At 37.3% G+C, this 62,981-nt stretch overlaps 1 pseudogene; it reads left to right on the top strand.

Annotated features, from left to right (window-relative positions):
• The first annotated feature begins 3,922 nt into the window (after nt 1-3,922).
• LOC149181289 (uncharacterized) lies at nt 3,923-39,071 on the top strand (annotated as a pseudogene).
• The last annotated feature ends 23,910 nt before the right edge of the window (nt 39,072-62,981 follow it).

The following is a 62,981-nucleotide window of genomic DNA, read 5'->3' as shown; positions in this document are numbered from 1 at the left end:
TCATTCTCATTCTCTTCAGTGATTGTATCATCTGAAGATGGACCTTCCGAAGACAAGACCGGGTCGACTGCCGCCTCAACCTTTTGACTTTCGTCTGGTATGGATTCAGCGGGTTTATCTTCAATGATAGATGCTTCGATTGACCACAAAGTTGTGTTGGTCAGATTTTCAACTAGCGATGGACTCGACAAGAGTTTCTTGTATCCAGGAGGAAGCCGCAGCGGTGAAGCGGGATGGTTATCCAAGACTCTTTTAGCTTCGTCCAGGAAGGGACAACGGTGGACGACATGATTGCCTTCACATAGTTTGCAAGGAAATTTACATCTTCCTTTCTGTCCAGAGACTTCATTTTCACTAGTTGATGGTGTGCTTTCAACATGATCGTCAGAGGTTGATGACACCGATTGTGCAAATGAAGAGACCAGTCCCTTAAGATCTGGGGGATACAAGGACAATCTCGATGATAAAGGTCCCCTTTGCAAATGACACATGGAGATTTAGGTCTGGATGGTGCCGTGTGTGGATTTTCGCTAGATGATGCATGGTTACCCCTTTTTGCCTTTGGCTCCTTCTTCTCCTTTTCCTTCTTCTCCTTCCCCTTCTTAGTTACTTGATTTTTTGCTTTACTAGCTTCATTAAGCGAAGAGGAAGGAGGAGAGGGAGAAACAGACGAAGTAGAAGGTTGGGGGGTAACTCTAGTATCATCTAGTTGCTAACTTGATTGTTCAGGAATCACGGTATTATGAACGACGGAGGTCGAGAAGAGCCATATTGGCAAGCCAATCGTCAATCCTGGAAGTGACAATGTGGCCATATGAGGTGCACCAACATCTCCCCAAGAGGAGAAAGGACCAAGATTTCCTCCAAGGGGAAATCCTTGGTTGGTGGAATCCATTTTCTCAACCTAATACCAACGAGGGAATAGTGACATTATTTCAATTAAAATAAATTTTAGACACTTTGACACAACCTGATTTTTCAATTTTTAAGAGTCGAGAAAAAAAAAAGATGACTCTAGTCGTCTTCAATTTTTAATGAGCTTGAAGTCACAAGTGCTTAGATGGACCTTTTCCTTTAAGGAGTCTGAGAAGGAACGAAAGAGACTACTCTGGAAATCTAGACAGAGGGATTACCAAACCAATTGCAAAACTGCAGAATACTTTTTACGGTACGGTAGTCAATCTTCCCGAATGCTGTGTTTAGTGCATTGCGATCGATAGGGCAGCAGACACGGCTTCCTATGGATAAAGGATATAGCCTATTGTGGTCTCCTAATATATATTCAATGGTACGTGGGAGCACAAGTCCATATTGGCACTTGTCATCTCAAAGAGGAGGAATCACCCAAACTACGATGAAAGTGATAGTTACCAGGCTTTACGACACCGGAATACGTCTCTAGCCTAGACTTCTAAATGTTGTGCATTAGGTTCCAAAGCGTTTTTATGTTCATTGAATTTATTTTACAGTTGATCTTTCTTAAGAAATTTGCCTTTCAGGTTCACCGTGTGATGTAGATATATAATTCCTAAAATGCAATCTAAGATGATAAACAATTGTTTAATCTTCTTTTTGCAATGAAAGTCCTAGCTACTAAAGAAAGAGATATGATATTCTTTCAACATAGAGCAGATAGCACACACTAGATGCACTGTCCTAAATCAAACCAACAAGCAGTCTAAATGCAAATGCACATGCATGTATTTTTTTTCCGCTTTCTTAATGTGTGAATGACATAAAGAATGCTAAGTACAAATCTGAATTATCTTTTCAAAGCGACAGTACTAACAAATTTCTCTTCAAAAATGAAAGGGAGATAATGACGACACTTTTCGACTTTGAACTGAAAACTGCTTTTGACACTTGAAAAAATACTAATTCAAATCAAATACAAGAGTAACTATATAATCGACCATCAATAACGATAGGATTCTTTTCTTTGACTGAAAACGACACTTGCAACACTTCCAAATCAAAAGACGACAGTTTGATTGCGCTACTTTTTTGTAAAAGAGAACTGTAAATGGCACACAATACATAAAAACATTCAAAATTCTTTGTACGATGGAGGCGGAATCATGCAAAGGAAGGGAGTTTCCACAGTGGTATACTGATCACAGACAACAAAACTCCTAAATAAAGTCGAAGAGAGTGAACAAATAAACCAAAATCTGGAAGCTGAAGAGGTCTTATCTGATCAACGCACCTGCAACACAGGGAAAGTGCGATGCAGCGCACCTACTGCACATGGGAGGTGCGATGCATCTAGATTCCCAAGAGGAAAAAGTGTGATGGTCCAGGGACGAGACTTCAACTTGGTTCTTGGTCACAGTTTGCAACTTAGTTCAGGGATTTAGGCCGAGCTAATGATAGTCAGTAAATAGAAATCACAGGGGCTGATCTAATGAGGTTACTAGAGCCACCACTAGGGCAATTAGGGTGTTTGCAAATCAATTGTTCAGTTAATAAACAAAACCCAGAGATAGACTGAAGCAACGTTGATCTACTTTGCACTTGCATAGCAAATGTAGTTCGAAGGCTAGCTGCCTTAAATTCAGGCTCCGTCTGTAAGTTTATAAAGAAAATAAGTATAGACAAGCAAACAATCTATTCACTCCCCAACGGAGTTTCCATTTTGTTATCGGGAAATATAGTGTCTATGCAGAGCTGCTAGTCCCACTAAGATGGGTAGCTATCTTAGAAACAAACAGATTAAAGTTACTTTCGTTTTCCTTTATGAGAAGTAGATAGGAGAGGATCAAAGAATACCAACCTCGATCTTTCGCTCGGTTCTTTGCTTGTTCCTTCTCCTCACCGACAGGTCTTTGCCGCTTCTCCCTTGACCACTCCGCTTCAAAGAGTACCTGTAAATTCAAAGCAGCGTAATACCTTCAAAGTGCAGAGATCTACAATCATAAGCAATATAGGACCAGATATATATTGACCACACAAATGCATATACTATCAGACATACAAGAATGTGGAGGAAAACTTGAATAGATTTATTGATGTGAAGATTAGAAGAGAGGATTACAACCCATTGATCTGACCCAACGTCATCCTCTCAGCATGAAAGCCCTTCTTCACCTCATGAAAAGCTTAGATCACCCAACACTATGATATTCCGCCAGGAAACCAACAACACTTCCTTACAAGATACCAAATTCCAGCCTCTAGATCTCTGGGATGAGGGATCCATATATAGATGATTGCAGGGAGGTGAGTCAGCTTCTAGGATTTTGATTAGTGTCTTCTCTCTGATATTTCTTGATTCTACTTGGAGATTAATGATCTCTCACTCATCCCTGGGTGAATTCAGAGAGGTAAGTGTCACAGGAGAAGTTTCTGGAAGATTCCATGATCATCCACCTCGCAAACTGTCTCTGCCATTTGTCCATTCCCGCCCATCGCACACTACAGAAGGGCTTTCCAGTATGCATCACACCTTTTACACTGGGCAGGTGAGATGCATCACACCCTTAGCACTGAGCAACCTATATGGTCTAGTTTTGACTAGTTCTGAGCAGTTTTCTGTGGAGAACTTTTGGGAGATGATGTAATCAGCTGACCTTGTTCCTTTAGGGCATGAAACAAAACTTTTAGGGACTCAGAAGCCCTTGGTTTATGGACATATATGATTGGGGTTGCAGTGCCCAAAAATTTCTATGACATATAAGACACCTAAAATTTTGAAGTTTAACAACTATAACTTGGATTTAGAAAAATCCTTGCCGGATTTTCTCTAAATATGACCAGAATTTCCATAATTTTTTGGGAAACTCCTCTGCCTCGTTAGATTATTCCAGGGAGGTCCCGCCATGATCAGGACCATCAGATGGGTGGTGCCATGTTAATAGTTGGGATTTTAGTGGGGTCTCCCCCTTGTGACATCAATGGGAGGAGGGGGAGGCCCTACATATATATGGCGGAATTTAGTGAGCCCTTGGATTGCACTCTCAAAAAACCAGGTGGAACTGTGATTTTCATCAACACTGGGATTTCGTTGTGTGTTCCAATATTTTCGATTCATTGTATGTATAAAATAACTTGAAAGCCTATAGTATAATTTTGTGGTTCGACTCTTAGGCTAGATGCATTAATTCTAAATTTCCATAATAGTTGTACAATTAACAATAGGAAAAGGAGCGATTTAGGGTTCTATAGTTGTGACAAAAGGCTTCATACCGAGGAAACTAATCCTTTTACTTTCTTTAAGAATATAACTTTGGTGGCACGAAAATTTCCATATCTATAACGAGGTTTTTACAAAAATGTTTTGTTCAATATAGGGGTTCTATAGTCCCCACTGCTCTTTTGGTCTTGCGAAGATGCCAAAGAGTACATAATATCATTTTGTCACCACAGAAGTGGAGTGTGAGTAAAAAAAATGCAATTATTTTCTCAACCTGGTTCTATATTTTAAACTCCCAAGTCATCTCTTTTCTCCTCTGTTGCATCATTTGAAGTATCATAGAAGGATAAAAATTTGGTTTCACTTGTGGAGGGTACAATGGCTAGTAAAGGCAAGGAAATTGTTGAGCCTATCATTCAAAATTTGGAGGAGCCTAAGAAGACTACACAAACATAGAAGGAATCAAATCCATTTTGATATATGGAGGTTACAATTGATAGTAAAGGTGAGGAAATTGTTAAGCCCATTAGTCAAAATCAAGAGAAGCTTAAGAAGACGACAAAAATAAAAGAGTCAAACTAAGAATTGGAAATATTGTTAGATGAAGAGGAAAAAAAATCAACAAAGGATTTAATTAAACTTGTTTAGGAGAAAGAGGATTTATTAAAGAAAAAACACAATGATATTAAGGTGATGCAAGAGAAGGTTCTTTGAGTTATGCAGATGTATAGAATTCCATGGATAGGGTATGACATAAGGTAGAAAGAACAAAAGAGTCTGCAACACAAAGCTTTACTAAGAGCCTCCTAGATGTTGTTGATAACTTGTTAAGATCATAATTTGTTGCTAAAGAAATATCTTGTAAGATACACCCTCCTAAGGTTCAAGTGGAGATACACAACTATTGAAAATGCTTTTGGAAGGGGTGGTAATGACTGAAAAGCAAATTTCAGATGTGTTTTTGAACCAACAAGCAAGGTTGACATGATAGATCCTCCACTTGGATATTTTTTTTCTCAGTGCCAATATGGACTCATTATGTTGTTATGGTATGGAAATTTATAATTTATTTACTATATATATCTCCTTTTTGAGGGATTCCAGAGGCGGAATCAACCTCTCTTTGACCATCAACTAGTTTGTAACTGTTCTTTTCTGTTCTAGTCTCTTGGTCAATAGATAAATGGCGTGGACGTAGGTTTTTATGTTCCTCATCCATCAATGAATAGGGAATTAGTACGAGACCACATTTTTCCTCGTCACTGATAAATGAAGGATGATTACTGTGTGGTGTTATTACAAGGAAAAAGCCTTCTAGCAGAGGTTTTTGCGAAGGCCCCTATAAAAATAGCCCAAAAATATGTTTGTAGTGGAGGTCACTAGCGGAAGTGGGCAGACGAATGTTTTAGTAGATGGTTTTTGGATGATGCGTCTAAAATATACAAACACACCGGTGCTTTACTATCCATACAAGCACTAGTGTTTCATATAACATGGTGCACTATGGAAATTTATTTTTATAAAAAAAAAAAAAAAAAAACATGGTGTGCTAAATACCACAACGCACTAGTGCTTGAATAGTCAATATCACCAGTGTCCTTCATATAGTCAAATGTCCCGGTGCATAACATTAAGGAGCACCGCTGTAGTTTTAAATTTCAAAAAAATGCAGTGCTATTTTCCAATGATGCTCTGATGCGGTAAAATTATCAAAACTCCGTGGGGCATCTTCTAAAGTGCACCGCTAGGCAGTTTTTAATTTCTAAAAAAAGAGTGGTGCTATAGTAAAAACACAACACCGATGCAATACCTGTATATAAACGTTCCAACATGTCTCGAGAAAAACATCGTGATATTTTTTAATTAAAAAAATGTGGTGCTTTCGGATGTATCTCGTACCAGTGCGGTTAGGGAAACGTACCATTGGAGGGTTAAATAAAAAAACCATCCTGACCATAATTTTCATTTTTTTCCATCTACAGTGTGGGAGAGCTCTGAAGCACCGGTGAAACTCTTGCCACATGCAAGCACTCTGACATTGATGCTTCTCTTGTTCACTATCCTTCCGTACCATGGTCACTATTTGAGTTTCCAATTTTTTTTAATTTTAATTTTATTTATTTATTTATTTATTTTTTAAGTTTGCGATGCACTCGATGTGTTCGGCGCGCACCAATAGTGGTGTGCCCTGTAAATTTACAGGGTGCACTGCATTTCGGTGCGTGAACATAACATACCACTGTTGTTGCAATGCGTTTTGTAAAAGCAAATGCATCGGGAAAGTTTTGACAGATTGTATGTCAATGCATCACACCCAATGCATTTATATTTACCAAATTCACCACAAAAATAATATTTAAAAACATAGTTATAGCTCTATGCGTTTGATAACCTGAACGCTCCATACTGGTGTGAAAATGTTATACATGTGCACCAGTGCACAAGCGTACCATACCGCTATTAAAATCTAAATTTGTGAACCAACAATGTTGCATCATACTTATGTGTGCACTGATATCGGTGCAGTTATAGTTGAAAGCACATCGACATTGGTGCATGATTGTGCTTTGAGTGCACAGATGATTTTTTTTTTTAATTGAAAGTTATGTTTCCATATTTATAAATACATGTTTCATTTAATAAAAAAAATTATATTTTATGTATGAGGTTGATGTATTTATACCCTCACCCTATTATTGTAGTGACCTGAGTGCTTTTGAGGAATGTAGGCCTCCTCAAGTACTACGAGGAGGCTACATCCCTGAAGGCACACTCTATCTTATTGGCGCATCTGATCCACCGATGGAGTGCCCATAAGCAAGATTTCTGTGTCGGTCATAGGGCATGGTATAGACCCACTGAGGAGGATATATACTTTATCACTGATCTATCTAGGAGAGGGTAGGATTTTCTCTAGTTCCCTAATGTCCCCCATGGATTGAAACTGAGAGTCATCTTGCCTACACTTAGAGATATGTCAATCCTCATGCAGGTTGTCATTTTTAGGTCTGTGGTGGACAACTACGAATTTCTTCTTTTTCTATAAAGGAGGTTAGGTGCCTCTCGTTATTAGTCACCGCCATTGCACACTCTAGTAGTGATGGACAATGTATTAGTTTCTGTCTTTTTTATTATGTTGATTCTTTGATTCATGTGCCATGTTGCTCGGATGGTCTTACATTTTTTGAGGCAGTTTGCATGACTTTAGATAGATGACGTGCATTAAGACATGGGAGGGAGACCTTCCCTTTCACTTTCAAGATTTTTTGTTTATTTTTTGAGAGGTTTCCAAAGACAAGACCTACATTTGACCGCCTCCCTCCTATGTCGATCACTAAGCTTCAGATGCACATGTGGGGGTAGATGATGCCCAAGAGGGCCTGACGGAGTATTTGTCTAGGATTTCTCCCGAGGCACTAGTGCTACTGGCTAGTGAGGATGACCATCCTTTTGTCACAATGGTGTTTGCTTATGCGGGGATTGATTGGAGAGGGTGTCCCAGTATCCTCTTCACAATAAATGAGTCTTTAGATGATAAAGGTAATATTAGTGTTTTCCTTAAATTAATTTAGTTTCATTTTCTTCTTTTAATGAATTAGGAAAAAAATTATTCTAGCACATTCTTTAAGTTATTTTATTAATTTTTTTAATGAAATTGTCTAATTATTTTTGTGTATTATATATTTTGTAGACATTGGCTCATTTGATGGGGACATGCCTCCTCCCCCATTTCCAGATGGAGGAGATGAGGAGATAGGTGAACTCCAAGAGGGTGAGGCATATCCTTAGGAGGGCATGGACATCCAGGGTTGTAACATTGGTTTGCGATTTTAGATAGACTAATGCAACAGATTAGTCAAAGTTTTGGTTCAGGAGGGATTTTTCCCTACAAGGCCTCGGGATATGAACATGAATCCAATGCTTGTGGATCTCTACAGGGACCGTCCACACGAGATGATGTCTCTTATGCAACATGTCACTAGAGCTAGTAGGGCACTAGCAGTGATAAGGGATGTAGGCTGACATCATACAACAAAATATACATCAGGTGAGGGTGGTTATGATCATGATCCTGATCATGATGATGAAGGTGATGATAATGATATTTTGGTAGTACCACCCCATTAGATCATGACCGTCAGGGTTTCGGTGATCCTTCTGGTAGTACACCTCCTCGTTAGTTGTCTGGTGATGAGATGCCAAAGCTAGAGGATGTGCCTTATGTTTCTCCTAATAGAGTAGACAAACCACCTCCTCCTCCACCTCAGAGTTTTCTATACCACTTTGAGGGTGCAGTAGTTGACCATCCATTATCTTCTACAACAGAATAGCCCCCCCTCCTCCACCTCAGTTGAGTTCAACAAACATTGATCATGCAGTAGTTGACCATCTATCATCTTCTGCTGCATACCAGGTTGGCACTACGTCTATTTTATTGAATATTTGATTGCACCTATTTTACTTGATGTAGTTATAATGGCAGAAGTGTCCTCAGACACATAATTTTGTTAATCAGAAAAAATAATTACATAATTGATTTTGCAAGAGTTTACACCCGAACCACACAAACACTCTTGCAATGAGCTATATATAAGCTCCATGTCCTAACTACCTCTAACTATGGATCACTTATTAAATAACAAGTGTCCATTTACAATAAATGCTATTCAAACCAACTAGCTAACTAATCTCCTAAAATAGAGCCTAAGATACGACACATTTGGAGAGTCATATCTAGTTACAACAATATGCTAATTCTAAAAGTCTCCATTAAATAATTAAACATTCTAGAATAATAATTATTAATTTAATATCTTAAATTTATAATTATTTTATTCTAATTTTATAACCTATGATAAAATTGTATTTTTGGATCATCTAACATTCCCCCCTATGATCCAAAGATACATTACAGCAGATACCAAGTTCATCCCTGAACTTAGTAAATTTTATTTGGCCAAGCGGTTTCGTGAAAATGTCGGAGATCTGATCTTTGGAAGGACAATAAACTAGCTTGAGAACATCTTTGGCAATGAGAGATCTGATATGATGATACTTGGTGTTCACATGATTTGTCTTTGAATGAAAAACTGGGTTCTTGGCAAGTTTGATGGCTGACTGGCTGTCAATGAATAACGATGTAGCTTCTGCCTGAGAAATGCCCAAGTCCTGCAAAATTCGGCGCAACCAAACAATTTCACCTGCTGCTTCCCATGCTGAAATGTACTCTGCTTCTGCTGAAGAAGTGGCCACTGTAGCTTGTTTCTTATAACTCCAAGATACTGCTGCTGATCCCATGTTCATTAAATAACTTGATGTTGATGCTCGATCATCAATACTCCCAGCAAAGTCGGCATCAAAATATCCACCAAGTACAAAATTTTTAGTCTCTGTGTAAAGAAGACCAAAATCTTTTGTTCCTTGGATATATCGAAGAACTCTTTTGGCTGCATTCCAGTGGCTGTCTCGTGGTTCCTGCATAAAACGTGAAAGAATACTGACTGCATAAGATAGATCAGGACGAGTATTTGTCAAATAAATCAAGCTGCCAATCAACTGTCTGTAAGTTGTACTGTCCACCTTTTCCATCAAATTTAGAAAGTTTCAAGTTTTGCTCCATGGGGGTGAGAACGGGCTTGCAATCTTGCATGCCAAATCGCTGAAGAACCTCTGCTGCATACTTATTCTGAGAAATGAAAATATGATGTGGACGTTGGAAGACTTCAACTCCAAGATAGTAGTGAAGTAATCCCAAATATATCATCTTAAAACCTGCATGTAATTCCTTTTTCACCTATGCAATATGATCATCATGGTTGCCAGTAATGATCAAATCATCTACATACATAACAAGAATTACCAGATATTTTCCCTGTTGTCGCACATACAAAGTATCATCAGATTCACTTCGTTGAAAACCAACTTTCTTAAGGTATTCATCCATCTTTGCATACCAAGCTCGGGGAGCTTGTTTTAATCCATATAAAGCCTTGATCAATTTGCAGACTTTATGTTCTTGTCCTTCAACTTCAAAACCTGGTGGTTGGGTCATATACACTTCCTCCTGTAAATCCCCATTGAGAAAAGCACTTTTCACATCCATTTGATGAACTTTCCATCTTTTTTGAGCGGCTAATGCAAGTGTTAATCGGATGGTGTTCCATTTAGCTGTTGGAGCAAAAGTTTCTTCATAATCAATGCCTTCATGCTGCACAAAACCCTTTGCGACAAGTCGTGCTTTATACTTTTCAAGTTCACCCTTCTGATTATACTTAATTCTGTAAACCCATTTACATCCTATGGGTTTAACATTTGCTGGACAATCAACAAGTTTCCAAGTGTTGTTATCAATTACTACTTGATATTCTTCAACCATAGCCTGTTGCCATTCTTTATGTTTTACTGCTCCTTTGTATGTGGAAGGTTCAGTAAAATCATTTGCTATCAAGGAAAAATTGCCTTCACTTCTATGTGCCCTTCTGGTGCCAGTTTTATTCTGTTCATCAGGCTTTACATCTTTCAAAAGTTGAACTGCCCATTTCGGAAGTTGGTGCTCACTTTTTTGTGCTTCTGTAAAGTCCCCATCATTGTAAAGAGGATTAAAATAAACTGATGTTCGTCGTTCAGGTGAAGAATGTGGAGAATCACTGTCAGAAGAACTGCTGCTGCTTGGAGATGCAGATGAACTGCTAGAAGACCCAGATGATGTTGTTGATGCAGATGGACTTGATGACTCATCTTCAGAGGAAGGAAAATCAAGTTCATACCAATTTGGTGAAGTTGGTTGACTTTGCATTTTTCCATTTCTTTTACTTCCTTTAGTTTCTAACTTGTGAAGAAGATTTTCAATTTCTTCAGCACTCTTACTCTCTGTTTCATCAAAAATGACATCCCTGCTCACAATGAATTTTCCATTGGTCAAAAGACGATACCCTTTCTTCTCATCAGAATAGCCAATCATTATGCATTTTAAACTTCTTGAGTCAAGCTTAGTTCGTTTTTCTTTCGGAACTAAGGCATAACACACTGACCCAAAAACTCTGAGATGTTTAACTCGAGGTTTGAAACCAAACCAAGCTTCATAAGGTGTGATTCCGTTTAAAGAAGTAGTTGGAGATCTGTTTCTTAAGTAGACAGCTGTATGGATTGCTTCTGCCCAATATGTTGGACTTAACCTTTTGAAAGTTAACATGGATCTCGCCATGCCTAACAAAGTGCGATTCATTCTTTCGACTACTCCATTTTGCTGTGGAGTGTAAACATTAGTAAGATGTCGTCTGATGCCAATTTCACTGTAATAAGTTTTGAATTCATTTGAAGTGAATTCTCCCCCATTATCTATCCTGAGAGTACCTATCTTTTCTTTGACTTCATTTTCAACAAGTTGGCGAAAAATTTTAAACTTATCAAATGCTTCTGACTTGTTCTTCAAGAAGTAAACCCAAGTCATTCTGCTGAAATCATCAATGAATAGTAAGAAATATTTGCAACCACCAAATGAAGTTTGTAGTGGACCACAAACATCACTGTGAACTAGTTGTAGCCGCCTGTTTGCACGCCATGAACTTGTTGGAAAACTTTCTCGATTTTGTTTGCCATAAATGCAAGCTTCACATTTGCATTTTCCCTTTTGAATGTGGGAAGTCCTTTAACCATTCCTTGTTTCTGCAATTGAGAAAGACTCTCAAAATTCGAATGTCCATATCTTACATGCCATAATCTTATAGGTGAAATACCTGTAGTCACTGCCCCTGCAAAATCAGAATGCCTTGGAATAACTGTCCCTTTCATCCGTAACAGTTTTCCATCTTCATAACCTGTCATGACTATTTTCAAGTTCTGTTTCACTGAATTAATCTTCACTAAACCATCTTCCATAATCACCTGATGTCCTGCTTGTCGAATCGTGAATAAAGAGAGCAAATTTTTCTTGAAACTGGGTACATACCATACATTGGAAATCATTTTTTCTCCAATGCCAAGGAGAAAAACTTTTACTACTCCTTTTCCATAAGGAGTATGTTTTCTATCATCAGCAAGAAAAATGGAATTAAGTTGGCAATCTTGAAAATTCTAGAAAAAATCACGTCGACAAATCATGTGCTGAGTTGCCCCGGAATCCAAGATCCAGGGATCTTCATAGTCACTTCTAAGATGGGATGAAAGTTGTGATGCTGGTGAGGAAGTAAAAACATATTCTGAGTTATCTTCATCTTGATCATTTGCAAATTGTGCTGAATGTTGCTGAAACTTGGGAATTTTATCAAGTGATGTTCGACAATCTTCAGCATAATGGCCAACTTTGTTACATCTTCGACACACAATTTGACTTAAGCCTCTTCCTCTTCGTGTAGATTGTCCTCTGCCTCTGCTTTGACTTCTATTTTGAGATTGTCCTCTACCTTGATTATTATATCCTTGTCCTTGAAAATTGCCTCTTCCTTGGTTGTTTCCTCTACCTTGAAAATTATTTCTTCCTCCTCTGTTAAAATTGCTTCCTCGGCTTTGGCTTCGACCTCGATTATGTGGTGCTTGATTCTGATTCCATCTGCCTCTGCCTCGAGAACTATCGGCTGATGACTTACTAGTGCTGGCCTCTATGAGAAAAACATCTTCACCAACTTTCTTCTTCTTCCCAAAAGTTTTATCATGTCGAGTTAACATTTCACAGAGTTCATCAAACTTTAGTTTCTCTAATTTCCCAGTTACTTGTAGAGTCTCCAGAAAATGCGTATAGGAAGAAGGAAACCCAACAATTACAATTGTGACCATAAAGCTATCATCAATTGCGGGAAAACCAGCATTAATAATTTCTTGCTTAATATTTTTAAGTCTTGAGATATACTCAAGAACATCACTGCCTTCAGTTAATTTTTGTTGCAACAATTTTAATTGTAGATCAACTTTCTTTGATTCAGGCTGTGTATCAAAGAGGTCTTTAAAAGTTTTCAAGGCAGACCATGCATATATAGCATTTTATATATGGACATACATTTCATCATTCATAGACGATTTAATAAGAGCTAAGGCTTTAGCATTCTTGATTTCCCATTTTGCTAGTGCAGCTGCATCTGCGGGTTTATTCGGCTTAACATCTCCATTACATATTCCCTGCCATAATTCATTGTAAATGAGTGTGCTTTCGATGAGACGATGCCATGTTTTATAAGATTTGGTGCCTTCAATTTTGTCGGAATCAGAAAACAAATTAATCAACTTAGACATTTTAGCGTTGAAGCGTCGCACCAAGAATCAGAACAGAAATGACAAGATAGTCAACACAACACACCACACAAAAAAAACACGATCTATCGGGGCTTGGCCTTGACCCTCGAATAGTCGTCAAAACAGGAGAAAATTGACTGAGCTTTGCACTTGGCTCTAGTCAATTTCTCAAATTTTTACAAGGCAACTTTCAAAATTTGACTTTTTACAATGGTGCTTTTGCACATTATGGTAAAAAAAAGAAATTACCCCCCCTCAAAGTAAAATTACTTTGAGCTACAATATCATACTTATCTCTCCAAAGAAAAATTAAAGATAATATCCCCTTATTACTCCAAAAATAATTTTTACAAACAATAAATTCCCAAAATACAAAAACTCACCATATCTCTCCAAAATAAAATATGCCTTATCTCTCCAAAAATTTACAAAATAAAAAAAATATTCCTTATCTCTCCAACAAAAACTTTTCACTTTTCGGATTCACCTTTAAAATTACTTAAAAACAAACACTGTCAAACGTTGGATTTTTTTTTTACTTGTCCTTTAGGGTAATTCTTGACTCGCTGATGCTGGCTGGCTAGCTCTCACACTGGCTGGTTGGCTCTCGTGCAGGTTGGATGGCTCTCACGATGGCTCGCTATGTTGGCTTTACGTTGGCAATGGCAACTTTCAATATAATAACTCTCAAGTCGTTCAGGCCGTATCTACCATCATTTACAGGATAAAAATGCTTGTCCTCATTCGCCAGAATAATGGCTAACGTGCATACCAAAATTCTATCATCTAGCTTTCAATGCCAAATTACATTGGAGAAATAACAAAGTCTCCAAGGTACGAATCCCAGCTTTTCCAAACTCATTCTCCCTTAAATTATACTGTTGCAGCCCTTATTCAGGAAATTTCCATTCGTGTTTAAACAAGGCCCAAAGCATATGTACCTTTCAAGTACATTTCCTGCACTTAGATACAGTTCTCTCTACCAGGTAAAGTCTCTTTACTTTTCCTCTAATACATGAAGGCTCCGGTGGATTATAGATGAGATTTTTGTTGGAGTAGAAGCTGTTTGCGCAAGGAGTGTACATCTCTAAACATGATTTGGAAAGGCTTAGTATATCTTCCGATCAATTACAAGCCCTTATCATTTATCATGTAATTTCATTTACTGGTGTGCCTCTCTCCCAAATCTTTACAACAGAAATGGCAGAAGTTGTGAAGCAGCAACTGAATGGTGGTCGAAAGATTACATGCCAGTTGCTTGGCGCGACACTTGAGGAGTCTACTCTAGAAGAGCTGCTAGAGCATGTTGTTAGCTAGATTTATTTGCTATCAACTTCATATTTTGCCTGCTGGGTTGGGATACATTGTTTCTAATGTGTTGGGTTCTAATGGTTTAGAACACTACTTCGGAGGCATCAGCAGAGGCAGATTTTTTTAATAACAAAAAAAAAAAATTTCAGATTTAAAAATCTAAAAACAATAATAAAATTTATTTTCTTTCAAAAGAACTGGACAATTTCCATACCAATCATTCGCTGATTAATTCAATGGAGTTTTTCCAAAAACTTGTAGAGCTGGAATCTCCTCCTCACATCCACTGCAGCATTACTGGAGCTCTGATACCACAATAATGGCAGAAGTGTCCTCAGACACATAATTTTATTAATCAGAAAAAATAATTACATAATTGATTTTGCAAGAGTTTACACCCGAACCACACAAACACTCTTGCAATGAGCTATATATAAGCTCCATGTCCTAACTACCTCTAATTATGGATCACTTATTAAATAACAAGTGTCCATTTACAATAAATGCTATTCAAACCAACTAGCTAACTAATCTCCTAAAATAGAGCCTAAGATACGACACATTTGGAGAGTCATATCTAGTTACAACAATATGCTAATTCTAAAAGTCTCCATTAAATAATTAAACATTCTAGATTAATAATTATTAATTTAATATCTTAAATTAATAATTATTTTATTCTAACTTTATAACCTATGATAAAATTGTATTTTTGGATCATCTAACAAGTTATTTGACTTGTTTGTATGTGTGTGTGTGTGTATATATATATATATATATATATATATATATATATATATATATGGTGCATTTTTTTGTCATGTTTATGTACTTAATTTATATGTTGGTGTTGATGTCTATATTGTTAGGTCATGTTAAATATGTTCATTTAATGTGCTTGCAGATAGATGTGTATGTGATAATTTATATTAATTTGAGGATGTGTGTGGTGATGATATTAGATTACAATGTTTGTGTTTTTTTATATGTGATCACAATGATGATGCCCTATTAGATTGTTATATTTGTGTCCTAGCTAATGACATTTATATGTTCTAGAGGTGTATATAATTAGATGATGGTAGTGAATTCAAATGTGTATCTTAGATGATGTTTATGATTGTTAGATGGTTATCATCATGATGTTTACTTTTATGAAATAATATTTATTATAGATTATGTATTGGTGAACTTATATCAAACTTTTATATGTAAAATTGCATGCAAAACGACTTAATTTAAAAAAATGCAAAGATATTTTTATAAATGACCAAGTTTAGTATGCTTGAAACTATGATTGTAAAATTACGATAAATAATTTTCTATCGCTTAGATAATTCATTTATATTCAATCTAACTTAATTAGTAATTTATTTCAATACTCATAGGGAAAAAATAATTAAAGGTAAAATAATTTAGTTAGTTCTTAATAACATGAAACTGTGTAACTCATTCAATTCTTACTATAAAATATTATTAATAATAATTTATTCAAAAATACAATTCAACTAATTCAATATTGGTTTATAAAATTCAATCTATTGTTAAATTAAAAAACTGAAGTCATAATTTGTTATAACCCGCCGCCTAGATCCATCTTAACTCTTTATCTACCAAACACTGAGGGGATCAAATCTCTGGAGATGCAAACATCTTTTAGAGTGAAAATAGATTTGATCCATCTAGACACTTAGTAGATCCAAAGTTAAGATGGATCTAAGCTGGTATAATATATATGTAGTTGAAATTGAAATATTTTATATATAAATCATGTTCTCCACTTTAAAATGTTAAAATATGCCCCCTCATAATTTTTTCCTGTATGTATACATTTAATTAGATTTATTATTAATATTTTCTAAAATATTACATATCAAATCCATATTTAACATTGAAAAATTTACAAATATCCCTCATACATTGAATTAGAAAGCAATTATTAATGGAATAAGAAATCTCTCAATCTTTCTCACTAAAGTGAAAAAAAAGAAGAAAAAAAACAAATTAAATTACTTTACTTTTCTCTACATAAATTAACTATAAAATTATGTTATTTAATATGGACATTGAAATATTTTACTTATGGTTGTGAGTAAAATATTTTTTGTTTTAAATATCACATGTAAATGAAACATATAATGAATTACATATGAAGTAATATTAATAATACATTTCTTGTCAAGTGAAAAAATTACATTTCCTCCTTTCGAGTAAGAAATAAATTATAGTTTTTTTACTCATTACATTTATTCCTCATAATAAAAACTATTTTTTTTACTTTCTTTACTTTATATATTTGTATAAAATTATATAAGATTAAGGTGTAAATTGAAGTATTGTAATTATGGCCGACAATAATTTCTTTTGTTATTATTATTTTTAATTTGTTAATGGAGATTATTATTTTACTACTTTTCAATGTAATGTTACGTGACATCATCTCTCCCATATTGAAGTGTAGAATGCCACAATGCAATTAATTTGGATTTACTATAACTTAAAAAATATATATATATTTTTATAATATTTAATTTATTATTAAATTTATGAGACTTTCAAGCAATTTAAATTTAATATTTGTAGCAGCTCTTACCAATTTAAATTAGAAATTTCTCTCTCTAAAGATGAGGATAAAGAAATGTAACATAAGGCTTCATGTGAAGTTACTTGTAGTTGGGGATTTCCTCTATTGGAAGTTCTCCCTTAAAGATCCAAGTGAATTTTTTTCTAGTAATAAATATATAACATTTGTTGAGAAGTGTTGAAAGAAAGTCTCAATTTGACTTGGCCTTGGTAAAATTGAGAAAATTCGAATTTCCATATCAACAAACAACTTGGAGGAATTTAACTGAGGTGACATGGTTCTTTTCACTCGGTTAGCTCAATAAATTTGAGTCAGAGGGCTTGGAGTTCAGTGAAGCATGTGTGATTGCTAATTTGTAGCAATCAAGGTTAAGTTATTTCCAGTTTTATTTAGTTAACTAGTTCTAATTGTTGATAGAACTAGTTGGAGGTTAGTTGTGTAGTGGGACAACATTCTAACTTAGTGATCATCTAGTTAACTGACCAATTACCTCAAAATAGCTAGTGCATGCAAAGAATTTGTGTTCCCCAGTCATGGTGGAGATTCCAAGGCAGTGTAGCATCAATTGTAGACTAGTCTTGAGTGTACATGTGTTGCATGCAATCAATGATCCAACCTTGGAAATTGTGCAATCAATTTGAGGAAAATTACTATAGAATAGGGGCTAATTCCTCAAGATTTGTGTAAGGAAATAAAGGCTCAAGTAGAAGTAGAAATTGACTAAGTTTGTGTAAGCTTCTCATTGAGGAGAGAGATAAGTTATTCACTTATAGGTTGAGCTCAAAGTGAGCTAGAAATTGTAATGCATTCTCTATTCATATGTTTAATGCAAGCATAATTAAGGGGTTTTTAGTAGTTGCTTTTCCCTAGAAAAACATTGTGCATGTGTGTTATTTCTTATTGCATGTCTGAGATTGTTCTTCTAAATTGTGAATTAATTTCCACAGAGCAGTAGAGTATAATTGTGTCTCTTGATTTAGATTAAAATTTCTTGATCAGTTGCAATTCTACATCATATTTCTACATGGTATTAGAGTTGGATTCACATTAGAACAATAATTTCGAAGTTGTTCCTCAAGAGGTTCAAATTTGTAGCTTCATTGTACCAGGATCTCTTCATAGTTGGGATTATGACCTTCAACGGGTTGAGATTAGAGTATTCATTGGAAAGCAACTCGAATTTCATTTCATGGAAGAAACACATGGAGGCGATGCTTGATGACAACAAATTGTTGGAATATGTCAAGAGAAACATTGCATAACCAAGATCAGTTGATGCGCAAAACATAGCCAAATGGAAGAAAGTTGTAGCGAAAGTGAGGAGAATTATCTTGGAGGGAGTGTGAGACCACATTTTCTCAAATCTCCATGGGAAATAAACTCCTTTCACAATGTGGAATGTAGTAACAGAGCTATTTAAGAATAGTAGTGACCATAGAAAATTGGCCCTCAAAGACAAACTTTAAAATATCAAGATGTATAAGAATGACACTATTCCATAGTATCTCACCATATTTACACAAGTTCGAGATGAGCTTGGAGGGGTTGGTGTGAATTTTTTAGAAGATGACCAGTGAGCCTAGTTCTTCTAGGGCTTCCCAAAAGATGGCATAACTACAAGGACTTAGTGAATGGAAGGGAAATTTTGCAAAGTGGGAAATGTTATGGTTTGATTTGGTTTAAGAAGAGTTCAAGAGAAATACCAGAGATGGAGTAATACCCATAGATACAAAGAGGAATTTTCTCTAGTTGAAAAAGATTGAAGGCGAAGGGAAAGACATCCCAAAGAGAGGTTGAATTCATCCAAAGGGGTTAGAAGGACTTGTCCAAAATAAAATGTTTCAACTTTCATAAATTCAAGCACTATGCTACAAAGTGTCCACACAAAAACTCTAACAAAGGAGCCTGTAATAGGAGTAGCAGGTGAATAATTGGCTTCAAAATTCGAGTTAGACTTCACCTTGATCACATGCATGGTCAACATTGTGATGGGGAGTGTGTGGTACTTGGACTTGAGTGCCTCATTCCACATGATAGGGTGGAGAGAGTTTTTCAGTGACCTGGAGGTAATAGATATCTAGATGCATATTGAACTTAGAGATGAAGGAAGGTACAATGCTACCATGATTGGTATGGTAACCTTTAAGAGGGAGTCTAGATCTGCTCTTTTCCTCAAAGATGTTATGTTTGTACTCGGCTTGAAGAAGAACCTCAGCTCCATAGAAGTTTTGGAAGACCGTGGCTATGATGTGATATTCAATAAGGGGAAAGCCTTTATAAGACACACAACTACTAGGTAAGAGAAGTAATTTTAATTCAGAGTGAGAAACCTCTACGATCTAGAGGTATATTTTTCCATGCATGCAACTATACCTCAAGGAGTGAGGTGGGGCGACGTAGATCCTTAGTTCCAGAGTTGCATAAATTTAGGCAGGATCCATGGAGGTGTTATCCTCATGGTTCATTACCATGCTATAGGGGTCAACAATATTCAGTAGTAGGAGGATAATTGTCAATTAGATACTAAGGAGTGTAGAGGAGTGTTGACAACAGAGCAAGAGGCTCAATAGCAGAGTCAACAACAACACAATTTTATCAGTAGAGAGTTGTAGACACAATTGATTCAATTTTTTTATGCTTCTCAGTTGCAGTAGTCACAATAGCAGTAGTAACAATGAGAGGTATTGCTACATTTCTTTCCACAGGTGCAGGATAGGGGTGGTTGAAAATCCCTTTCTTGCTAAGAGGGAGTGTTGAGAAGTGTAGCAAGAAAGTCTCAATTTGACTTTGCCTTGGTCAAATTGAGAAAATTCGAATTTCCACATCAACAAAATACTTGGAGGCATTTAATTGAGGTGGCATTTCTCTTTTCACTCAACTAGCTTAGTAAATTTGAGTTAGAGGGCTTGTAGTTCACTTATGCATGTGTGATTGCTAATTTGTAGCAATCAAGGTTAGCTATTTTCAGTTGTATTTAGTTAAACTAGTTCTAACTATTGATAGAACTAGTTGGAGGTCACTTGTGCATTGGGATAACAATCTAACTTAGTGACCATTTAGTTAACTGATCAATCAGCTCAAAATAGCCAGTGCATGCAGGGAATTTGAGTTCACTAGATGAGGTGGAGATTCCAAGGAAGTGTAACATCAGTTGTATACTAGTCTTGAGTGTACAGGTGTTGCATGCAATCAATGATCCAACCTTAGGAATTGCACAATGAATTGGAGGAAAATTCCTATAGAATAGGGCTAATTTCTTAGGATTTGTGCAAGGAAATAGGGGCTCAAGAAGAGGCAGATATTGACTAATTCTGGGTTTGATCTTCTCATTGAGAAGAGAGAGAGGTTATTCACTTGCAGGTTGATCTCAGAGTGAGATAGAAATTTTAATACATTCTTTATTTATCTGGTTAATGCAAGAGGGCTTAAGGGTTTTTTTTTTTATAGCTAGAATGAGTATAGATTATATTAAAAAAGCCGTGCCTTCTCACAACAAAATCGGGTCTTTACATCAGTTTATCCATGCTTCAACAAGTTGATAATAATTTATTTGCCCATATAGACTATTGCAGTAGATATGGCTATCCTGATTACAAAAGTTTCCCATTCTGGGATATTTACAACTATAACTTCGACATAATTGAAATAAGAGGTATATGCATTTACAGTTCATCATTTGATAAAACAAAAACAAGACAGGCGTGATCATATATGCATTGGAGCTGGGAAGTTTAGATCCACGCCAAGAGAAGCATCTTCTGAGTCTTTGGAATTCTTTTAGTCTGTCACACCCTCCATGTTTGCCTCCATGCCTTCCTCCATGGTTTCCACCTTGATCTTCAAATTTTCCATCTGATGGCGCAGTGCCTCCACTTTTTCCTCCAATTACTTGATGCGTTCCTGTTTCTATATCTCTCATTCTTGCATAGTCATGTTCTCATGCATTTGTTGGTGCATACTGCATTAGGGTCTCCCTTAGGCCCCAATGGTCTTGAACACAGTGAAACAAGAGGGTCTATTTCTACCACCCTACATCAAGAAACCAGCTCTCATCCCTCCAGACCTAGGCCTGTGGCTTCCCCACGTGCCCGACCAAGAACTATCATTTGAGCCCTTCATGTTGGCTTCCAAAACTTCGCTTTTTATCAGGATCCAGTAATTTTCACTATTTTCCACGTTCTCCCATAGCCAGGAACCCTCTTTAGCCCTCCAAAAACTACCTTGTTCCTTGGCAAGTATGCACCTCCCAACCTCACTCCAACTCCAATTATCCTCCCACATTCAGAGAGAATTATGAACCCACCCGGTGTCCCAAATCCATCTTGACTGCAAAAAATTAGAACTACCCAAGCCTAGACCTTCCAGCACTCACGACCCCTCAGTTATACTCAGAATTTCATTTTTTTCATTTAAAACCTCAGATGGGTAGACCTTCCATCCGTCATTTCGACTTTTCACAACATAATTCCTAGTCTTCGTGACACAGAAAATGATACACATTAGCCTTGGATCTAGCCACCAGTCTTTTGCAGAGGCCTTCGTCCCACTCTCAAACCTTAAAACGTACAAAATCCACATACTATTTTGCACTTTATAACTACTGCCTAACTGAGAGGTGATGCAGAGATGAGCGAGGAGATTGTTGTAATCGAGATCCCATGAGTACTCCATCACAACTCTACCATCCTCCATTAATTTCCCACTAAGTTCTTGATCTCTATGAACCATCCCCACAATTCTCCCATGAGCGAGCTTGAATTCATTGAGGTCCTAAATTAAATTATGCTTCGTAATTCTCAAATCCCTGCAGATGCTCGAGGTGATGCACCACCCAATTCTCCAAGAACTATGGCAAGAATGGTGAGGCCGCATGCTATGACTTAAGCTTGGAACAGGTGTAGTACAAAAATTCCATATGATGCCACATCTCGAGTGAGTGTGGATTTTTGGCTTGCCACAAGTCCTCATGGCTGGTAGGAACTTGTGGAGGATGATGCGATAGGGGGAGGAGGAACCCATGGTGGTGATTATATCGTGAAGGGAAAAATAAGTAAAGGGAGGGGCCACACGGGAGGGGGAAGGGGAGGGTAACGAGGAAGGGGAGGGAGTGGGAGAAAGAGGAAGGGAGGCGGGAGGGAGGGGGGGGGAGGGATAGGATGGGGGAGGGGTGGGGAGGAGGAATATGGTATGGTAGAGATAAGGGGAGGATGGAGAGGCTTCATATCTTTATGGAATGCTAAATGCGACTTTTCCACTTCCTTAGCAATCCTTTGAGACTTTATTATCCACCTACATATACCTCTCTTCATTTTATGAAGGAATTTTTGTCGTGAGCACAACATCATTTATTACACTTTTTTCCTCATCTAGATGGCATGCCTTATTAGCCTGTCTGTCAACATCAAGATTATTTCCCCTTAAGACATGATAGAAGGACATCGAGTCAAAAGCAAGGAGCAAGTTTTGGGCTCTCATAATGACTTGGTTCAAGTTAGTGATCTTAGCCTTTGAAGTGTTAATCATATGCTTTATAACGATCATGGAGTCTCCTAACACCTGAATTTTTTTATCCCATTTCTTTGTGCCAAGATTAGTCCCAGGAGAATTTCAGACGCTTTTGCTTGGTTATTGGTCTTCCTGCCTAGCCCCCAAGCACAACTAAATTAAATGATTCCTTCAGGATTAATTAGAATCCCTTGCCCTCCTGCCACCCCAAGATTACTTTTTGACGCACTTTCGAATTGAAGAGTCCACTTATTTGTGGTTTTTAGTCAGTCCACCTAGTTAATCAGGGAAAGCCTCAAAATCCAATTGGCCCTAACACAGGGAGTTTGCTCCAAATCCCGAGGGGTCAGGAGGACCACCCACGAGGCCATCCAAGAAGATTCCAATCGATCCAAGGAAGGGTCATTGATCGGTTATGCAGTTCCATACAGGTCGAGAGGGATGTAATGACTATATTCCTTGTTGGGAGCCAGGACGGACTAAAAATCGTTTTATTCCTGGATATCCATATTTTCCAATTAATATACTTTGGGAGATCAGACCAAACCTCCTTAAATTTGTTTTTGGCCTGAAGGTAGCCCACATATGATTTGTTCCAAGCGTTGAAGAAGGAATGCATGTCTACACACCAGATGGTTCTACATTATAGGGGACCAAGGGCCACAACCCAAACTTCCTTCGTCGCATGACACTGTAGGAAGAGATGAGAGATCAACTCCTCTGTTTCACAAAGAGGACACCTTAAGGGGCCAATCTGCCCCCGCTTTCTAAGATTTTTAGCAGTAAAATTTTTTTTATGGGTGAGGAGCCAGCAGAAGAAATTGATTTTTTGAATGGAATTTGTTTTCTATATTTTCCCCCAAACCAAATGTTTAGGAGGTAAATGGGTATCAATGAGCATGTGCAAATAGCCATTCTTCATAGAGTAGCTGGCATTCTTCTAATCCCAACTATCTTCCACATTTTGTGAAATGGGGGAATGACCACTTAACAACCACAGGAGCATTTCTCGTTGGGGGAAAAGAGCATCCAGGATGTTATCCATCTTCCATCGCTTCCAACCACCTTGTTGGTTGCACTCCCCAATCTGATCCAATGAAACCACCCCTTTACTTTCCAAGAATAGACAATGATCCTCTAGAGATTGATCAAAATATAGGGATTGAAGGTTGAGAATTGAATCAGAAAAAATATTGATAGTGGCACCATTTCTAGGGATCTTGCTTAAATATTTTGTGATGAGATCCCTGGAGGAATTGATCAAATGCCAAATGGGAGAACCCCATCTAGAGGCCAATTGTCCATCCTAGTCGTTTGATAGATATAGATACTTAGACTTGATAACTTGTGACCACTACTGGCTCAGATTTCTGATTGAGCTTCAGTAAATGTTTTCTCCTATAGCCATATTTTCAATTCCTGGGTCCCTAATCCCCAGTCCACCATGCTGCTTTGGGGCTCTGATGGTTTTCCAATTTACTAAGTCAATATTTCTTGGTTTCTGTTTTCCCCCCTTCCCACAAGAATTTCCTGATGTACATGCCCATTTGGTGAAGCACACTTTTGGGAGCTTGTAGAGATGTGAACTGATATAGGGGGATAGCTGAAAGGATCGACTTCACCAGAATTTCTTTGTCTGCATTATTGAGCCAAATTCCACCCCAGTTTACAATTTTGGATTTCATTTTCTCTTGCACTTTTTTCCAGGAATTCAATGCGGCTCGTCCCAAGAATATTGGGATCCCTAAGTAGTTGAAATATCTTTAGTCCCAGATAGATTTAAATCCCATAATTTCCTCAATATTTTTTATTTTTTATTTTTTATTTTTGCCTTGTAATTTTCCAGCTGCATATGTGGCCCTTATTGTCACTCATAGCTCCCCTCGATGCACTGAGAAAAATATTTTTAAACCTCCTTAAAATAGTGGTAGAAGCACCTCCCATTAATATAGTGTCATCCGCAAATTGTCCATGGTTTATTCTTTTGATGCCCTCCAAGAAACAAATGCCTGGGAGGTTGAGGGAGGCCTGCTCAGATTCCAATATCTACTCAGGGCATCGGCCATAATTATATAAAGAAAGGGTGAGAGGGGACATCTTTGACGAAGACTTCTAGAAGCTTTAAAGAAACCCGTAACTTGACCATTCACCAATGGAGCAATCTAGGGGGAGGCTATACAAAGATTTATCCATCTTATGAAGGTCTCATCCATACCCAGTTTACAGAGAACTTTCTATAGGAAATTGTGTCTAACCCGGTCAAAGGCATTAGCCATATCCAGTTTAATAATCATGCCCTGATCACCCCGCCTCCAGCTAGAGTCCAGGGCTTCTTGGATGAGGATAATGTTGTTAAAAATTTGTCTCCCAGGGAAAAATCTCCCTTGATTTCCAGAGATTAGGAGGGGAAAAAGCGGCTTTAAATGCCAGGCCAACAACTTCGAAAAAATATTATAAGACATTGCAGAGGGAAATAGGGTGGAATCTAGAGAATCAAGAGGGGTTCGGATCTTTAGGGATTAAGGTTAGGAAGGAATAATTTATGTTGCCCCCCATTGCACCATTTTTAAGGGAGTATTCCACTAGCCTACATAGATATTTCTTTATGACATCCCATAAGGAGTGGTAGAAGCTCACCGAGAAACCATCTGGGCCCGACACTTTATCCAGGGGGACGGAAAAGATAACCTTTTGGATTTCATCCTTCGTGGGAAGAGCAATCAACAATCTATTCCAATCTACTGAAACAAGGGGTGGAATTCCCTCAAGGAATAAATCTTCACTATCCAAATCCTATGTATGGTCCTTGGTATACAAGTTTTTATAGTGCTCGACTACTGCTCTTTTGATTTCTTCAAATTTATTGATGGTCTTTCCCCCATGGGTAATTTGAGTGATATTGTTTTTTTATTCCTTAAACTTGGCTTTCTTGTGAAAGAATTTAGTATTTCTATCACTTGCCTTAAGTCGGTTATTTCTTGATTTTAATATCTAGTACTCCTCTTCCTCTCCGAGAGATTTGTGAAGGCTCTTGAAGGTTTCTACTTCTTTATGGATATCCATAACCTGGATCGGCATGGTTTCCATATGTCCTTGGATTGCAACCATTTTTTCTTCCATATTTTTTATATTGAATTTCCTTTCTGTTTTGTTCTCCTTTAGCCAAGTTTTCATGTCTCTTTTAAATATGCGTATCTTAGCCTCCCAGATTGTAATTGGGCTTCCATCAATCCATCCCGACCAGGAAGTGGAGACCATTTCAAAGAAGTTGGGGACCTCCAACCATTAAGGAGAGTAATGGAAGGGAATGGGCCCCAGATCTAGGGGCATGGAGATTTCCAGGTGGATCGGACGGTGGTCCAATCCAACCCAAGGGAGGATGGCTGACTTAAGGCAGTAGTTCAAAGTTAGGATATTGTCAGCTGTAAGGAAACGGTCTAAATGAGCTGCAATATGATTTATGCCCACTCTTCTATTAGACCAGGTGTAAAGGAATTTTTGGTGTATGACATCATATAAGTTCTAGGCTAAGATGAGATCCTCCATGTATTACTGATGGGCGTCCCTAATTATGGAGCCCCCCCTATTTTCATGGAAACCCATTGTAGTATTGAAGCCCCCCCCCAATAATGCAGTTATTCCCATACTTAGTATTTTTCAAGTCCATCATGGAATTCCAACATTCTTTCTTTTCCCGGAAGTGGGTGGGCATGTACAGATTTATCACAGTGAAGAGTTGCTACTTCTCAATTTTATTAAAAATAGTTTCTATCCAATGTGTAGTTTTTAGAGTACTAACCAGGTTTAGATTTGCCAGATTCCACATAGTGCAAAGGCCTCCAGACGCCCCTCTGGAGCTGACTATTTCAATATTTCTAGTGTTCCAAAATTTGTGTTTAATGGAGTTGATAGACTCCTCATCTATCTTGGTTTCCTGTAGTAGCGTAACTTTGGGTCTTTCTTTGTTGATGAGGGATTTTACCTCCATGATTCTCTTTACCGAACCTAGTCCTCTACAGTTCCAAGATATTATATTCATTAATCACTTTTTTGCATTCCCTGTTGCCTTGTTAGGGACCGAGTTGTTTTCTTTCTTCCCTCCACCTCCTTTGTTTCTTACATTTTCCAGCTGACATGGGATAGTGTGTTGTACTCCCAATTCTTTGTCTTTCTTAGTTTTTTCCCATCCGACTTCATTATTTGTTTTTCACCTTGTCTTCTCATTTCAGACAGGCTATTTCTTTCTAGGCCTGCCTGATCTGCCTTCGACCAAGCTTAGCTGCATTGTTGGTCCCTTTCCTTCAAAAGAGTTCATGAATCCCTCTAATTCCTCGTTGTCATCTGATGAGTCCTCCGAGGAGCTATTAGTTTCTAGACTTGATCTGGTCTCCATGTGTCCACTAGAGGGGAGGCTTGGGTGGAGGCCCTAGAAACTAGAGGTGGAGGCAGGGTGGGTTCTAGACCTTCCACACCAGCCTGCGAGCCTAATACTTCAAAGTTGTTCACAATTTCTAATCCCGAGCCATCCCCACATGGCAGACAAATTAGGGAGGTCGAGGCCATCTGCAAACCATGGGAGTTGTCATGGGGTGCGATCTTTGAGGACTTGTAATTCTTGACCTGCACCCATTCCTCTTTTGATCCCCCAGATTGTTTCTCCATAGAGTCTCCTCCTTTACAACAGAATTTAATAAAGTGCCCATATTCATGGCATAGTTTGCACTTGAAGGGCAGTTTATCATAGTCAACCTCTTATACGTGAGATTAACTATCCATATAGAGGTTGATTATTGTCGGAAGCCCTTTTTCAAGGTCCACCTCCATGAATATCCGAGGATAGAAGAATATGCCATCCTTCAGTTTAGAGAAGTAAATGTATTTCCCAAGAGAGTTTCCAATAAGTTGGAATGTTGCATCATTCCAGCAGCATAGGGGGAGGTAAGGGATTTTCACCCAAACAGGAATCAAGGAAGGAACATCATAGTCGGGGTTGAAACTAGGGCTCCACCAACCAGGTAGAGCCCTTGGCCCCCCATAAAATATGGGACACTTCGAAAAGCAAGGTCACGATCCAGACAACTCTCAAAATAAAAAAATATAGAATCCTTTGCCACAAAAGGAGGAAATCACACCCCCCTTGATCAAAGGATTCTAGTTCTTTTCAACCTAGGCCTTGACATTACGAAAGGAAGGCCAAAGGCCCATGAACTTCCTAATAAAGCCTCGATCAGCTAGCTGGAGAGCTCTTAAATGAGCTTGAGGGGCACAAATTTCAATTTTAGGGATATCATAAGCTTTCTTCACAAACTTAGAGTCCCCCTTCTTCCAGAATTTTGGGTCAGAGGCGACAAGAGAGTTGAATGCAATAATTTTTGCCTACAGAGGTGTGGTGGAAACCTGTAGAGGCTCATCCTGAGAAGGCATTGACATGCTCACCACAAAGGGCCTATAGGACCGTGCCCGAGAAACCTATGACCCCCATTGACTGAAATAGAAGAAGTCGACCAAAGAATAAAGAGGGACATGCCTGAGGAGGATGGAGCTCAAGGCTGCGATAGCCAAACGAACACGAGAGGCGAAGTAGAGAGATAGGGACTTCAAGCCAAATGGCACGACAACAACAGGCGCTGACAGATGAGAAAAACACAAGGCTAAGACAAAGGAGCCAGTCCCACCACCAGGAGAGGCAAAGAGGCAGGGATAGTGAGCCAAATGGGCTCGTCCACAACAGGTGCTATCAAACAAGAAACACCAGTGAAGGTCGAGAAGAAAATATCCATGGGGGCATAGACCCGCCATAGGGAGATTGAAGCCAAAGGTTGCAAACCAGCAAAGCTTAGGTCAAGTTTCCATGGGTGTCGGACACTTTTCCTCGCGCGAGGTCTTCTTTATGAAACAAATTCATTGGCGTTATGGGGTTTTTAGTAGTTTCTTTCCCCTAGAAAAATATTGTGCATGTGTGTTATTTCTTATTACTTGTCTGAGATTTTTGTTCTCAATTGTGAATTAATTTCCATAGAGTAGTAGATTAGAATTGTGTGTCTTGATTTAGATTCAAATTCCTTGAGCAGGGCAATTCTACACCATAATTCTACAACATTTTGATGTTATTTTGGTTCTTTACTTGTTATTGTACTGGTTTAAATTTAATTCTTTTTAATAATAAATATGAGTTAAATAATACAAAAATGATAATATATTAGATTTAGACTTTTGACAAATAATATATCTTATTATTTCTTAATGAACAACTCAATTTTTTTTTTCCACATAATTATCACAAGATAATCACTAAAATTCATGTTTTTCACATTTATCATAGCTAATATTACATCATGTTCACAATGATAAAGACATGTCTACTTTAAATAATTTAGTTATAAATATATAAAAAATAAATATTTATTTCACATAATCTAAATAGGAAACAAAAATGCATCACTAAGTCTATTTGAATGTCAAACAAATGCCTTTTAATCACCATATCAAATTCAATGCATTTGATATGTTTCTCTCACTGACGCGATCATATTTATCAAATGCATCACACAAATAATATTTAAACATATAGTTATAGCTCGGTGTGTTCGATAACATGACTGTTCCATAATTGTGATAAAATGCTATACATGTAGACCGATGCATAAGTTTGATGCACTGCTATGAAATTTTAAATTTGTGAACTAACAACGATGCACCATAGGTGTTTGTGCACCAATTTCGGCGTGGTTGTGTTTTAAGGCGCACCAAATCTGGTGCATGACTGTTTTTTGGGCGCATTGATGATTTTTTTTTTTTTTAATTGAAAGTTATATTTTCATATTAATAAATGCATTTTTCATTTAATAAAAAAAATTATGAATCTTACCAATTATATTATAATTTCCAACAAGACGAATAAAAAATAATATAATTAGCGAAATAATGACAACAAAAATATACAATAGTATAAATGATGAAATAACACAAGTACATATCACTCTCCATTGTCATCACCCTAATTATCTTCCTCGCTTGGCATGAAAACACTGTTGTTCTCAAAAATATGTTTTGATCTAGGGTCATGTCTTAATACAAACGACCAACCCCTATCCAACACATTTGGGTAAAGAAACACCTATTCTAGTGTTTTGGGAAATCATAAGTCTCCCTAGCTTCATGCCACATCTTTTAGAGTTGATAGATATTAGCCCACTATTGTGATATTCCTTTACATTGTTCTGATCAAAGGTGCCCCATCACTTGCACCTAAAAGTAACACATTGGAACGAAGATATGTCCACTTGAATGATCTCTTGTATCTTTCCATCATAACCTAATGTCCCCTGCATTAGGTTTTGATCACGGTGGCTAGCATGAGTAAATTTGTAGAACTTTATTTCCACTCCATGATCTTGTGTCATGCATACATCATTGATATCCTTCATGCGAAAAATGATGTCCCTATGCCCACATAGATATAAACAAACAAAACTAAAAGAAAATGAAAAAACTACAGCGTCATGTGTCTAACTTGATCAACAACCCAATTGTTAGGGCATGTCATTGGCATATTTTATTTTAAATGATTAGGATACGACACACTTCTACCATTTAACCATTTGAATTATTTTCTATTATTGCCCCATTTCCTCCTCTTATCTTTGTACAATGCGACCAATGATTGTGTTGCTTCCATATTGTAAAGAATGAATTTATTGATGGCTTCAATTTATGAATTCGTTGATGAAATCAAGACAATATATATACATATATATGAGATCAAAATATGCATTAATATGAAGTTCAGTGTGAATAGTTACTGCGTAGTATTTTGACAAATGATAAGCATAAACTTACTCCTTATCATGCACCTCCTTCTATTCGTTCGAGAAGCTACCCTTCTCTTTCGTCTTCATCCCTTTCGTTGTCCCAAATCATCACACCTGGTGTGTTGTCAATCTGCTTGATGTACTCATTGGCATAATAAAAAGAGTCATATGATATATACCCCTCTGCGACAGACCCCTTAGGTTTTTCTCTTTGTCAAACAAAACCTTCCAATAACCCAACTAATTCAACCTTATCTACTAGGTGAATTAGAAGATGAACCTACAAGTCCATGAAACTCGTCGAAAACTCCTCCTCAAACATACAAACAATATTAGCTATCTCTTGATGCCACCATGGAATGCTAACCATATGAATCTCCTTTGATGTGGCCCAATGTACAAATGCAGATAATTTAGATATGGCATGTTGAAGGTCTTGGGGGAAGTCATGGCTCACACACCCACGCTCAAGCAGAGGATAATGACACCACACAGTAAATAGTACATTATAGAAAAATAATTATAAAATATCCCATTACATAAAAATAAAAGAATAATAAAATCATGTTTTTGACATACGTACTTTTAAAAGGTTTAAATGGTCATATGATTTCAACCTTGACAAACAGTCTTCCACAGTCAAGCAATGTCGTAGTGAAGACCCATATAAATAAGACACCCCCACACTCATTATAACTTCCTTTCCCAAAGAAAGATCATCTTTCTTTAAAATCCATGGGACATTGTCTTCTTTGAAAGACCAAGAGGGAACATTCTCTCCTCTAGTTTCTTGTTTTGGTCAATGTTTCATTTTAATTTTCAAAGAAATAAGATCTTTCCTAACAACCAATGTGTCACTTTCTTTCCACGATATGTTCCTCCATAAAGAAGATGAAACATTTTTAAATATATGCATGTGATCTAGTAAGTGGGAAATCTTCATATGCTCCCAATATGGGAGCTTATAAAATACAATTTTCCTTTTCATCCTAATATTGGGCAATTTATCAACATAAGTGTCGAAGAATTATGGATCATCAAACATAGGCTCCCCATTTGAATTGAACATTTATGGAAACTTCTTCTCCTTCTCTCTCTCATATGCTCTAAGTCATTCAATTGTTGTCATTATTGCAAGCCTTTGGATTCTCTCTAGTTTACCATTGAAAATAGATGTTTCTCTTCTGTAAAGTTGTTCTTTTGGGAGTAATGCCATGGAGTAGTCATACACTGGCTTTCGTAGGTGGTTGGACCACCTAGCCTTCATAGAAGATCCACAAAATTTACATCCATGATACCCTTTTGTTACAAGACATGCGAAATTATTGTATACAAGCCAACACAATAGCGACCATGAAGATTTGAATAATTGCAACAAATTAAATTAATATGCGAAACAATATTGTTACTAAACAAATCAATAAGAATGCAATTTACCAGAGAAAACTCTTAAGCCTGGATAATCATGTATGGTGTAAGCACATATGCCATACAATGTAAAACTCCTCTCTGTTGTGATGGGTCTTGATACATCGTACACATGTATCCATTCCTAATGGTTGTAAGTAGAAATCCATATCATTCACTTGTCTTCTACCAGAGACTATGAGAACCAACATAATATGTTCATTCTTCATAGAAAATGATGGGGGGATATTGTTATTGATCACTACTATAGGCCAAACATAATAGTTGATGCTTTGGAGGGAATATGGGTTGACGCCATCCATGGAAATGATGAGTCGTAGAATTCGTACTTTATCTTTGAATTTTTCAGGCCATATATGCTTCATGGTTATTGAATATGTTGGGATTCACGTAACTCCTGACTCACTTTTGTGTGAGGCATGCCATCTCTGCAACATAGCTAATTATTTGCAACAAAATAGTCTTTTAATCGTTGGGATTATAGGCATGTGCCTCAATATCTTATGAGGATGACCATGTGATTTACCCTTTTTTTTGAATTATGGTATCTACCATGCCCATATTTCAGACATATCTCTTTGTTTTCATATTCTCCTCTTATAGAATATAATCATTCGGACATGCATGATATGATATGTACTCACGACCCAACATTTTCAACAACTGCTTTGCCTCTTCGCATCTTCCCAGCAAGACATTATCACTTGGAAGAACCTTATCTTTGAATTTCCTACAATTGGTGCGGAATATAATTGTATAATGTCCATATTTAACATCCATAAAATAAACCATTTTTAATTTTGATTGTGTGAAAAAATATAAGGAACTTGATCGATCATGCAGTTCAATTAACTCAATGTTGTTGAGAAACATGCATTTGACATGCCAAACTTTTTTTTCATGTTGTACAACAAAATCATTGTCCCCAACTAAGTAGACTTAAACTTGCTGCTAGGTCCAAAGAGAGGGGTGGTGGAAGCAGATTTCAGGCTTTCGAATAAGGTATCAATGATATGAGAATCATCCCCTAGCTCATTGTTCTGAAATGCATCTAACAAGATTGCCTCCATAGAAATTGTATCCCGTAAGTAATTGTCCATACCAACCTCTATTTGATTGCCTCCATTTCCAACATACGATGAAGAACTACTATTGTTGTAGTCATTCCTAATTGGTGAATCTGGACATAGTGAGAATTGAATAGATGGTTGACTCAACCATTCTTTGTATGCTTCCTCTCCGATTCTTGCTCTTAATGCAACCTTCTCTCGAGTTGATATTGTAGTGGGGTGCCCTGAAAGATGGTAGTGGGTCACTCATCGTCGCTAGAATTCTAATTTCAAAAAATATTAAACTTCATTAGTACAATATCCATGATATTAGTAAGCATATCAATGTAATTTGTTTGTTGAAATTAGATCATACCAAACAATTATTACCATTGTTGATCCAGGATTACGGTTGGAAGATGCCATGTTCCAATTGGAAGGGTGAAGAGGCTGTCCATTTTCATCTACCATATGCTTGTGATATGCTGCTCCTGATAAGAGCTTCCGACATTTTTGAAATGGGGGAATATTTTCTGCATCTAAACTTAATTCTGATTAGGTTCTTACAAATTTGGATACATTTTTATTCAAATTGACATGGATTAAAAAAAATTCAATCACATAATCAAAATATGAATAAAATTTGAACTTACTAGAAATGGAAATGGAGAACTCTGTGAAGGAATTTGATCAGTGACATGGAACGAGCTGGAATTTGAAGAATTGACCATTTGATACTATTAATATTTTGTCCCTGCATTTGAGAAAAATCAGAAATAAAATTTATCGTGCATATCTAAAATTAATCTCGACAACCATATAACCACAATCTAAATTTCAATATAGTTTTCAAACCATTTTTCAAGAATAAGGCGACTTTAAGCGGAAAATGTATACTATGAAATATTGTAATTCATGTGGATGCATCCTAAAAGATAATTTGAAATTAATATGCGATTTTGTGTGAAATAAAAAGTCTAGATAACTTTTAAACCCAACCGGAGCACTTATCAGAAAAAAGTGCACTAATGCCTTTAACAAATTAACAACATCAAGGCATTCAAATAAAACCCACACTGGTTTCCGACATTGCGGAAAAAATTATGTTATCATGTCAATGCTCTTCTACAAAAACACACCGATGCGTTAAAAAAAAACACTATTAAGCACCTGTTTCTCGATTTTAAAAAATAAAAAGAAATTCAACCAACTCGGTGCTCTGATAACAATTAAAGAACTGATGCTTTTAAATAGAAACCACACCGTTACTTAAAAAAATATTAATCACACTGTTTCGGGATTTCCAAAAAATGTATCATGTTGGTGCATTGAAAACATTTGGCGCCCCAACAATGTCGGTGTGATTTTTTTATAAACACACCATTGCACTTGATTATCAAACACACTGATGTGTGAAGAAATTGAAAAAAAAATATTCTATTTTTTTTTTTAATTAAAAAATGAGCAGCGATTGGTTTTTCAAAATCTAATTTCATAGTGTCTTTTATATAGAAAAAATTTATTCACCATTTAATTATTTTACCCAAAATTTCAACTCAGTGATTTGCAAGAGAGACATATCAGGAGCATTGTGTAGTAGAGGAATACTTTGGAGCAACAAAACTATTCAGAAGATCAGAAGTTGAAAGGTATGGTGATTCACTCAAAAACTTAGTAAATTTTTTAAATTTTATTGTTTATTTTACTAATAATTATTTTTACAATTTATGTTAGGATTAAATTAAAAGAGAGATCATTTGCAAGAGATACATATTAGGAGCATCATGGAGCTGCAAAATATTTTGGATCCACTGAAAAATAAAAAATTGAAAGGTATGGTGATTCATTCAAAACCCTGAATAGTAAAAATCTTAAATTTTACTATTAAAATTTACAAAAAGAAAAAAAAAAGAAAAAAACTTGTATAATAAAAAATTACTATAGATTCTACTAGTAAATTTTTCTACGATCTGATTTCCTATTTAAATTTAATTAAAATTTAGACCAAAAACAAAAAAATTCAATACTTACGTTCCCTTACTTTTTGGAAAATTTCACCTTAGAGTTTAACTTTTTCTACCACTTCACAATTAGGGTTTTTCAATTTAGGCATTTTAGATTTAATGAGTTTATGTACTTACTATATATATAGTGTTTGACATGTAAAGTAAGGGAATCAATTATTGAATTAAATCCAAACCCTGCCTGCCCTTTCTAATTTTTTTTTAAAACAATATATGTTTCGCGATGTGCCATCTATAATATAACACAACGGTGCTCCCTATGTAATACAACATACCGGTATATTATAGCACTTTTGATTTTGTCTAGTCTGTTAATTGTTGCTCCCGGTGTAATATAATGCATTGACGCACTTGTTCCAAATAACAATTTTAAATCATTTCGGTGTGTTTAAATTTACAAATTGCATCGTAATAATTTAAAATTAATTAAAAAAAATAATATTCCATGGCAACGCTGAAGAATTAAATGGTTGGTGCGTTTAATGTTCTAAACGCACCAATGCATTGATTTAGATAAACATAATAGTTACGAGAGCTTTTTTGGCTGAAAATTATTTGATTTATTTGTAAAATATATTTAATGGCTTTTTCTATTGAGTGATACAGGTTGTATATTGATAAAAAGATGTCTCAGAAAGTCTCCAGTAACAAAAATATTGCTTGACACAATGGTAGTACATAAAAAACAGAGAAGGCAAATTCTTTACAAAATTAATATTTTTGAACTATATGTAAGTTAAACTGCTATGTATTGGTTGGTGTGTGTCATGCAAAACCACAAAATGAACAAGGTTGATAATACTATTTCTAAACTGAGTGCAAAAAAGCATACAAACTTGATAGAAAAATTGCAGAATGATGAATCAAGTGAATGAAAAAATATTATTTAATATGAGTTTATTTATTTATTTTTCATTAATATTATACTTAAGAATATTAGATAACATGTTTCAAACAATATATTAATTCATATATGTTTAATGTTCTACAAGGAGAAACAAAAAGGAAACGATCAATGTCTTTCTAACAAAAGAAAAAGTATAGAACATGTAAATGATGTTGAATTGGTCCTTAGCTCATCTAGAGTGGTGCTAAAGCTTAATGAAAGGGGGGATTTTTTTTCAAAACTACGAGGGATTTAGTGGAATTAACGTGTATACATACTTTCCACTTACAATACAAAAATCAATCCAATGATTCTAAGAAACAAATTATTTCTAAACTATGGGAAGCGTTTTGAGAGTAATAGTCAATGAGACATATCACACTTGCAATAGCAAAAACATACAACAACAAAAATTAATCATTCAAAAGGTAATATTCCTGAGTATATAAAATTATTTTCTAGAAATATATGTATATAATACTACAAACCATTCATTTATTAATATCGATTTTGTTATATTTAATTTTCATGTATCATTATAAAAATAGTTTATTACCCTTTTTAAGGAAGATTATGAATATCCTAAATGATCAGCACACTGATATGTGAAACATGCTAGTAGGAATGTCCAAAAACGTGTATAAGGAGATGGTCAAAGAAATGGACATAATTACATCACAGGAGGAGCCATCTCAATAACAACTTGCTTCAAATGTATGTAATCATGATTGACTTTGTACATATAAACAAATAATTTAGCATTAAATATTGAATTGATCTTGAAGATGAACCTCAGTAGGTGTTTCAAATGCATCGATCATAACATTTTGATGTGATTTATATAGAAAAGTTATGTTTTAAGTATCTTCAAACAGAAAAGAAAACAATATGGAACTCATTCAACACATAAACCAAGACGACAATGAAGAAAATGGTTGATTTCAAAGTTTGTGAGTAATTACTAATATTTCCTTATAACAACTTAAGGTTTCATTTTTATATATTTTAAGTTGTTTTATAACAACCATCTTTGAATTCCTTCAAATAGGTGTCAACATACAAAAAGGAGTCATCAGAAGAATTGATTGACATTGGGTTAAATAAGGATTGTGAGTGTATATTGGCATATCAAAAATTAATTGTGGAATTTGTAAGTATCTATGTTGTTTTACTTCTCTGAGTTTATAATTAATAAAACAAAAAAAATTGTCTATTTTAAATCTTTGGTCTATAATGGGGTTTAAAACATGCAGGAAACAATGTATGGAACTACGCCAACAAAAGACTTGTTGCAACAAGACATGAGACTTGGTCTTGAAACCATGTGCATAGTTTATGAGTCACTTCTTTCTATTTGATTTACATTGATGTAAATTATTTATATCAATTTTCATTATTCTCATCAATGTAGATACACTCATTACACTTTATTTTTAAGTTCGCAGATGGAACATGAGTAGGAATTGAAAACAATCGATGCAATCAACAAAACATTCGTCCAGATAACCCAAGTCATGGAAGTAGCTCGAGCATTGACAACAATCTAGCGAAGAATGATGATCTATTTTGATATCAATGCAATTTGTTGTATTTTTTGAAATAATTGTCTATGAAAATCAAAGTTTTTGTTTAATGTAATGAACATAGTGTCCCAATTGAAAGACAAGGGGTTACCAATAACTATCCCATTTTGTATGACAAAGAGACTCTTACTGATATAAAATAAAATACATTTTAATTTATTCTTTTGTGTTATCCAATGTCATTGTGAAAAGTTACACCATTGATTAAATATATAGATGATTAAATATTATAATGAAGAGATGCAAAACCTGACAATATAACAAATTAATCCAAACATCATATACAAATGCACTAATAAAATTTTAATTTGTATGAATACTATTATAAGATACATGTCGATTTTTCAATGAATAACGTATTTAAAAAATTACAATAATTGCATTGGCACAGGTCGATGTTTCCAGAAAAGAGAAAATCTCATTCAAAAAACCGATGCGTCTATAACATAAAAACATATTGGTGCATTATGTTATATAAAAGCATCATGATGACATCATTTTGCATGGATGGTGCCTTTTTAGAGAACAAAAACGCTAGTGTGTTTATCTCTTCAATCACTGGTCTTGTTTGAGATTAACATCCCGGTGCATTGTAATTCTTAACACACCAGTTCTTTCATATTACTAACTCTAAGTTCCTATAAAATATTGTTTCTAGCCTGGTGCATTATGAAAACTAACAAGAACAGTCCTTCTGTATAACTAGCACATTGGGGTGTTTGTACAAATGATATGCATCAGTGTTGCAAGTTTAAAAAAAACCACCGACACAACGATTATTTTATGCATGCCCCGGTGTCATTCCTTAGAAGAACACCTCAGGGATTTTTTATCTATTAGCACTAGTGTGGTGTATATTGCGCACTGGTGTTCATTGAATTCATCACCTCAGTGCTTTTAGTTATGTATGTCGCATAGTGCATTTATATATGTAGCCCATCCATGCTACTTCTTCCATTAAGCGCATCGCAAGAAAAACATCCGCTGGAACCTCTAGTCGCCCAAATGTTTTTAATTGTGATGAAGTTCTATTTAAACATTTGCCAAAACGTCCACTATCACAAATGAATGTTTTAGTGGATGTTTTTTTAACAATTTTTTAGAATTTTATAACACTAAAAACCTTCTTTATAACCTTCGTTAGAAGGTAGTTTCCTTGTAGTGTGTGAGTGGCACCTCTACTAGAGATGCGTTATTTTATGTTTGGGCAGTGGGGTTTCTAGCTAATATAGGTATACTTTATTTAATACAATTAAATATGGAGTTGAAAGGTTTAATCCACTGAATGAAAAATTCAATCCTCACTAGCACATGGCAACGTTTCAAGTTCAAGATGCTAGAAAGTATCCTGGAAGCATGGATGTGGTTTTGAATCCTGGCTATACGCTTCATGGAAAAGTAATGCATCTTGCTGAGGTTGGTGTTGTGGAGGCCATTGAAATTGAAGCGACTAGAAATTATGAGCCATCTTCCCGATTTGGAGTTGGTCATTCTTATCTTCTTAATTCTTCACCACCTGTTGCATTTAAATAGCGATTAATTTTCTCAATATTTTAAATTATTTGCAAAACATCATGGACATGTACTGAATTTATGATGGTTCATGTGAGAACAAACAAAAATGGTTTTTCTATTTCACTCATGTTAGTGATGTCATTCAAAATTAGATGGTTTTTTTTATTTTATTTTATTTTATTTTAATTGATCTAGGTATAATGGTTGTAAGTTATAATTATTGTTTGGGCACATTCTAATTTGGTTGATTCTAATGAGAGCTTGAGGAAACAAGTGATCAAGAGAAGGCAAAAAATTACATTATGTTGTGAAGTGATGAACAACAAACAAGTAAAATGATAATGAAACAAGTTAAAAAATATAAGGTGGCCATGAGTGAATGAAAAATGGAGTTCTAACATAACTATGTGAAGTCAAGAAAGAAAATGTAGTAGAGATAAAGATAGCCTTAATCAAACTATGTAGAACTAAAATAATTTGGAATGGAGTAAGTATAAAATTAACATTGGAGAAAAATCCCACCATATAGACTATGCCACTTTATTAATCACATAGATAACATCCATGATTCAAAGAGGGTTCATACGACATGCCACTGGTACTACCATTGATTTTAGTCCTAAACTGAGCAAAGATGCTTTCAAATTAAACTTAAGAACTTGTGCCTTAAAGCTAGCTTCTGGATTGGAAAGCTTTTGGTGCACAAGGCTCATAAACTAAATTTTGTCTCATAAATGTTATCCATGTGTGGGTTTATTGTTATCAACCAAAAAATGTTCACCTTGCCATTTATTACTAGGTTGATCGAAATACATCATGTAGGATGAATTTTACCATGGTAAAACCAAATTTCACCATAGGAAATAATTTAGTGAACCATTTTCCTAAATTATTTCTCATGAAAATCCAAAAACTCCATGAGAATAATTAAATAAATCATTATTTATTTAATATTCTATAGAAATAATTATTAAATAATTATTTGATGATTACTTCTTATCAGTTTTGACTTAACCACCTTGGAATAATTAAATAAATTATTATTTATTTATTATTCCATATTTATCCCCTATTTTCCTTATGAGATAATTGTTAAATCATTATTTAATAATTATTTCAAATTCATATTTATCTTAATCCTCACAAAGTGATTAGTAAATCATTTTTATTTGTGAATTACTTTAACCACTTCATAAATAAAGATATTTGATCATCTTGAATATCTTTTCCCTCTAAAAAAATATAATAAAATATTCACAACTGATAGATTTTGATTTAGTCAATATTATTTTATTATTTTCTAATTCTCAATCTATCTCAATATTTTGTTATAAATAGAGGATTTTCTCTCCATTCTTCACCATGACCTTTTTCATCGTCCCCATTATCGTTGCATAACATTTGAGCTCACACTTTAGTTCAAGCATCTTTTGTTTCTTTTTTCCCATTGCATACCACATATTGAGAGAGAGAAGCATGTTACTAAAGCACAAGGTCAAGAAGGACCCATCCCATGGAGGGGGATCTATAGACCTAATTATGTAATTAGTCCTCATCGGGTGTATTTTTTTTATTAATAAAATTCATGATTCATATTCTCCATTGGGTTGTTACACTTATATTTATGTTGTTATATGTTTATATTTGCATGCTATATTTTTTTGCAAGGTTTTTTTTCTAACATTTTGTTGTAGATTTGAAGCATAGACACATCCATCTTTTGTTGTTAGGGTTATAAGCCACCTATAAATTAAGGGATTTTGGTACACTTTTATGAGAAAGTTACACTGAAAAATGGTGATCCCACTGGTGCAGAAATTTAGAACCTTGGTGATTGTTGTTTCAACAATTTTCAGTGTTTTTTCTCTCAATTTTCATTTCTATTTTTAGATTTATCTTATTTTTTGAAATATTTCTATTTATGTTGGGGTTTCGTATCTTTTTGCAGGTCATAGATACCAACCATGCTAGAAAAGACATAATTTGGATCAAACCCGCTGAGCATAAGATTTGGGAACATAACACACTTTTTCACCCAGTAAATGTGCTCCCCAATACACTTTTCAAGATGTTTTCTGCACCAGGTGCACTTTATAGGTCAAAACACGAGCTCTAAATTTTCCATATATTATTATTATTATTTTTTCATATTTTTCTAACGTTGTTGCCTATGTGTTGGGAAAGGATTATAATATTTTGTAAGCCACCTCTAGGCTTGGTTCCAATTAGTCTTTTCCTCATTAAGGAAGGAAAAAGTCCCCTAGGGTTTAGAGTACACCTCTATCATTTAGGAAGAGAATTGATGAGTTGAGGAGTCTAGTGTGCAACATTTTCAACCATATTTTTCAGCTCTTTTTCTGATTTTTTACATTCTCTTTAGACATGTTTTTATAGCACTTTATTCCCTTTAGAATATTGTGTTGTCTTTCCTCTTAGGATCCCCTTTTGTATCCTCCCATTTGCATCTTATCATCTACCATTTTCCAGCATTTTCACTTCTTTTTTTTGCTGGTATTCTGAACCACTTTTAGCATAATTTTTCCTTCAGATCCCAGTCCCTTAGACAATAGATCTTTTGACCATTTTTTGTGTCTTTGTGTTGCTTTTCTACCATCATTTTTCTTATTGCTTGTTTACCTTCTTGGGTGGGGGATTATGTGCTTGAGTTTGTTGCTCATTTTATTGTTCATTTTAAGTACTATTTATAGTTTATGCACTTTATTTTTAGTAGCAATGGAATCATCAAAACATGCTTAATTAACTAATCCACTTGACAAATTTTTCACACATGCACACTTGATGTGAACGTGAGCTTGGTTTTAGTATAATAATAAATTAACTCGTATAAATTAAGTGCACTTGGGCACTAGGGCCAAAACAATCTTTGTAGTTAGGCATAGGATCAGTGGGATAGGCTTCCAACAACACCAATTGATAACTTACATTGAGACATATAAATTTGACACTTTAGGGAGCTTAAAATCCTTCACCATACCATGGTCCAAAGTTGGTGTGGGATAAAGACCTTATTCAAAGAGGGTTAGGCTTTGGTCATAGTGTGAGCAGTTTTCTTAGAGGCTACCCAACTTGTGGTAGGGAATCCTATGCCAGCAATTGTCTACCCAAAAGTCCAAGACTCGACTGCCTCGGTGGCATGAAGGTAACATTAGTGTCTAGTCTTAATAAAGCGCCCCATACGAGTGGTTGTGGGCAAGCAGTCAATCCTCTACCCCACCTTTCTCTAGACATCTCTTCTTGCGGAGATTAGATTCCTTCAAGTAATAAGTCTCTTGGAAGGCCATCTAAAATAGTGGAACTAGGACTTGTTTGAGGATTTAGATCACCTTTAGGCTAAATTCCATTTTTCCTTTGATAGGATGTCTTTCTTAAATTAGAGTAGCATATCATTATAGTTAGTTTACATTTCTCACCATTACACTAGGTGTTTTCTTGTTGTTTGTTACCTTTTTCTCCTATCACCACCCCTTATACTTTTTAGTTTTATTTATCTCGAAACCATTGTGCCCCCAGGTGTCTGTCATAGAGACTTTGAGACATTTTCCCCCATTTTCCTTTAGGACATCCTCTTACCCCTGCTCGATGAGTAAGGATCCATATACCCATTCCTCCACTTAGTCCACATACAAAATCTAGTTCTTTTCATTCTTCCATTTCTTCCTCTGATTCTGCATCTTCCCAATCCCAAATCACCACCATGTCAGGTGCTAATGTAGGTGGTGGAAACCCATTCGGTAACCAAAGTAACCCTATAGGCATAACCTCTTCAAGTATGGACACTAATCGATCCTTACCTCCCTATTGGCTGGTTTGAGCCTCCCCGATTTAAGCTAGATCATCAATGATCCCCTTCTATATGACTCAAATTGGCCCCCCATGCCAACCAAACTTCCCTTAGATATTCCCAAGTTTGAAGGTAATACTAGAGAGGATCCTACCAATCACATTCATGTTAAAAATTAATTAACAAAGTAATGAAATACACAAAATATTGTAGAAACATAAATACAAAAATGCATAAAATAATACAACCACAAATATACGTGGTTCACCCAATTTTGGCTACGTCCATGGAGAAACAACCAGTCCTTCCTTTTATATTATCCAACAAAATGAAGAGATATAACCTACAATAGATCTACTATAATTCCCTCTTCGCTCTCACATAGTCTCCTCTCTCTCTCTCTCTCAAAATAATAATACACAACCATAATACACTTCCCTCATATAGAGTGAGGGTTTCCTTCTAGGGAAAAAACCCTAAATTAACATAACTTCTACCGCCAAATCATTCGCCTAATGAATGATCGAGAATGACTATGAAATTAAAATATTTTACAAGCAAAATTTTCAGATATTTTTAGCTTCGGGGGCGTTGCTACCAAACCACTGCCAAGGGTGGCTCATGAAAATCGTTGTCGCCCCCTTTGGACCTTCCTATCGGTGATTAAATAGGTGGTGTTGCTTTGCCATTAGGAACATGGATCCAATGCTCCACACCCAACAATATCCCACTTGGACACTGATTATATATACTCCATCATTGCTTCACTTGCTGGACAATGACTCCACTTGGACCTCGTTGTTTCTCATCTTCATCATCATAATTTAAGACTAATTGAAATTGAGAAGGATCTCAATTTATCACTTGTTACAACTTTTGTTAACATGTCTAGAGGATTTCGCTTAGTGTGTATATTTTCCAGCTTCAACTGTTCATCTTCAAATATTGACCGTATGAAATGGTACTTGAGCTGCATATGTTTAGTATTGTAATGAAATGCTGAGTTCTTTGCATAATGAATGGCACTCTAGCTATCATTATATACCTGCCCACGGTGATACCACTTGTAGCATTTCCCCAACAATTGGGACGATGTTACAATGCCAAATGTGGAACCATAAAGGATGCTCAAAAGTTACTTGGAGTGCTCTCATTCTACGATATATTTACATTGGAAATTATGAGGATGCCTTGAATATGTCTTTCCAAATGAAGCATGATAACATTTTTCCTGATCAAGTTGATTACTTCATTTTTCTTAGAGCTTCTGTAAGACTAGCAGGCTTAGAATGAGTTAACAAGTTCATATAGTTGTCATAGAAATTGGATTATAGTCAAATATATTTGTTAGAAATGCCTTTTACATGTATGATAAATGTAAGTGCATAGAATATGCACAAAGCCAATTTGAGAGGCTACAAAAAGAAGATGCAATCTCATGGAATGCAACAATTATAGGAAATAAGAACAATGGATATGGTAAGGATTCTCTTAGTATGTTTTTCAAAATGTTGTCTATAAATGTGAAGCTAGACAAGGTCTTGGGAGAGAATGCAGGATAGAAAAAATTATGTTGTTTTTAGATGTTTTGGTTCAAATAGGACATCAACATAATGAAACCACACACTAATAGACGAGTTTATCAAGGTGGTTAATTTACAGAACACCAGAGATCTCATTCAAAATATGTCAAAGAGAGGTTGTAAGCCTGACCTAGTTAGCTATAATGCATTAATTAATGCACTCCGCCATCATTGTAGGACAGGAAAATGTTAACACATTTTTCCCACCTTGTGTATGCTTCCAATCACAAACTAAGACACTCTGGATATTAGAGGAAGAGAAAATATTTAAATTGATTAATGTTGGCATGCAGTGGGCTTACCCAACTCATAATTGCTAATGCATATCTGCTATTTGTAACAGAAATTAGAAAATCATTATCTTCCAAGTTACAATTGAAGGATGAAACCAAAGAGAAACATAAATTTTATAAAGGTAACTGAAATCTTCTAGTGATGCAACCATAAAATGGGAAACTAATGTTTTTTAGGCATCTTTTTAATTTCCAAAGAAAGTATGGAAAATGACTGATAATTGACTTGAGATGGGGGAGTATAGCAAGGGATAAGTTTCCTTATGGATTTCTCCTCACATCCCTATCAACTAGTGTAAATAGTTAGTTTCTCTAATAATGAAGGGAAATTCGGTTTTGTTGACTATGATGTTCATTTTATTTTAAATTTATTTCCCTTTTGGAGTTATTTTGAAGTTAATTCCATTAAACTACTTCTGAGTGATTAAGAGCTCATCTTCATCATACGTAAGAAAACATGGTAATGGTCAAAGACCAGAGGTCTCTGGAAGAAGTATCACTTTGTGCCCTTATGGACCACCAAACAAGCCATTTCAGGTGGCAAAGTTTTCTCTGCATAGAATGATGTAGATGCAATTGGGGAAATTGCGAGTAGGGGTATTGAAGTTGTATCAATGAAACTTGGGTGATACCCTCTTGGAGTTTTTCTTGGACTGGTTTTGAAATTGCACATGGGAAAGAAGCCAAAAATGTAGAAAATCAACTCTAGAAACACTACAACAAAATAGGTCATTGATGAGGATCATGCTTGTGATGGACCTTTAAGGTCTATCACCAATGTCACATATGGTGACGGTCCTTTAAAAAATGTTGTTGTAAGTGTGTATAGTGATGGTCCTTTAAGGTTTGTCACCAAATTCATTTTCAATGACACTTTTGGTGAGGTTCGTTAAAGGCTCATCAATAATCCTCTCTTTAGTGACACTTCTAGTGATGATATTTTATTGACCCTCACTAATGCTCTTTTTGGTTACTTTTGGTGATAGTAAAAAAATGTTCGTCATCATTGATCATTCCAATGATTTTTTGATGATGTTGTATCTCTGTTACTATATTTTTTGTCAAAAGATAATAATTTAAGACCATTTTTGTGGAGTCTTTTTCATTATGTGTCAAAGGCCGTAGTGGTTAGAGTCAGTCATTTTTTAAGAAGGAATTAGTGTGTATCATTTCCCTCAAGTAATGAGAATTTAGTTTTCCTATGATTCAACGCACGATTCATCTCTATTATGTTTATTATATAGAAAATTCCCTTTAGATAAAGTTCCAATAGTGTGTGTAGGAACCATATTAATTAATACATAATAAAGTTCTATCAATTCTATTTATGAGAGAGACCTAGCACTCCTCAACAATCATCGCACACCTTAACATGTTTTAGCATGCACTAACATTCCTTGGCACCTCACATGTCTTGGAACAACTTTGTACCTAGAACATCTTGCCATGACTAGGACGCCCAAGCACATGTTGGCATAACCTAACACAATATAGCACTCTCCTAGAATGTGTTGGCATTCCCTATAGTCCCTCACATTCCCTGGAACACCTTGGCATGCATTGTCATACATTAGCACTTGGCACACATTGGAACATTTTATTAGTGTGCCTAGCACGACCCTTTTGAAAAAGATAAAGTCCAAACTTATTAACCCTCTTATGTGTTCGTTTCCTTTCATTTTAGCTTGGTTCTTCCTTTTGTTTCCTTGACACTCCTTGACACATATTGGCATACGCTGGCACCATGCACATCCTAGCATGCCTTGAAACTATTTGGCACATGTTAGCACACCCCGGAACTCCCTAGCACTCTCTAGCACATATTGACATGCCTTGATATTCCCTAGCATGCCTTACCAATGCTTAACATACCTTGTCACTCCTTCCTTGGCATGAAAGCTAGCACTCATTGACACTCCCTGAAAAACCATCATATTCATTGACTTCTATACATTTTGACCTAGTACTCCCTTGTATTGTCATAGTACTCCCTAACACTCCTCAACATGCATTGACACTCTCTAGCACACCTTAGCACTCTTCGACATGCCCTGCCACTTCATAGCATGCATAACACTCCATGACACACATTGGAACTTGGAACATGTTGGTGCTTGGAAAGTCTTATCATGTTTGGCATGAGTTGAGATGCCTTGGTATGCTTTGGCATGGTTTATTATTAAATTTATTTGAGATCAATTATTGGAAAGTAGATGAGAAGAAAGAGAGGAAGATTTGACACATAGAATGCACTAAGACTCAAAACATATTAGCACCTAGTGTTGGTGTGCCTAGCATGCCCCTCTTGGAAAATGTAAATTGATGACTTATTAACCCTCTTATGTGTTCATTTCCTTGTATTTTAACTTGTTTCTCCCTTTTGTTTCCTTGATAGTCCTTGGCATGCATTGTCACACCCTTGCACATCTTGGCATGCCTTATCACTTGGCACATCTTAGCATGTTTGACATGCCTTTGCACTATCTAGCACATGTTAGCATGCCCTAGAATTCCCTAGCATGCCTTGGAACTCATGCCCTCACAACTAGCATTACATTTTTTCACGACTTGGGAACCCAATCAAGTCCTTGGCTACTGCAGTTTATGTGACATTGGCATACTTCAGCTGCAACAACTTGACCAATTGCACCTACTACAAGTAGACTATGCCTTATTCACCTAAGAACTACCTATAAATCATCTTAGGCCACTCATGTCCAAGCTCAACTTGTTCCACTTAAGTAGTTACCAAGACAAGGATCACATGTAGCCATGGCCATAAAATAACTAAGCAATGTAGCATACACAGGAAATATTTCACATGCATGTCTAGATCATATAAACAATAGAGCATTAACTAAGAGTTTGCAAGAACCAAAATATGCACAAGACACACAAGATATAACCTACCAAGTGCCCAAAAACTTATACACAACAATGTACAATATGAAATTATCTAGAATAGTTTAAAACATGAGCATGCGGCCAAAGTGTGCCACATCCCATATAAAAAGAATAGCTAAAGGGAAAACAGTGTTATGCCCAACACAAAGTTTCCCTTAATCTAAAACTACTATGTCAAGCCTATTATTGTAATTGTAGGCTTTCCTCCTACAAATCCTATTATGAACTTCTCCTAACACACTTCATCCTTGGCATAATTGAATTCACTGACACTCCTTGACACACACTCTTATTCATTCCTTTGCATGCATTTTGACCTAGATCTCCGTTGTGATGCCTTGACACTCCCTAACACTCCTTAGAATGCACTGAAATTATCTGGCATGTGTTAGCACTCCTTTTCATTCCTTGGCATGCCCCGACCCTCCCTAGCTATCATGCCCTCACAACTACCCTTACTTAATTTGCAACTTAGGAACCCAATCAAGTCCTCATTTGACTACAAGAGCTTGACCAAGTTACACTTACTACAACTTGACTATGTTGTTAAATTATCTAGCCTGGGGGTACTCCACAAGCCTAGTAAATTGGGTTTGTGTGAGTTTGGTGACAAAAGTCTTTATGGGAAAAGAATCCAAGCGAAGGGGTTTTGGACTGAGGATGGGGTTTAAAATTCGAAAGAAAGTTAAAAAGGAAAATTAATATTTCCTAAGGTCCAAGTGGATAAAATCCATAATTTCTAGAGGGTTCCTATGTGGCTTAGGAAAATATATTTAAGGATGCCTTAGGATGAAGGCAAGAAAATCAAGTGAGAAAGAGCTCATTTGATCAAGGAGGCCAGGAAAGATGTAGTCTTAAAGTAAGCCGAGTTATAGGGACGAGTAAGGGATGATAAAGGAAGGCCATGACAATCAACCAAGAGCAAGATCATCATGTGAAGGTTCAAAATAATGTCACATACCTTAATGGATTCGAGCTAGGAAGTAGGATAGAATATTGTTGGTTCTCTTATGGCAGATCGATCTCAAGACAAGTTTCTTATGAGAATATGGGAATGTGATTTTAGTGGTCTCTTTGTGTGAAGGCCACATCAAATTCTGAAATAGTAGAGAGGGTTGATACCCTATCTTGTGATGGTTAGTATGCCACAAGTTCTATGATAAATACCAACACAAATGGAGGAGGGCCCGCACTGGAATTTAGGGCTAGAAAAATTTTAGTCACAAGCATAATATTGAATAAGGTAACCCTAGTTTTAGGGCCACTAAGATCTGAAGTTGATGTCAAGATTCAGTCAAATAAATTCCTATAATTTATGGATCCATATGAGGTAGGGTGAGTCTCTTATGGAGGCAAGAGTTTGTTTTTTTCTATGGTCAGACAGGGTTTGTTCTAAAGCGATTAGAACATAAGTATAGCTCCCTATTTAGGGTGATTTCCTAGCATTTTTAGTCCATGAGGTATGCCCTTAAGACTATGAAAAATCTACGTTGAAGAAGAGGGTTTGTGACCCTTAGAGTGGGATTTATCTCTGCAATATAGATCACATATCTAGAAGATGCTTTGCAAAAGTATGTGCGGAGATAGAAAATCCAAAGGAGGATGGAACCTAAGAAGAAGAAATGTTCCATATGAAGAATGGATTAACATGAAGAGGAGTTGATTTTGGTGGACTATCAATAGAGTTTTGGATAGAGATTTGAAGTAACCTATAAACAATCAGTTAATGTACTATTAGCAGCTGATTTGTGACCTTGGTTCAGTCATCTACAGATTACTAGAAGGATGATAAGAGGAGTAGTTAAGATATGTTCATAGAATGGACAAAAAATAATTTGGTGCACAAGAAGAATAGTTTTAGAGGACTCAAATCATTGTTAGGTGGCAGATTTGAAGAGCCCTAAATGAGGGCAGTATTGAGGGCCGTATATTAGTAAAGTAATTGACTTTGTTTGGGAAAATTGATGGCATTAAAAGTATAGGTTGAGGGTTTTTAGGTGACTGTCAAAGAAGAGACCTAATTCTTGTACTTGTGAAGGACAACAAGAATGGTAGAAGTGTAGGTGTATTGGGCCTAAATATGTGTAGACATTGAAGGACTAAAGTAGCATTCAAGTGGGCCAGCCGACTAGTCCTAGTTCACTATATTTCAAAGGATTGATTCAGTGAGAAGAAGGGAAACCTCCATAGCCCTAAACTTGCCATCTTGGAGAAGTAGTATGGAAAAAGTGGGTAGACCAAAGAGTTGTTCACAAATAGAGTTGTGAACAAATGCATATTCCCGAATGTGTGTATATTTTGTTGTGCATTAAAGTAGATGTGTTGTTGCACTTGAGTGTGTTTGCATCAAAGATTCTAAGACCAAACCTAGATTCTCATATGCCATGGAAATTCAACATATGTCTTTTTCACCTAAGAACTACCTATAACTCATCTTAAGTTAATCATGTCCAATCTCAACTCATCCCACTTAACAAGTTACCAAGACAAGACTTACATCCAACCATGGCAGTAAAAAAACTAAGCAACACAATTTACATCTTGACATGCCTTATCACTTGGCACGTCTTATAATTCCTTGGCACTATGTAGCACATGTTATCATCCCCTACATTCTTTAGAATTCTTTGGCACTCCCTAGAAAACACTACCACTCCTTGACATGCCTTGGCACTCTAGCATGCCTTAGCACTGCCTAGCATATAACATTGTCACTCCTTCGTTAGCACACCTGAAACCCACCGACACTCCCTATCACACAATATTATTCATTCATTTCCATGCATTTTCAACTAGTTTTCCCTTTTGTTTCCATGGCACTCCCTAACACTCCCTGGAATGCATTGACATACCATGGCACTTGGCACATCTTGGCTTGCTTCCCTCACACTCTAGCATTCCTTGGCACTACCTAGCATACCTTGTCACTCCCTCCTTAGCACACATAGAACTCATTGACACTCCTTGTCACACACTCTTAGTCATTCATTTCCATGCATTTGAAACTAGTGCTCCCTGGTGTTTCCTTGGCACTCCTAAACACTTCCTAGCATGCATTGGCACACCCTGGAACTTGGCGCATCTTGGCATGTTTCTCGAGCCTCTAGCATGCCTTGGCATTTCCTAACATACCTTATCACTCCCTCCTTATTAACACACCTGGAACTCACTGACACTTCTTGTCATAAAATTTTATTCATTGATTTCCATGCATTAATTTGACCTAGTTCTCCCTTTTGTTTCCCTAGCACACCCTAACACTTCCTAGCATGCATTGGCACACCCTAGCACTTGGCACATCTTAGCCGCATGCTACTATGTCACTCTAGCATGCCTCAACTGCCTAGAATACCATGTCATTCCCTCCTTAGCACACCTGTAACTCACTGACACTCCCTGTCACACACTCATTCATTCATTTCCATGCATTTTGACCCAATGCACCCTTGAGTTTCCCTAGTACTCACTAACACTCCTTAGCATGCATTGGCACACCTTGGCACTTGGTACATCTTGGCATGATTCCCTAGCACTCTAGCATGCCTTAGAACTGCCTAACATACCTTATCACTCCCTCCTTATTAACACACCTAGAACTCACTGACACTTCTTTTCACACAATCTTATTCATTCATTTCCATGCAATTGAAACTAATCCTCCCTTTTATTTCCTCGGCACACCCTAAAACTCCCTAAAATGCATTGGCGCACACCCTAACACCTAGAACATCTTGGTATGTATTGGTGTGCCTAACATGCCTTAGAACTATCTAACATGAGTTAGCACATTTTGGAATTCCATGGAACACCTTGGCACTCCCTAGTTGTCATGCCCTTATAGATAACCTTAATTTTTTTGTGACTTGGGAACCCAACCAAGTCATTGAAAATATAGTGTTGTGCCTAGTCCAAAGTCTTACTTTCTCTGAAACTAATTTTTCCAACACCTTATCGTAACCGTAGGCTTTCCTCCTACAAGTCATATTATAAAATTATCATAACACACTTCATCCTTGGGAGATTTGGATTTCACTGACACTCCCTGTCACACACTCTTATTCCTTCATTTTGATGCATTTTGACGTAGTTATCCCTTGTGATGCCCTGACACTCCCCAACACTCCTCAACATGCATTGACACTATCTGGAATTTGTTTGCATGCCTTCTCATTCCTTGGCACACTCTAAAACTCCTTATCTATCAATGCCTCATAAATACCCTTAATTTTTTTGCAACTTTGGAACCCAACCAAATCCTGCCTCGACTACAATAGCTTGACCAAGTTACAATTACTACAACTAGACTATTCCTTATTCACCTAAGAGCTTCCTATAACTCATCTTAGGTTGTTCATGTGAAATCCCAAATCATACAACTTAACAAGTTACAAAGATAAGGCTCACATCCAACCATGGTCGTAAAAAAAATAAGCAACATAGTTTACATCTTGACATTCCATAACACCTGGTACATATAACAATCCCTGGACACTATGTGGTACGTGTTAGAAACCCCTACATTCCTTGGAATGCTTTGGCACTCCATAGAACATCCTATAACACCTATAACTCATTGATACTCCCCAACACACTCTTATTAATTCATTTCAATGCATTTAAAACTAGTGTTCCCTTGTGTTTCCTTGGCACTTGGCCCTAACACAGCCTAGAATGCATTGGCACCACACCCTATCGCTTGGACATCTTGGCATGCCCTATAACTTAGCATGTCTTGGAATGCCTAACATGCCTTGGAACTATCTAACATGTGTTAGTACTTCCTGGAATTCCCTAGAACACCTTGGCAGTCCCTAGCTATCATGCCCTCATAGATAACCTTACTTTTTTTGTGACTTGGGAACCCAACCAAGTCATTGGAAAAACACTGTTGTGCCCAACCCAAAGTCTCCTTTTCTATAAAAATACTTTTTCCATTCCTGATCATAACCATAGTCTTTCCTCCTACAAGTACTATTATGAACTTCTCCTAAAACACTTCATCTTTGGCACACTCAGAATTCGTTGATAGTCCTTGGCACACACTCTTATTCGTTCATTTCCAAGTATTTCGACCTAGTTCTCCCTTGTGTTCCCCTGGCACTCCCTAACACTCCTCAGCATGCATTGACACTATCCAACATGTGTTAGCACTCCTTTTCATTCCTTGAGATGCCCTAATACTCCTTAGCTATTATGACCTCACAATTACCCTTACGTTTTTTTAGACTTGGGAACCCAACCAAGTCCTGCCTCGACTACAACAACTTAACCAATTTATAGCTACTACAACTAGATTATGCCTTGCTCACCTAAGAACTACCTATAATTCATCTTAGGCTACTCGTGTCCAATCTCAACTCATCCCACTTAACAAGTTACCAAGTCAAGGGTCACATTCAACCATGACCATAAAACAACTAAGAAACATAGTTTACATGTTGACATGCCATAGAACATGGAACGTCTAACAATCCCTTGGCACTATGTGGAGCATATTATCACCCCCTACATTCCTTGGAATCCTTTAGCACTCCCTATCACACCCTAGCACTTGATGACATGCCTTGGCACTCTAGCATGCCTTGGCAATGCCTAGCATATAACCTTGTTACTCCCTCCTTAACACACTTGGAACTTGCTAATACTCCCTATCACACACTCTTATCAATTCATTTCCATGAATTTTGAACTTGTTATCCCTTGTGTTTCCGTGGGACTCCCTAAAACTCCTTGGCACGCATTAGCACACCCTGGCATGTCGCCATGGATCTCTAGCATTCCTTGGAACTACCTAGCATACCTTGTCACTCCTTCCTTAGCATATCTAGAACTGAGTAACACTCCCTATCACACACTCTTATTCATTCATTTCCATGCATTTAAAACTAACACTCCCTTGTGTTTCCTTAGAAATCCATAACACTCTCTGGCATGCTTTGGCACACCCTAACATCTAGCACATCTTGGCATGTTGCTTTAGCCTCTAACATGCCTTAACACTGCCTAACATACCTTATCAATCCCTCCTTAGTACACATGGAGCTCACTGAGTACACTTCTTGTCACAAACTCTTATTCATTCATTTTCATGCATTAATTTGACCTAGTGCTCCCTTGTGTTTCCCTAGCACTCCCTAACACTTCCTAGCACATGTTAGCACACCCTGGCACCTGTCATATCTTGGTCGCATGTCACCCTGACACTCTAGCATGACTTAGTGCTACCTATCATACCATGTATCTCCCTCCTTAACACACCTATAACTCATTGACACTCCTTGTCACCTACTCTTATTCATTCATTTCCATGCATTTTGAACCAATGCTCTCTTGTGTTTACCTGGAACTCCCTAACACTTCCTAGCACATGTTAGCACACCTTGGCACCTAGCACATCTTGGACATATTCGACCCTAGCACTCTAGCATGACTTAGCGCTTCCTAGCATACCATGTCATTCCCTCCTTAACACACTTGGAACTTGCTGACACTCCCTGTCAACACATTTATTCATTAATTTCCATGCATTTTGACCTAGTGCTCCCTTGTGTTTCCCCGAAACTTCCTAACACTCCTTAGCACGCATTGGAACACCTTTGCACTTTGCACATCTTGGTATGTTTTCCTAGCATTGTAGCATGCCTTGAAACTGCCTATCATACCTTGTCACTCCCTCCTCAACACACCTAGAACTCACTGACACTTAATTTCCATGCATTTGAAACTAGTGCTCCCTTGTGTTTCCTTGGCACTTGGTCCTCACACTCCTTAGCATCTATTCATGCCACACCTTGGCACCTGGAACATCTTGGTATTCCTTAAAAATTGGCTTGTCTTGGCATGCCTATCATACCTTGGAGCTATCTAGCATGTTTTATTACTTCTTGGCATTCCCTAACACACCTTGATTAACCCTAGCTGTCATGCCCTCATGGACATCCTTACCTTTTTGTGACTTGGGAACCCAACCATGTCATTAGAGAAACAAAGTTGTGCCCAACCCAAAGTCTCCTTTTGTCTAAAACTTGTTTGTACAACCCCTTATTGTAACCATAGGCTTTCCTCCTACAGGTCCTATTCATGCAACAATAAACAAGGAAGCATTTGTGATTTGAAAAAATAAGTTAGTACACAAGTGAGCCTAGGCCAACCCCTTAAAAATAGCCACAAGGCCTTCCTCTTTTCCATATCCTTGACCACAAGGGTCTAATTGAAAAACACATAGTTCCTTTAAATATTTGTAGGTTGAGCCAATGTTATAGACATTTTTTTGCCTTACATGAAATGTCCATAATCCAAGGGATCCGAAGTCCCTAAAAGTTTTGTTCCTGCCCCTAAAGGAACAAGGTCAACCAATGACAGCTTCTACCAGAAGTTCTCCACCAGAAACTACTCAGAACTAGTCAAATCAGGATCAATTCAGAAGCTCCACTAGCTACCTGCGTTGCAAAGCACCCAAATACACTGGCTAGGTGCATTGCAACGCACTTGAATGCACTACCCAGGTGCGCTGAGCGGGAAATGACAAGTGGCAGAGTCATTCAACGAGGTGGAGAGACAATGACACTTGCCTCACTGAATTCGACCAGTGATGAGTAAGAGGCTCTCAGTCTCCAAGTGGAAGCAAGAACTGACAGAGAGAAGCCACAAGTCAAAACATAAGATGACTCATCCTCTCTGCTTGCATCTATATATGGATCCCTCATCCCAGAGATCCAGAGGCTGGAATTTTGTACTTTGCAGAGAATTGCTGTTGGTTTGAGATTGAGATTAGTACATTGGGTGATTTATGCTTTGTTGGAGGAGAGGAAGGGATTCCTTTGCTGGGAGGTAGATGCTGGATGAGGACTCACTTGGTTGTATCTTCTCTTGGACTTTCTTATCATATCAATAAAATTATTTGAGTTTCTCCTACATGCTGTGTATCAATGATGTTTTGTTATATTTGCATGTTTAGCTTAATCTGATCCTAAGCTTTTTATGAATGTAAATCTATATCTTCGTGTAGTTCCTCTCTTCTGTGATCTTGCAGGAATTCAGTGAAGCTGGGTCGGTAAGGGAGCTGGGAGCTATTGAAGAGAGGAGCGATTGGATCAAAAAACTAGCGAAAGACACAGGTTAGTTACATCCTTCCTCTTCATTTACATTTCATAAAGAAGAATACTCAAGTAGTTTTCCTTGTTTGTTGCTAAGGCACTATCACACCTTAGAGTGGGATAGGGGCATTCTGAATAGATACTTTTCCCAACAAAAAATTGGCGACTCCGCTGGGGATCGTATCTAGTTAGTTTATTTGTGTTTCTATTGTTGTTCTTCTCATAAACTTAGGAGTGGCGAATCGAATTGCATTTGCCATTTACAAATGCAAAGTAGAGATCTGCTACTCTAGTCCATTCACTGGGCCTGTTTATGATCTGAACAGCTGATCCACAAATGCTCTAACAGCCCTTTGTGATAGCTCTTAGTCCTCCTTTAAATCATCCTTCTAATTGTACCTTATTGATAGCTTTTATCCGGCCAAAAACCATAGATTAAACTGCAAACCGTGACCCAGAACCCGGAGACAATTCGCGTTTCTGCTTCAGCGCAGGCTCTGTGAAGAGAATCTGCATTTCAACGCAGGTCCCGAGAGGGCTACCTACACTGCAATTCAGTTTATCTGTGCAACAGGTGCGCTGATCAGCCTTTGCCCTGTGCAGCTGTGGTTCTTTGCTTCATTTTGTTCAGTTTTATCTCTGATTTTTGCAGCCTATTATCAGTGTGTGTACCTATCTGAAAACCCCTTTTCTTTGCCTTAATTTTGCCTCAGTTGTATAAAAGAAACTGTATTTGTTTTTGTGTATTTGTTACATCATTTGCAGTTTCCCATTACAAAAGTAAACTAGTCATACTGTCGACCTTAGATCTAGACCTGTCGTAAGTGTCGTTTTGATCTTAGGAGTAAGTTTGTTTGCTGTTGACAGTTGATTGCACTTTCACTTTTGTCTTTTGGTTTGAATTTGTGAATTTCTAGTGTCGAAACAAGTGTTTACTTTAAAATCATAAAGTGTCGTAATCGTCTTTTTGATTTCAAAAAGAAACTTGTTTGTGTTTTCACTCGAAATCGAATTCAAATTTGTACAACAGCTTTCTTTTTAGGCATCAATATTAAGAAAGTGAAAACAAATACATGCATTTGTGCATTTGCATATTGATAGTTTGTATGGTTTGATTTAGGAAAAGTGCATTTACAGTGTGCTCTATGCTCTTTGAGAAAATATCGTGTCTTTCTTTGCCCCTTGTAGCTAGGATTTTCATTGTTGAAAAGAGATAAAAGCTTGCTTATCATCTTTAGACTGCATTTAGGAATTGTATCTACATCTCGTGGTGATCCAAAAAGGCAAACTTCTAAGAAAGATCAACCTAAAATAAATTGAATGAACTTAACAACGCATTGGAACTTAACGCACAACATAGAGGTCTAGGCTAGAGACGTGTTCCGGCGTCGTAAAACCTGGTGACTGTCGGCCTCACTGATGGTTGGGTGATTCCTCCTGAGAGACGATAAGCGCCAGTACGGATTGTGCTCCCACGTACCATCGAGTATATATTGGGAGACCCCTATAGGCATAAAACCTTTATCCATAGGAAGCCGTGTCGGCCGCCCTACTGATTGCAATGCACTGAACACAGCATTCGGGAAGATTGACCGCCCGTACCTTAAAAAGTATTCTGCGGTTTTGTGATTGGTTTGGCACACCCTCTACTTAGAACTCCATAGCAGTCCCTTTCATTCCTTTTTAGACTCCTTAACGGAAAAGGTCCATCTGAGCACTTGTCACTTCAGGCTCATTAAAAATCGAAGGAGACTAGAGTCATCTTTTGCTTTTTCTCGACTCTTTAAAATTGAAAAAGCAAGTTGTGTCCAAGCGTCGTTAAAATTTATTTTAAACGGAATATTCATACCCTTTTTCCTCCGTTGATCTTTAGGTTGAGAAAATGGAGCCTACCAACCAAGGAATTCCCCTTGGTGGAAATCCTAGTCCCTTCTCCTCTTGGGGAGATGTTGGTGCGCCCCATATGGCCACATTGTCACTTCCAGGACTGACAATTGGCTTGCCGGTCTGGCTCTTCTCAACCAATGTCGTTCAGAACACCACTATTCCTAAACAGTTGAATCAGCAGTTAGACCAGTCCAGAGTTACCCACCAGCCTTCTACTTCCCCTAATTCTTCCTCCCCTCCTTCCTCTTCGCTTGATGGGGCTGGCAAAGCCAAAAGTCAAGTTCCTAAGGAGAAGAAGGAAAAGAAGAAGAAAGAGAAGAAGAAGAAGGAGCCAAAAGCGACTGGGGGCAAACGAGTGTCGTCTAATGAAAATCCACACACTGCACTGACCAGGCCTAAATCGCCATGTGTCATTTGCAAGGGAGACCACTTTCACAGAGATTGTCCCTGCATCCCTCGGATACTAAGGGATTGGTCTCCCCGTTTGCACAATCCGGTGGCGTCAACCTCTGATAGCCATGTTGAAAGAACACCGTCAACTAGCGAAAGTGAAGTCCCAGGACAAAAAGGGAGAACTAGATCTCCCTGTAGACTGTGCGAAGGCAACCATGCCCTCCACCGTTGTCCCTTCTTAGACGAGGCTAAAAGAGTCTTGGATGATCGTCCGGTTTCACCGTTACGACTCCCTCCTCGATATAAAAAACTCTTACCAAGTCCTTCGTTAGTTGAGAATCCAGCTGGCCCACCCAAGTGGTCAGCTGAAGCGCCGGTCATTGAAGATGAACCAGCTGAATCCATACCCGACGAAAGTCAAAAGGTCGAGGCGGCAGTTGACCCGGTCTTGCCTTCAGAGGTTTTATCTTCGAATGATACAATCACCGAGGAGAATAAGGATGACACCGTCCAAATTCTCTTCATCAACACAGACTTCGACGAACATGGGGGCAATCCACCCATTCCTTTATCGCAGGAAGGAAGTTCGTCAGAGCGATACCCGGCCGTCTACTCGGTCCCACCACCAAGCAACCTAGTTGTATCCTTCGACTGGAACCAACTAGACAGACCCCGTTTACCAACAAGCATACCATTCAGAATTATCGTCCAAATATACAGAATGGTCATGGCTGGCACCATCGTTGATGAGGGGGCATCTGTGAGTATCCTTTCCTCTATTGCTTGGAAAGCGCTTGGTTCGCCATCGCTTTTGCCTGAGATGAGAAATCTGACAGGCTTTGATAAAGGAACCAGTTGACCTTTAGGGATCCTCCCCAATGTGCCCATAACATTGAAAGGGAAGACCATTCAAATGAACGTGATGGTCGTTCAAGGACCCTTGGATTATAACCTACTCCTTGGACGAGACTATATTTATTGCATGGGAGCCATCGTCTCCTCACTCTTTAGAGTAATGTGTTTTCCGCACGAAGGAAGAGTGGTCAAGCTCGTGGACCAGCTTTCATTTCCCGGATCACGCATCAAAAATAGTCATATACCATCCCTAAATGGTCTCTTCGCGCAAGAAATGTCTCAATCCACGGTCCGTCCTCCCGATGAGCGCGAGTGATTCGGAAGGATATGACTAGAACCCAAGGGGCATGCGCCCTGGTCTGCTTCGGCAGGAAAACTTCGGGTATAGGGTAGGTTTCCGCGGGAGAATATGACTAGTCCGTACCCCGTCTGTGATTGGAAGAGGGGTTGTTCTAGAATAAGATTCTTTTGTCAAAGTTATGTGTTTGGCGCTCGTTGTCACTCACCTTTTTCTATCTCGATAGACATCGCCGAAGAAGTGTTTTGTTTGAAAGATTAATAGAACAATCTTTGGGTGACCTGAAAGAGGTAGGCCTCTCTCGGTAAAACAATTGTTTTGGCGAAAGTGAAGTAGAGGTAACCTTGAAACTCTGTTTTATACCTGGGGGCATGCAAACCTTTTGGAGTGCAAGCAAAGAGCGATTATTTATCTGTTTTTTGGATTAGTCGTTTCCGAACTTGCATAACGAAAGGATGCGGGGCATAGCTTTGTAAGGCGCAAGCTCCATAAAAAATGGCATCTTATATGAGACATTCTTATCATATGACTGGATTATCGAGCAGTTTTAGCGCATAGTTCATGCTCGTTAAAAAATAAACATAAGATCGAGCAAGTGTTTCAACCCGCGTTTAAGCTCGTTAAAAAATGAACTATCCTCCGGTAAATAACCACCGTGAATGTAACATTATCAGCCATTAAAGCCTTGGTCGTGTTTGCACCATCACCTCCACTTTTCCATTGGCCGATCATTCACCTCCATTTGATTGTTTACCCATTTTGAGGAACAGCTGCAAAGAGTGATTTCACTAGCCATCCTTGTGACACTGCCGTGCTTGGAGAATTCCAACCCTTACTTGGAATCAGCTGCTACCCATTCTATCACTCGTTCCTCAAAAGACGAGTCTTCTTTAAGCTCTTTTCATCTGACTCGTAAAATATGAAAAGATTGCCGATTTTTGGCCTTCCAGCTCATTAAAGCGACCAGAAGAGCTATCCCTCCTCTAGATTTTAATCTTTTTGGACCTGAGGGATTATTGCACAAAAAGATCGAGCGCTTGTTTCATTCGGCTCGTTAAAACTATTGAAAATTCATCCCTTCTATATTGTTATATACTTTTTCGGACTTAAGGGATTAGATGACGAAAAAAGGAATTTCGGAGTTAACTTTACGTACCTTTTCAGACTCTCTAAAAATGAAAAGGACCGAGTTATCTTTGTCGTTAGACTCGTTAAAAACATTAATAGCGACAAACTTGTCTTTAGACAAGAACGAGTTTCACTATCGCTAGGCTCGTTAAAACATAGCGATGGGTTTGCCCGAAGGGCAAATTATAGAACAAGCATATGTTATCCTCCTCAAGCTTGACAAAAATAAAGAGGTACTGGTCAGCAATGACTGGGGAAAAATTGGGAAGAAACTCGAAGAACCTTTATTGGTAGCAAGTCGCTCTTGAACATGACACTTCCACTCCATGCCTGAGTCGGGTTGGGTTGTTTCATTCACTGGTCACATCACCACGGTCTCGCCATACCATCCACCTTTGGGGTAAATGCTACCAATCCATCATATAAGTGTCGCCGATATGTTCAAGAGAAGTCATCCAGAGAAGTCAACCGTGTCCCATCCACTACCATACATTATACTTCATTCTTTCATGACCACCACCCTGAATCATATATCATCAGATCGTTTTCACCTCCATCAAAATCATTTGCTCCATTCCGTGTCATTGATGTGGGATTCATTAAGGCCTTCCTTTGACGGATCGCTTCTTGTTGACATCAGCTCATTATCCAAGAAGTTGATCTAGGAACACCCCCTTCAGTACTTTGAAGCTTGCATGCCTTAATGGCAAGTTTCTCACTTCCGGCGACAGGTACACATCAATGACCTTCGACCGAAAGATTTTGCGTGGTGTTCGACGCCAAATCCTTTATTCACACCACGTGAATTGTACTGCAGTACCTTGAGGGTCATCATCATTATCGGTGATTCCTCTCGCGCTTGTTAACAATTTACATCATTGACTGGTAATCAAGCGATGTCTTTCCATGTTCGACTCCAAAACATTTCTCACATGGCTCGACTTGTAGTTAGAGTGAAGATCGGACGAGATTGAAGACCCCGGATCTAGTTTCATTCATCCGAGCTGCGATATATATTCAAGAAAAATAATGACATTGACATGTACAACATTGCAGCACAGACAATCATCCTACCAAAGGGATGATGACTTCATCAGAATCATCAGTCTACCATCAGACGATTGTCTGTCCTATGTACATAAAAATGAATTTATAAAGCTGAGCATGGGAATGCCCGCCTCAGCTAGATCATGAAAAAGTATGAAAATAATGTATTGTATTGTATCTTATTACAGGTCTCCTCCTAGCATTGAATGAACTTCGGATCCTCCTAATAAAGCATTTCACCCGATAAACGACCTCATACTTTAGGGGGCAACTGTTATAGACATTTTTGCGCCTTACATGAAATGTCCATAATCCAAGGGATCCAAAGTCCCTAAAAATGTTGTTCCTGCCCCTAAAGGAACAAGGTCAACCAATGACAGCTTCTCCCAGAAGTTCTCCACCAGAAACTACTCAGAACTAGTCAAATCAGGATCAATTCAGAAGCTCCACTAGCTGCCTGCGTTGCAAAGCACCCAAATACACTGGCTAGGTGCGTTGCAACGCACTTGAATGCACTACCCAGGTGCGCTGAGCGGGAAATGACAAGTGGCAGAGTCATTCAACGAGGTGGAGAGACAATGGAAGCTTCCAGAATCTTCTCCAATGACACTTGCCTCACTGAATTCGACCAGTGATGAGTAAGAGGCTCTCAGTCTCCAAGTGGAAGCAAGAACTGACAGAGAGAAGGCACAAGTCAAAACATAAGCTGACTCATCCTCTCTGCTTACATCTATATATGGATCCCTCATCCCAGAGATCCAGAGGCTGGAATTTTGTACTTTGCAGAGAATTGTTGTTGGTTTGAGATTGAGATTAGTACATTGGGTGATTTATGCTTTGTTGGAGGAGAGGAAGGGATTCCTTTGCTGGGAGGTAGATGCTGGATCGGGACTCACTTGGTTGTATCTCCTCTTGGAATTTATTATCATATCAATAAAATTATTTGAGTTTCTCCTACATGCTGTGTATCAATGATGTTTTGTTATATTTGCATGTTTAGCTTAATCTGATCCTAAGCTTTTTATGAATGTAAATCTATATCTTCGTGTAGTTTCTCTCTTCTATGATCTTGCAGGAATTCGGTGAAGCTGGGCCGGTAAGGGAGCTGGGAGCTGGGAGATATTGAAGAGAGGAGCGATTGGATCAACAAACTAGCGAAAGACACAGGTTAGTTACATCCTTCCTCTTCATTTACATTTCATAAAGAAGAATACTCAAGTAGTTTTCCTTGTTTGTTGCTAAGGCACTATCACACCTTAGAGTGGGATAGGGGCGTTCTGAATAGATACTTTTCCCAACAACAGCCAAGCACTTCAAGCCCTTGAACTTCAAGATAACCCAATATTTACAATTATTTACACTAATAAGTCCATTATGCACACTTCTCATCTTAGATTTGGGAAAATATTGAGAATACTTTATTGATGCCAACCTTGTAAATGAAGATCCTTACCTACTCATTGGTTGGACTCTACGCCACTAGTTTAAGAAGTATATGTTCCCTAACTGAAAGATGATATCATAACACAAGTTATCGACACTTGAACATAATTTCCATGGATCTCATCAACAAAATATGGTGACACTTTTTTAATATTAGGAAATATTTTCTCATACTCTACTTAATCTATAGGTGGTAGGG

The sequence above is a fragment of the Pinus tabuliformis genome, chromosome 3_2, assembly GCF_031772625.1.
Source record: "Pinus tabuliformis cultivar Carrire ecotype Pingquan chromosome 3_2, CPIR1, whole genome shotgun sequence".
In the NCBI taxonomy this organism is placed as follows: domain Eukaryota; kingdom Viridiplantae; phylum Streptophyta; class Pinopsida; order Pinales; family Pinaceae; genus Pinus; species Pinus tabuliformis.
Note: the sequence above shows the minus strand (reverse complement) of the source record. Positions and strands in the feature narration are given on the sequence as shown.